This window comes from Mizuhopecten yessoensis, unplaced genomic scaffold (assembly GCF_002113885.1).
Source record: "Mizuhopecten yessoensis strain PY_sf001 unplaced genomic scaffold, ASM211388v2 scaffold3621, whole genome shotgun sequence".
Classification (NCBI taxonomy): domain Eukaryota; kingdom Metazoa; phylum Mollusca; class Bivalvia; order Pectinida; family Pectinidae; genus Mizuhopecten; species Mizuhopecten yessoensis.
The window spans coordinates 737676-809764 of NW_018405136.1; the positions used below are offsets into that span (position 1 = coordinate 737676).

General features: G+C 35.6%; 4 protein-coding genes across 4 annotated transcripts in view; all 4 read right to left on the reverse strand.

Annotated features, from left to right (window-relative positions):
• Nucleotides 1-7522: 7522 nt before the first annotated feature.
• On the reverse strand, nt 7523-30185 carry LOC110447802. Its single transcript, XM_021493733.1, has 12 exons — nt 30108-30185; nt 28591-28623; nt 26164-26252; nt 24570-24638; nt 20151-20274; nt 16732-16820; nt 13675-13746; nt 12164-12281; nt 9856-9944; nt 9347-9415; nt 8486-8618; nt 7523-7621 (listed from the first exon to the last, which is right to left on the reverse strand). Exons 1-12 carry the CDS (start codon nt 30115-30117, stop codon nt 7611-7613), a joined length of 906 nt encoding a protein of 301 aa, XP_021349408.1. The 5' UTR covers nt 30118-30185; the 3' UTR covers nt 7523-7610.
• A 2766-nt stretch (nt 30186-32951) lies between these two features.
• Nucleotides 32952-43905, reverse strand: LOC110447803. The gene is made up of 9 exons (XM_021493735.1): nt 43828-43905; nt 42290-42322; nt 41241-41329; nt 39668-39739; nt 38085-38202; nt 35625-35713; nt 35139-35207; nt 34269-34401; nt 32952-33052 (listed from the first exon to the last, which is right to left on the reverse strand). Exons 1-9 carry the CDS (start codon nt 43835-43837, stop codon nt 33021-33023), a joined length of 645 nt encoding a protein of 214 aa, XP_021349410.1. The 5' UTR covers nt 43838-43905; the 3' UTR covers nt 32952-33020.
• Nucleotides 43906-53892: 9987 nt separating this feature from the next.
• On the reverse strand, nt 53893-64691 carry LOC110447776 (tetraspanin-9-like). The gene is made up of 9 exons (XM_021493680.1): nt 64621-64691; nt 62718-62813; nt 61786-62016; nt 60474-60548; nt 58873-59001; nt 57537-57725; nt 56423-56506; nt 55500-55574; nt 53893-54238 (listed from the first exon to the last, which is right to left on the reverse strand). Exons 2-8 carry the CDS (start codon nt 62781-62783, stop codon nt 55509-55511), a joined length of 840 nt encoding a protein of 279 aa, XP_021349355.1. The 5' UTR covers nt 62784-62813; nt 64621-64691; the 3' UTR covers nt 53893-54238; nt 55500-55508.
• Nucleotides 64692-70153: 5462 nt separating this feature from the next.
• Nucleotides 70154-72089, reverse strand: part of LOC110447777 (CD63 antigen-like) — a 27751-nt gene continuing 25815 nt past the window's right edge. The window contains exons 7-8 of the mRNA XM_021493681.1: nt 71764-71847; nt 70154-70733 (exon numbers count right to left, since the gene is read on the reverse strand). Of these exons, the coding sequence (XP_021349356.1) occupies nt 70686-70733; nt 71764-71847 (132 nt within the window). The 3' untranslated portion in view covers nt 70154-70685. The remainder of the gene's footprint in view (nt 70734-71763; nt 71848-72089) is intronic.

Here is a 72089-nt window from a genome sequence, read left to right on the forward strand (position 1 = left end):
CTAACCGCCAGTATAGCCACTCAAAACAACGTACTATCCCCTAATTCTCAGCGTTTTCTTATACACGTATTCAGGTTATCAATGTACCGTTTTACATGTATCGGACTATGTACAAGTATGTTATACGTGTTTCCTAATCAGCAAAATGAAATGAATTTTGTAATTGTTCATGCTAGTTGCTAATTGACATGAATAAGATATAGTTTAAACTAACCGTTTTTTCAAGTTAGTCAACCACGTCCCCAGGAGTATGTCAAGTTACTAAGATGCGCCAGGATACATAGAAACAAAGGAGTGGCTTTAAACAAATGTATCCATTCAATATGAAATAATCTAAAAGAAAGAAAAGAAAGGGAAAAACATGAAGGTATATGAATCGAACGATCTATCCCCTTTCCGCTCCATATTATTTAAATAATTAAAATAAATAGGAACTCTGTCTTCCCCTGTCCACTCTATATCACTTAAAATATTTAACACGGTTGATTAACATAAACAAGTCATAGACATACTGCAAAACACCAGCATGTGCCATATATATATACTGTAAAACGCCAGTAAGGGCCATACACATACCGTTAAACGTCAACCCAGGTCATACAAAAACTGTAAGTCGATAGAACGTGCCATACACCTACTGTTTAACTCGAGTACGGGCCATACACGTACTGTAAAACACTAGTGCGGGCCAAACACATACTGTTAAACACCAGAACTGGTGATATGAAGTAATTGGTATGCAAAACTCATCTTACAAGACAATTTTTAATGGGCAATGTTGCTTCCTAAACGATGATCTTGATAACATTTGCTGGCCTCTTGTTCTCAAAAAGGTATTTGTTCATGTAGGTTTTAAGAGAAGATTCAGATGTAAAATTGTCTTCATATTTAGGTTGCCATGATCAAAGTACGACTCAGGTCATTTTAAGACAGCTAGTAGATATTCGCTTCGATAAGCCCTCGCAATGTATGGATGGTGTCACATTCAGATTGTCAAATTCAACTGTTTAGCCGAACGCACTATAACTCAAACGATTTAAGTTAGAGACACTTCTTTGTTCCTGGTTTCAATAACAGAAAGTATGAATTTGATGGACATTATGGTGTTGACCTGACCAAGTGTTACTAACAATACACCAATCAAGCAATTCTTTATTTACTCTGAACAGGGGGGTGTACATCAAATCAGAATCTGAGATTAAATCATAAATCCAATAATATTAACGTCGTCTTTAAGGTTTAATTACGTTACCTGAGTGAGGCCATGAAAACATATCCTACTCTGACCCAAAGCGTCATTCGGGAACAGCTTCTCTTGTGTTTTTGATGTTTGCATTGTGTAGGTTTATCGGGAGCCTACTGGAGTATATCAATTCAATACATATTGTAGTTGATAGGTCTACAGTTACGAAGGCAACAACGGAATGACTGAATAGTTGTTACAACTACGCTTCGAGCAGCACATATAAGCTTCCACGTGACTTCACCATGCCTATGCATGTAACCGGTATATGTTAACTTTCTCAGTCGTAGCTGTATCGGGGCTCTGCAGTTGATCAACCATGATCAACCGTGACTCAACAGTCAGCGTTCCCATCGAACTAGCATCTTCTTCCGGAACTTAGCCGCCGACATGTCCCGTCGCAGCTACCAAAGGCTTCCATAGGGAGAGCAATGCGTTGGGGTACGAATACGGTTCGGCCCCATACCAGTGTTCAAGGTAAATGGAAAATAGCGAAAACTGTCCATGCTTCGCAAAAATGAATAAAAGGGATAGCTGGTGCCGATGTATCAGTTATGCGACAAAAAAAAGCATTTGTGTATACAGCTTGAGCAATACATATTGCTGAATGAATCCATTTTGATTAACTAATTGGAAAAGAAGAGGTAAGGTGATAACATTTGCAATTTATTTTCTTATCCAAATACAAAATCTCATTTCTTTCCTTGCTTTGAGTGTGCTATGCAATTCTTACCACACATGTAAACAGAAACCCAATATTTAAACAATCGTGGAAAATCGCCATACCTTGTGGTCCCGAGGTGCCTAAATGTGTATAATCACACATTCATTATATTGTTCTTGGCCACATCCGTTGACACCGAACCACGTATCTTGTGGCGGAGAGATACATGTTCGTTCCTTACTCCTTACCACACCTGTTGACCATGTCCTCATGTCTTGTGGTGCAAAGCCTTTTTGTTCCTAAATCCGTACCATATCTGCTGGCAATAACTTAATGTCGTGTAATCCCTAAGCTGTCTATGTGTCCGTTACCGCATCCGTTGACGAAGGATCCATGTCTTGTAGTCCGAGAATGTCTTGTTGTCCCTAACCACACTTGTTGACAATGTCAATATGCCTTTTAGTCCAAGGCTGTCTAGGTGTCCCTAACGACAGCTGTTGGCAATGGTTATACAGCTTATAGACCGAGACTGTGTTGTTGTCCCTTACCGCACCTGTTGACAGAAGCTCCATGTCTTGTAGTCCAATGCTGTCTTGTAGTCCAATGCTGTCTTGTAGTCCAAGTCTGTCTTGTTGTCCCTTACCGCACCTGTCGACATTGACTCCAATATCTTGTAGTCCAAGGATCTTACAGCACCTGTCGACAGTGGCTCTTTACCTTGTAGTCCAAGGCTGTGTCTTGTTGTCCCCTACCGCACCTGTCGACAGTGACTCAATGTCTTGTAGTCTATGGCTGTCTTGTTGTTCCTTACCGCACCTGTCGACAGTGGCTCCTTGTCTTGTAGTCCAAGGCTGTATTGTTGTCCCCTACCGCACCTGTCGACATTGACTCCAATATCTTGTAGTCCAAGGCTGTCTTGTTGTCCCTTACCGCACCTGTCGACAGAATCTCCATGTCTTGTAGTCCAAGGCTGTCTTGTTGTCCCTTACCGAACCTGTCGACAGAGGCTCCATGTCTTGATGTCCAGGTCTGTCTTGTTGTCCATTACCGCACATGTTGATATAGCTGCGGGAACCGTAGCTTCTAGACCCGATCTTTTTATTTTTTATTGTTATCGGACCATACAGCTACGCTATTCATAGTGTAAAAAAATACGATGTTAGCCACTTCGACTGAGGTCGGGAAACAAGTCAACATTGATGTTCACTTATGATATATCGTTGTCTCCATTGTGTCATTATCTACAACTTTATGTGTATACATAACTCCATTCATAAACGTGGAACCGTCCAAGTCATTTAAATCCATACTATATCCATACTCCGCCCACAAATGTCAGCCATTTTTCTCTGCGATATCTCTGATATAGGTCACGTAACAAGGGACGGATAACTCTAATGTTAATACAACACTTTCCATTATATACTTTACGACAACATCGGGTTTATGTGAGTTTCTGTTACAAATGAACACATTTTTCCTTATCTGATCTGTGTTCTGTTTTTTGCTATCGATAATACTATGTATTGTGAACAAATTCACACCAACAACGCTGAGACTTCGTGTCAAGTATCGATCTCTGGACGGTAGAAAACAGTTGCACATCGGCAAGTCACTTGGTACGTATTTTAATTATTCTTTTAACTAATTATTCATCATATTGTCTACCTTCTTATGGATTATAATTTTAGTCTTTCTTTGTGAACCTCGTGGAGAATTATGTCGACATGATGAAGGACAGTTGTTTACACTGTGGACCAGATTTAATTTTAAAAATCGTGGTTTTAACGAAAGTTTATTGATTTCAAACTGAACACGTCTCCTTTGGTGAATTTGAGATCTGTGATTGATGGTACAAATGGTTATACTTTAATTCCTAGCAAGAAATGTGTATGTCAATCATGTGCGTCGATTTGTACAAAAATCCGTTCTTTAAAATCAAGTGTGAACTCTGCTATTAAGGAATTCGATAAACTTTCCATCACTAATTAAAAACGCTAATGTATTTCTTCTACGCCTGAACAAATCTCCTCTAAGGAAAAAACCTAGCTTAGTTATGAAACCACAGAAGACTCCTGTGTTATCCCCAATACCCCTGTTATCTTAACAACCTCCAAAAACCAAAGTATTTATTGGCAGTTTTTTAAAATATATTCAAGACTCCAAATAGTATACAGCGTTTAGGCTTCTATATAAGAAAAGTCGTGCTGCTTAGGAGACATTTGTGAAATTTAAGAAATATGTTGTGAGGGTAGAGTTGAAAAAAAATGAAAAAAACAGAAACTCTTCTTCGATGTCCATTAACCGTGGAAAACATTAACAAGTTCTCTTGGGGAAATGCCATCAGACAATTAGAAGATGCGCCATTGTTAAGTTCGTCAGTAACGGCAGCTATCACCACTCCACGTACAGAGAACAGATTGTAAGTGTACAGCTGTCGTTTACAATACGACCACAGGTCCAGGGGTTCGTTACAAATGTATGAAATACACATACGCTATACCGATATGGGTCACAACACACATAAATATACGTTTGTATATTTTACATGTATTTCATATGTATGTTTGTTTATTTCAGATATTTGTAACGAACGCCTGTGGTACGACATTACTGCTCCCAGGTATTCTGATACACAGTTAACACGGACAATGCATAACGGATTGAATCACAGGAACGTGTCACATGGAACAAAACTGAAAATATAACGCTCAGCCACAATTACTAGCTTCGTCTGTCAATACACCCATGATATTATAGTATTTTGATCCATGTGTCACGTCCCTGTTATTCAATCCGCTATGTTTTGTCCGTATTACCTGTGACCAACTATATGTATCTTCAGTTTTGTACCATGTGACATGTCCCTGTTGATTGAATGAACAACAGGGCCGCTCTCCAAATGGCGTTTATGGAATAGGGATCGACTTTAAGTGATTTAACGTTGTTGTGTGGCAAACCTCGGCAAATACTTTCAAGGCCTACATATATATGGACAAACCAGTTGGTTCACACAAACGAACAGGTCATGGTATGTTGCTTTACCTGTTTAAAGTACAGGTGACACCAGGCAATCCTGGCGTGTTGATACAATTTCAATATCATATGTTATACCAATATTATATCTGGTATGTCATGAACCAATATTTACTCCATCAAACGGCCATCATGATCAAGAAAATATATGAACTTTCCAAGCTTTCAGGTAAGACTGTTTACTCATGCCAAATTTTACAATATTTTAGGAACGAAGGCGTAGGCGTGACAGGTTATGGAGTGGCGCTTGGTAATATACTTTAAATACAGGCCCCTATGGCATTTCGACTCTTACAGGAGATTATGTCTGTGGAACTCTGCAGAGCAGGATGTGGACAGAAGGTACACTGAAAACAAACCTTATCGAAGGGTAAGTTAGCTTATGCCATGGCGCAGCGTCCGTCGTCCGTCCGTCGGTCCGTCAACGTTTCCTTTAAATGGTAGTCCTGAACGGCTTATTAGTGAATTTTAACTAAATTTGTTCTGGAGCATCTTGGCACTCGATTTTGTATCAATGGTGGACGTGGCCCTCCATGGGGCTGATGAGAGGGGCCCAATAGAGGTAATACCTTTAAAATCCTTTTTCTACCACAAGGTTTAAGGTATTTCATCCCAATTTTGTCTGGATCCGTATGATCCTTAGGCCAAGGGGACTCGATTTTGTATAAACGGAAGGTGTGGCTCCACTGGGGGCATAGGGGTGGTTCCGAATATGGGAAATATAGGTAAAACTGTAAAATCCAACTCCGGCATAGGGATTAAGGTTTTTCATCCCAATCTAGTACGGAGGATCCTTGAGCCAAGGGCACTCAATTTTGTTTAAATGATGGGTGTGGCTATCAGGACAAAGGAGCGGGCCCAATAGGGGAAAACCTTCGAAATCCTTTTACCATAGGGAATACATGACTTTATTGCAATTTTGTCCCCATCAAGTTGTCTAGTAGTGCCTGTTACTATTCATTAAAACATCTTTGATTTTAACATTTGAAGTTTGTTCTCGCTATATCTCCAGAAATACTGGATGGGTATTTCTGAAATTTTATGTGTATATTCTTACCTCATATCAAGTACAACATATCCAGGTGAGCCCTTCTGGGCCTCTTGTTTAGGTGAAACATTTACCGACTTCAGAATTATCTTCCCTCCCAAGATTATTTCAATGGTCTGAAGGAAGGGGTGGAAATTTGCACACAGTGGATAGTCTGTGCCAACTTCCGCTGCTTCGAGGACCTCCAACCACCTCAGCAGTCACGGCACCTCTATTCTAAGGAGTCAGCAAAGAAGTCTGAGTTTGTATCTATATATTATATTCTGTGTTTGGTACATACATATCATTACATTGTTTGAAAATAATAGATATTCATTCGTATTGCATAAGTAGAACATTATGTACCATGAATTCGTCACCATTTCATGATACTCTAAAATTGATTAAGAAAAAGTAATCAAAGTACCTGGTAACTTTCAACAATTTCAATACTACAATATTAAATTTCTATTTTTCACACGTATGTTATATATAAAGCATTTTTGTTCATTGACGTATTACGTACGATACTACGCACTCTTTATCTTAAAATACTGATACTCTAAGTATGTCCACTGTAATTGGGAACATCCGCTATTTTTCAACATGGTTAACTGAATCGATAAAGATAAAATGGCAGCTTTCATTCATCATCTTGATGTACAATATAGTTGCAGTTATAGGACTATAATATGTCCGCGAAGTACAGACTGCCCTCGTATACAAACCGCCAATTGGTTGCTGATTTTAATAAAGTTTTCTCTTACGCCATGTCGCACTCTGTGAAAATGCTGTGACCAATTTAGCCCAAAATTCAAGCTATAGACTTTGCAAAGTTTTAGGAAATATAATTAACTGATTGATGATAAATTGAATAAGTGAATAAGATATGATATTTACATTCTGGGCATCAGCGCATCCACTACCCTCCGCCTCTCGTTAACTTACACCATTACTTTTCCCGAATGAAAACTGTACCACTCTTACGATATACCACACATTTATGAGTCAACGCCCATTTGTACGTAAAACATAAGAACGGTCCACAAAGCAAGGTAAAGGATAAAAATACCTCGCTTCGTTTTGATACACCACTTCTTAACATAATTATACTCGCAGCGTAGCGCAAAACAATAAATGTACCCATGTATGTTCGTTTGTGTGTGTATGTGATTGTGTTTAAATTCATTATCATAATTATCAAAATGTAAAACCCTTCAGCTGGTCTTTTTATTTCATACAGAAGCCGGACGTTCTTGATATGAGGATAGAAGCTGATATATAAATATATATATCCCGATTTCCGTAGTGACCTACCATACTCTACACAACTTATATATCGCCTTTTCCATTGTGAAACATTTCGTTGTTATATTCACCACGCTACATTGCCGTCTGTTTTGATAACACCAGATATTGGATGACAAATGGAGGAAGAAAAGCGAGACTCCTTACACAAGATTCTTTTTCCATTCAAGATTATATCCATGACTTTGGAAATAACTGTCAGGCAGCACTTGACAATCAAATTAGAAAAACGAACACCTTGGTAGCAACTATACATTGGAAACTGTTTAATTGCAATTCATCTGCATGAACACATTGAAACAGAGTACAAATCATCCCGTTGCAAACATTGACTATATCATATCTGAAAAAAAACAGAGAAAAACGTATTGTGACATACACAAAATAGCTATTAATAACAACCTTTCAAACAACATCTAGGTTTCTCCCATTCTGTAATTGTTTTTTCCCATATTAAAAAAAAAATGAATAAAAGTGTATAAGCAAGCCAACATTGTTTTTTGCAGACTTTAATAACTAAGCATACTTAAAATTGCATCCTTGAAATGAATTGAAATTTGGTGAAGTGTTATTTATATTGTCTTACAAACAGTTTATGGAAATATATGAAATATAATTCTTGTGATCAATTCATCCGCTAGATTACCGTTTAAATGTGTTATTTAAAATTGTGTATCTTTCTGTTATCAATATTGTATTGTCAAATAGCAAGAGAATTGGCAAAAAAATGAAACAACCCCTTATGTTTTGAAAATAAAACTTTCATTATTAAATACCTTGATGTAAGGTATTTAATAATGAAAGTTTTATTTTCGAAACGACCAGATGCATTTACATATATTAAGTTTTTCGTTGGATGTAATAATGAAATTTAATTAAACGTCAATTGGTTTTAGAGTAATCCTTATCCCAAGGAATTCGATGTTTAAACTGGAAAACGAACCTCTGTGAGTATTGAAGTGTAAGTGCTATTGTAATGTGCGAGCTGGCATACATCCAGCTGCTGACCCGTTTAGACGTTGCCAACCTATTGATCTTGTTCCCGGGTTTGTACCGAATCACAGGTAAAACTACATATTTAGCTTCCTAATCAGGTGGTATTTCCCCTCATATACTGTGGCTATTTTACTGTTCTTAATAATACATTGTAGTTATGTCATGCACTTTATCAAAGTTGGTTCTTCCTGATGTAAAAACTGATACTCACTTTTCTTCAAGATATAGCAATCAATATTGTTACAATAATCGCTGGCACAGCAAGCATCGCATATAGATACGCCATTTACTATCTCTCGGCCTGGATGACCAGCAACATCATTGGCGGCTGAGTTCTGGCACAACTGAGATAATATATACATATGTATATTAAATATAAGAAACAATTGGCATAGAAGTAATAACGACAATGCAGACAAAGACATTTGTCAAATTTTATATATGTAGTAGTAATATTGAATCAAATTTTTTATCGCACCTAAGACAGATATACCATGTTAATCACCCATGCTGAATATTTTTTCTCGTATGATCTGTCTGGTACCTTTAGGTGACATTTCGCGGATTTTCACGCAGTGATTCATTCATCTGGTCGTTAACATCTTGAAATGGACAAGCTGCTTTATTAATATTATGTTTGTCGTTATTGTGTTTGATGTCCTTAGATATCTGATGTTGTAGATCAAATATAATCTACATGTTGCGTTGTCTTCTATTTTTTCCGCGGGAGCATTCGAATGTTGCTTAAGAAGTGAAGATGTCATATTTATTTAAAACCCCAAATAGGATACTTGTAGTCTTAAGCTAAAAGATATTATGAGCGAGAAACAAAGTCAATTACGTGTAACTGAACAAGATCGGGTTATCTCAGTATCGGGCTTAGATTTATAGAATATCTAACCCCCTTCGGGGTCTGATAGGGGAATCCCAACTTGAGGTGGGGAATTATTAAGTTCCCAAACACATGGCTTGACCTGTACGATTTCATATTATTTAATAGAAATACAGGTAATTATAAATCAAAGTGTATCACACTCAATGATATTTGATAATTTGTTAACTAGTCACTTACATGTTTTTCTTGACATCCAAACGAGTAACGAAGTGAAGAATATTCGATGTGTATACCAGCATAACAAACCTGTAACAATTCGAGGGAGATAATCCGAGCTCAATTTAAACATAGAAGTACAAGAAGAAGAAAAACCGAAATGATATTCACACAGTACAGAGAACGTTTAAAATCATTTGAAATAATTTCAAGTTAAATAAACAAGGAAAAAGAAGATAACACAAACATAAATCCCTCTAAATACAAAAATGAGACATGTTATTTGGAAATGCAATGTTTTCTGTCACCACAAATTGCGCTCGAATTTTTTTCATAACAATATGTATGAATGATATGAAATAACCTTTATACGATGTAGCAGATGTGTCACCACGAAGTAACAATAACATATTGAGAACCAAATAACAATGAACAACGACAAATAAGGTGTTATCATACTTCATCATAACAACCTCAATTGTAGGGATGATGCATGTCCTACTACAAAATATTAGCTTTATAGGTCTAACCTTTCTATCCTGGCACGTCTCGTAAACCAGACAATCAGCTGGGGAAGTTACGGAGCTACATGATAAACATCTAAGCTGACTTGGTCCACCTAGAAACACAGATAATCCATAATGGAAATGTTAGTTGTTGCAATTATAACATTATCATTATTAATATGCATGATCGTACTACAAGTTTTCATATAAACAGTAATAGCCAATTGATAATCTAATTGTAAATGCAGAGGACATGAAAGTGCCGCAAAGAATTGTTTTTCCTAAACGACACATTCGATCTATTGTCATGTCGGTAGATAAATTTCCCATTCATAGTTGAATTTTTTCCAGTTAGGATCGTTTAGAAGGATAAAACTGTTCTCTTGTACCTGCTTGGGTTCTTGCGATGAAATGCAAAAAGTATACATTTTTATTGTACTAAGCCACGTTTTCAGTGACTTCGATATTATATTATGTGATTTATTAAATGGTTAGTCTGCTATAAAATAAAGGGTATCACCAAGTTAGACAATATTGTTACATTATAACTGTAATGCAATATCTGTTTTTTTGCAACAAAAATATGTCCTAGAGATAACATGTTGCGATGTATTTTACCAACAAATACAACTTACGGCCATTTAAGAACGTAATTGTATAAAACCCATTTCATTAAATAGCAATTCGTTCCATATGGTCAAAAGAATACTAACTTCATAACATTGTTAGGGTACAAATAACAAGAAACACCATCCGGGATCGTTCAAACAGCTTAATTACCAAGAGAAATGTTTCTTATGTTTGTCTTGGATGAAATATTTTACACATCTATAGCTAAATTGCTAAATTTACTTGACAGCAGAACGAAATTGCTAAATTCGGCACGTGCAAGGATAAAACGTTCATGTGTTCAAAACAAAAGGTATTCATCCGCGAATGATGTTAAAGCATATGCATGTGTAATTTGTTTAAAGTGCCATGTTGGAAGAGTGACTTTAACTTTGCATGTATTTTCTACGCATAGTTTCTTTTTTTCGTTCTGCGCGAAACTCTTTTTTTTTGTTCTTAGTCCTAACGTGCTAATTAAAATCTGGTTAAAATGTCATATTTTGAGCAAACGACGGAAGGTACACGGGACAAGGGTTTAAAACTATCGAGTAGATACGATACTGTTCATCATTATCGCGGAGATGTACATGAGTCGCGTATAGCTGTAATTAACAACAACCTAGAACATATGTACCGCTTTATCACAACCTAATTCGTAGGTCGTCTCAAAGAGGTCCACACAGCCCGTACTGCTCATAGCTAGTATTCTACAATTCACGCATTGCCAAACCACGTACTCATTTACAGCTGAGTAGACTAGAACAAGCGTAGTAAAATATCTTGCTCAAAGATACAATGCAGTGCCGTGCCGTGACTCGAACGCGCAACTCTTTGGACATGAGTCTGCCGTCCTATACCTGTGGTATGTATCGTATTCGATGTATCTTAAGAAACGGCCTGTGGATAAACACGGTTTCGAATTTAATCTTGCATATTTCTACATCAAGAACATTTGTTATATTTAAGCCTGATTTCCAAGGTTGTCTATTATCTAACAGTAATAGACACATCGCGTACTAAATTTGTTTTTAAAAGACCTTAATCGTGTGTACTTTAGTTATACGGTCATATACATGTAAGTACTGTATGCATATATGAACTGTTAACAAAGTAACTTTACCTGTGACCATTTACCTTACAATTACCAGATAATGGGTAAATATTTCGTATTACTAGAAAACCGTGAAGAGAGCGTGAAACTTTCACACGAAATGTAACAGACAAAGTCAACACCTGTGAGTCCGGTTGTGCTTTGCTAACTGTCAATAGTAAAAAAAAATCTCATCGGCGATCTACTCCAGTCGATTCATTACGTGAATGTACAATGTGAAGTACTGTACCTGACAATACTGCCCCATTATTGATAGTGTTACAGTCAGTTCAATCATTTGTAACGTGCATAGACAAAATATCTGAAGAATAAAATATTCCGATCGGATATATTAAACACGTATACCATGTACCATATTCCCCCTAAAGTCTTCCGGATTGTTTTCATTCCTTAAGATCGATCAAAAGACATTTATCGCGCACATGTATGCACGTTTTCTCCCACAACGGGTTGATCGATCGTTAAGTCGCACAGTTGTGTACACTATGTGCGGAGGATGTGCAGACAGTGTGCACACGATGTATGCACGTTGTACGCACGGTAATTTTAGTGCGGTGCGCGATTCAACAACTGTATTAAATATATATGGAATATAGCGTTAGATATACATACCTGGATTAAGACCACAAAGAGTGTCCTGACAGTGAAGTCCTGTACAACATTTTCCACACAGTGATCTCGATCTTTTACCTGCCGTACCAGATGAGAGTGATTGCATGATCACACAAGCCTGCAAATACAGATTAAATTGAGTATTAACGAAAAGCAATCTGAAATGATGATGAGTAAATAAGAAACATTGTTTTGGGAGGATGATGTATAATAAAGCTGATGAGAGAAATAATAGAAATGAGTTATGCTTAATATAAAATAGTTGTGTATTTATAACATTACTAATTTATTGAAAAGAATGGCTTTGGACATACTTGAAAGAATAACATACATTGTATATGATTGAAATCTGCTTCAATTACATGCATTTCAACATTATTCCGTATGCGACTGTAACGTCCCGAAAGACGTAATTGAGTTCACTCGATTCCCCCTTTTCTGCAGACTAATTTTCCCGTATTGTCCTCATGACAATGCGCGAGAAAATATATGTGTTCATGTTATCCTAGGAAGATATGGGAAGAATACGCTGTGTTTGATACACATTTATATGAAAGAACACACCAATAAGCTGCATACATGATAACTTGATCTTTAGATTAATCCCGTATTCAAGCAGTCAACCCCAAGATTTGAATCTTGTTTAAAGAAAGTTTCTAAGGCATATAAAAGGTGTACAGTTGTAGCTCTGGTTAAATATTATAAAACAATAGGACATCACAATTCCTTGTAATAGTTACTTTAAACCATGCACACCTATTAAGGAAAATAAGGATCTTGCAATTTTAATCTGCAAACACATTTTACTATAAATTATTTAATTTGGCCTTCAAATTAATTAGATTAAATTTATGATTTTTCAACACTTTAACTAGCGAATACTAGTGGTCGCAAATTCTGTGCAGATCTAAACCAGTTACAATTGTACATCCATCAAGTTATAACCCATTCTACGATAGAAAATTAAATATACTGCGTACAAGTGTGTTCATTCAATTCCTTTTTATTTAAATAATATCAAGTTGGATAAATTTTCTTGATTATCCATAGGCTGTAATCTTTGTTTTAAAATGTATTTTTTTTCTCTGATTTTCCACGTATTATATAGGTTCCTTATGGGGTTTCTCTTTCTAAGCAGTAATGAAATTCTGCCCGTAGATACGAAAATAATGCTTTTTGACATTTGCACTTCCGAAGTAATCATTTCTTATACAACTTGTCTTTCATGAAAACAAAAGTTTGTAAGATGGCTTTTGTTATAAATTGTTCTTCTTGTCGGGGCCGCTAAAATAAGTTTATATGTATGTTAGGTATGTAAGTTAATAATTAGTGAAAATTAGGGGATATTTCATTGAAATTCATGTACACTTCTATGATGACATCGTCCGACTCAAACACACATGTATATTGAAAATTTAATTCTAAAAGCCCCCATCCCTCGAAAAAAAGAAATAAACAAACAAATTAAAAAAAACAAAAACAAAATAGTAGAAAAGAAACAAAAGACTTACCGTATTTGACCTACACCCAGCGTTGAACACGACCTCATCTGAATTGGTGACAACCTTTTCCACGAAACAGTGCTTGGGGAAAATAAATCATGACATGTACAACCATTTTTCCGATATCAAATATTCTGAAGACTTCTCAACCAGATTATCACAGACAAAGTAAACATTAGAAAAAAAACGGTATCCATGTTTTCATTAAAACTCAAGACTATCTTTAAGCATTGTCTCGCAAACATCATGAAACAAAATTGATGTTTAGCTCACCTGGCTCGAAGGGATTTTAATTAAACTTGTTCTAGAGTATCTTTGGGTAAAGGGATTTTATTTCTGTATAAACGGAGAATGTGGCCCCCTCTTGCGACAAAAAAGCGGGACCAAATAGGGTAAACAGGTAAATCTTTAACCTCAACCAATAAAAGGATTTTGACCAATTTTTTTAAAGGACATCTTTGGACAAAGGAGGCTGAATTTTGTTTAAACATAAGGTGTGGTTTACCTGGGGGCAGAGGCGGGAAATAGAGCAAAGCAATTCCCCTTTTGTAAAAAATAAGGGATTTAAAAGATGAGGTCTGAGGAATGCCTAGGTTAAAAATACTCAAGCTGTACAGATCGAGGCTGTAGCTTTCCCCTTAGGGGCAAAGGGGTGCACATGAGGCTCAATAAGGAAATAGGGGAAAATTAAAAATCTCCCTGCATTTTTTTTTAAAGGGACATCACGGTGAAGTAACTTTTTTTTGTGTCTTTTTTTCAAATTCTACATAAACATATCAAGTGAGACTCTTTATGGAAAATAACGATCGGATTTGGCTGAAATAGATTCATAAAAATGATTAAATCTAAGAAAATCATCGGTATTTCTACCTGTCTGACCAACGTTTTGTTCGGGGATTTCCCTCTACTAGCGCATGCGCATAGAACACCATTTCTTTGTAAACAAAATGACTGGCCCTATGAAGTAAGCGAAAGCAAAGTGTTGTACCGTGTCAGCTACGAAACGAAAAGGTGCCAAATGATCAAAAGATAGCGCAAGGAGTACATTACGGAATCATTATTGCAAGTGGGCAGTATTCAAAGGAGAAAATAACTGCCGTGGCAGTTAGTACGGTGCATGTATTCTTCCGGATAGCCGGTTAAGCTGAAATGGAATAGACAGAAATACTAGCGCTGTTTATGTTATGACTAAATATCTAAAACTATTAAGCTCGCTAGTATCTTTGTCTGAGTTTGAACACAGATGGACTTAGTTTAAGATGTTAATAGGCATGTATTGGAGAGAGTTTACTTTGTGTTTCTATAATTATACAGTGGTTTATGCGAAAGGAAGGAATAAGTGACTGGTTAGTTTGATTTTTGCATGAGGCCCTCCAAGGGATAACTGTTGTGATGGCCCACGGCGTATTTTCTAGGTCACCGAGATACGTGTTATCTAAGTCCGTGGATTTGCATAATTTATAATATTACCGGGTTCAATAAAATGGTATGATTTAATTATATTGCTGAATTAAACGATTATTTTTGTTTTTACATGCAAGATTTAAATTAGTACTAATCTGAATCCCCAGCCTCCTCTGCCCCGGCAATATATCAAAAAAAATCAGAAAGGTTTGTCCCTTGGTGTAGGGAAGGTGTTTAGCCCCGTACCATATGTACCGGCCACATTCCGGTTCTAAATTCAATATATATTTAAACATATCTACTTTATGTTTATGCCTATTATCATTGTTGACATTTAATTGTAAATGTATGACGGGAGAAGGCTGTGATCAATTGTAAAAACTTGTGCCCCATCCCTTGTTTAATTTTTTTGGCAACAAATTTATGTTTAAAGCTAAATGAATTTAAATTCTGAATATTTGCAAGTGTGCAATTAACTTCTAATGATGAATAATTACTGTTCAATAAGTTTGAATACGGACTTAGAAATCATATAACTTGGTTTCATAGTGCGGTAAGAAGTTGCAGTTGCCTGACGGCCCCTCTCTGGGGGCCCTTTTGGAAACCGTTTCATCTCGCTCGCACCACTTGTGTTTACTGCCAAGTCAGGTGACGTTATCGGCGCTTTTTTTAGCAGGGCTTTCCTGAACAATTCAAGTGGTCAAACTTGACATTTGGAACGGACTATGAATATGGGAATAGCGAGGTAGCATAAGTGGAAGTGCATACAATACATACATTCATTAAAAAAAGCCTTTTCACGTGATGTCCCTTTAATGAAGGGATTTTAACCATTTTAGTGCATCTTTAGGAAAAGAGGATTGTGTATTAAGTTTTGAACGGCGTACTCCTTTGATAAACCTGTGTAAAATATCTGTTGAGCTATAAAGGCCCATGGGCCTCTTGTATGAACTTTAATGTGATAAACGATTCAGTTTCATTCAAAAATATCTACAGTCTGTATGCTTGAACCGTTTGACGAAAAAGACATTCATTTTACATAACACAAGTGACCTCATCATTTCGTATTGATACACTACAATGACGTAGCATAGGGCGTGCTTGGTTCACAAGCATCTATGTAGATTTGATATTCTAAAATGAACTAATATTAAACATGATTGGATTTATTTTAAAGCTACACTTAAGTTTATAAAGTCCATAAAGTATATGATAATTATATATTTGACTTCTAAAAACTCTACAACTAAATTTTGAAAATGGAACTATATTTTGTTGGTTTTGTTGTTATGCTGTTGCTAGGACCAAAGCGAATGTTTTACATTTCCCAATGAACATACTCTGTTGTTCTCTCTACTCAAATATTTGTCATCGCTAATTATGCATAGACAAAAATTACCGGTTTCTATTTCGTATGCTGGCCTCGCAAAATTCAAAGCAATTAAAATGTAGATATTAGGATTGGAATCTTTTATGGAACATTCATGAGGTCATAACACGATTTATTACATATGTCATGAAAACATAGGTTGTTATGACCTCATGATTGGTCCTTAAATAAAACGCACTGAATATCGTTTCATACCGACATAAGGAAAATAATTAAAATGTCTTTGATGTTATCTACATGAACATTATCTGTGTTCAGTCTATGCCGTATACCTCGTTAGCAGGACAGGTCACTGTGTTGTTCCGACAAACTGCTAAATTCCCTTCATTACTGCATTGCCAACATCTTTGATTGCACGTCACTGCCAATCAATTAAAAAATTACCTTATAATCTAATATTATCTTTGACGGAATATAGGGTTCATGCATGAACACAATTACTATTTTGAATGGGAACAATGCATATTCATATGTTAATTAATAATAATAATAATTTGAAGTTCTTATATACCGATTTATCACAACCTAGTTCGTAGGTTGTCTCAAAGCGGTTCTCAAATTATTAACCGTGGTTACAGGGCCTTTGCAACCAGCCAATATCGTGTTCAGCTACCCAGGGAGCATACATTCGGAGCTGCCATTTCGGCGCTCACCGCTAGCATCTTTAATTTTAGCATTGTCAAACCACGTACTCATTTACAGCTGAGTAGACCGGAACAAACGGAGAAAAGTATCTTGCTCAAAGATGCAATACAGTGCTGTGCCGTGAGTCGAACTCGCAACCTTTCGGTCACGAGCCCGGCGTCCTACCACTAGACTACCGTACCTCCCCAATAGAAACAATAACAGTATGCCAACTTTTACCGGTTCATATAGTAAGTCGACAATACCATAGTATTTGCGTTTCAGATGTGTACTTTACTACCAGTATTTGGTCAGTTATTCCCAAACTAAAGTCATAGGCACACATACATAAATGCATTCCCGCATAACACACATGGAGGCGTGTCCGTAAATGACCTAAGCTGTTAATAGGACGTTTGACAAAAATAACCAACCAAACCATACAACACAACATTTGTTTTTGCTACCCTATGAAGCAAGCGACATATTTTGGTAGCGACGTGTTAACAAGATAAACAAAAATTACTTATGTTACCAAGACAATGTGATTGCTATCAACATAAGAACATGGCAATATCAATGTGACCGTCATATCGACAAAGCGATATAACCATTACTGCTAAGGCAACAAAAACTATTATTGTTATACCGTCATGGCAACGAGGCAATACTATTGTTACCGTTATGACAACAAGGCAATAGTACTGTTACCGTCATGGCAATGGTTTTGTTGACATCATTGCATTTGTTTAAATTGTTGTGTTAGTGTGACAAAGATATTGTTAAGACTGCATACTTATACAATAGTGAATAAGCGTATGCAAATAAGATAGCATTTATTAATACTTACCGAGTGTTACAACAGACAGCAAAATGACAACTTTTTGTCGGAATCAAAAAATGTATATCTCAGGAACTGATAAGAAAATGGTTCTGTATCGTTGGAAATTATTTGATTCCTATAACATAACGATTGAAACACTGTGCTTAAGTTGTATCTCGACCGCTGATATTTGATGCAATATAACCCGTATAAATCGGCCCCGGAATACTCAGAATCCCTGGCTGTATCGGCTTTGATATTAGGTTCCGATGTCTAGAAATGCGTGTCTTTTCATCCCTGTTTACTAGAAACCAAGAGTTGCGTACTTAACTTATCATGTAAATCATTCCTAATAAACACTTTTCATACCAGCTGTTCAATTTCTCTAGAACTGCCACAATAGTTGCGTAAACGTTAAAAAAGTAATCGTTATCTGCATAGGAGTCACACTATCAACTGGATCTAAATACATTACACGCTTGCATCTTGCACACAGGGGAGACCGTCATTAAATGACCATAGCTGTTTATAGGTCGTTTAACAATACTGAACCAAACCAAACCAAACTTAACAAGGCTTGGTTTTATACACAAAGTACTAACAAACGTTTCTTGTTACACAACCATTAAGTGTTTCAATGTGACGTTCCGATGACTAGTATGGTATGTACTCTGACACATTAATAAGACAAATGACCAGTGAAGTGTATGCACACAAAGGTGTAAAATTTGTACGAGTTGTCCAAAAAATCGATGTCGATTCAGATACGCTGAAAGAGTATGTAAAATAGTTGTTTTATATGTACCGAAATGACTCGAAATAGCTACGCTTTGTTTAATACTTCGTCATAGATGTGCGAGAGTCTATGAGCACCCTCATCTAGATTTAAAACTGGGCCAATGCGGCGTATCCAGATGGCTTCTTTTATCTGCCGCTTGAGCATATTGCTCTCTTTGTCCAATAATTTGGAGTTTTTCCATTCAATCATATGATTTTTCTGTGTGGCATGGTCTGTGATTGCTTATCTATTTATCTTGGACTCGTTCAACCAGCCAATATCTTTCTGAACTCCCTGGGGAGCACACAGCCCGTATTGCTCACAGCTAGTATTCTACAATTCAAGCATTGCCAAACCATGTACTCATTTACAACTGAGTAGACTAGAACAAGCGCAGTAAAGTATCTTACTCAAAGATAAAACACAGTTCCGTGCCGTGACTCTAACGCGCAGCTCTTCGGTCACGAGCCCGGCGTTCTACCATTAGACAACCGCGCCTCCTTAATGTAAACTTTTGGAAAAAATGAAAATGAAAATGAAAAATAATGTGCGATTAAAGCACGTGCACAACCACATTTGTGCGATAACTATAACACAATTTTGTGGTATGTATCTTATTTGATGTATCTTAAGAAACGGCCTGTGGATAAATACTGTTTCGTATTAAATCTTGTAATTCTGCATCTAGAAACTTTGCTATAATTAAGCCTGATTTTTATGGTTGTCTATTTTCTAACAGTAATAGACAAATTGCGTACTCAAATTGCTTTTAAACGACCTTAATCTTGTCTACTGTAGCTATACGGTCATATACATGTAAGTACTGTATGCATCACAAAACTGTTAACAAAGTAACTTTACCTGTGACCAGTTACCTATTAATTACCAGATAATGGGTAAATGTTTTGTATTACTAGAAAACCGTGAAGGGAGCATGAAACTTTCACACGAAATGTAACAGACAAAGTCAACACCTGTGAGTCTGGTTGTGCTTTGCTTACTGTCAATAGTCAAAAACTCTCATCGGCGATCTACTCCAGTCGATTCATTACGTGAATGTACAATGTGAAGACCTGTACCTGACAATACTGCCCCATTATTGATAGTGTTACAGTCAGTTCAATCATTTGTAACGTGCATAGACAAAATATCTGAAGAATAAAATATTCCGGTCGGATATATTAAACACGTATACCATGTACCATATTCCCCCTAAAGTCTTCCGGATTGTTTTCATTCCTTAAGATCGATCAACCGATCCTCCTTTATCGCGCACATGTATGCACGTTTTCTCCCACAACGGGTTGATCGATCGTTAAGTCGCACAGTTGTGTACACTATGTGCGGAGGATGTGCAGACAGTGTGCACACGATGTATGCACGTTGTACGCACGGTAATTTTAGTGCGGTGCGCGATTCAACAACTGTATTTAATAGATATTGAATATAGCGTTAGATATACATACATGTACTTGGCGTAAGACCACAAAGAGTGTCCTGGCAGTGAGGTCCTGTACAACATTGTCCACACAGTGCTGTCGATCTTTTACCAATCACAGCAGCTGAGAGCGAATACATGAGCAGGCAAGCCTGCAAATACAGATTAAATTGCGTATTAACGAAAAACAATCTGAAATGAATATATAGATGATAAGGAAACAAGAAAAAAAAATGGGAGGATGATGTATAATAAAGCTGATGAAAGAAATAACAGAAATGAGTTATGCTTAAAATAAAATAGTTGTGTATTTATAACATTCTTAATTTATTGAAAGGAATGGCTTGGTACATACTTGAAATAATGACATATATTGTATATGATTGAAATCTCCTCAATTACATGCATTTCAACATTATTCCATATGCGACTGTAATTTCCCGAAAGACGTAATTGAGTTCATTCGATTTCCCTTTTTCTGTAGACTAATTTACCCGTATCGTCCTAATGACAATGCGCGAGAAAATATATGTGTTCATGTTATCCTAGGAAGATATGGGAAGAGTACACTGTGTTTGATACAAGTTTATATGAAAGAACACACTAATAAGCTGCATACATGATAACTGGATCCTTACATTAATATCGTATTCTAGCAGCCAGCCCCAAAATTTGAATCTTGTTTAAAGAAAGTTTCTAAGGCATATAAAAGATAAACAGTTGTAGCTCTTGTTAAATATTATAAAACAATAGGACATCACAATTCCTTGTAATAGTTACTTTAAACCATGCACACCTATTACGGAAAATAAGGATCTTGAAATTTTAATCTGCAAACACATTTTACTCTAAATTATTTAATCTGGCCTCTGACGTTTAGACTTTCAAATTATTTAGAATACATTTGTGAATTTCAACACTTTAACTAGCGAATACTACTGGTCGCAAATTCTGTGCATATCTAAACCAGTTACAATTGTACATCAATCAAGTTATAACCCATTCTACGATAGAAAATTAAATATACTGCGTACAAGTGTGTTCATGCAATTTCTTTTTTTTTAAATATTATCCAGTTGGGTACATTTTCCTCGATTATACATAGGCGGTAATCTTTTTAAAAATGTACATTGTTCACAGAATTTCCATGTTTCATATAGGTTTCATTGTCGGTAATACATATTTAATATGAGACTTCTATATCTTGTTATAAAATGTTCTACGTGTCTGTAGCCGCTAAAAATATTTGTATATGTATGTTATATATGTATGTAACCCGGGTTTATATAATATGATATATATATATATATATAATCTGTCACCTTTGGAACGCCAGGCACTCAAATCCCTGAAAAAAAATTCGGACATTGTCATCAAGCCAGCGGACAAAGGCTGTGCAGTTGTTACAATGAACAGGGACGACTACATCCAAGAGGCTAATCGGCAACTCTCCAACGAGACATGTTATCGGAAGGTCGATAATGACCTGACGCACGTACACGCACAGCAGATTAATAATACCATCAATAGAATTTTAGAGAAGGGTGATATCGACAACGATACCGCGAAATTCCTGTGCCCCGAAAATCCTCAAGCAGGAAAGTTGTATCTTCTACCTAAAATTCACAAACCTGGGAACCCTGGTAGACCCATCATTAACTCGATCAACCACCCGACGGAGAAAAATTCCCAGTTTGTTGACTTCCACCTCCGACCATTCGTAGAACATTTACCATCTTTTTTAAAAGACACCACAGACTATCTGAACAAAACACCTGCTAAGAACTTACCAGAAGGTACCTAGTTATTTACGATGGACGTCGTTTCCCTCTACACTAACATACCGCGTGACGGCGGCATTGCAGCCTGTCGCGAGGCATGGGAACGGCGCAGTACCAAACACTCATCGACTGATAGCCTGGTGGATTTACTGAGACTTGTCCCCACACTTTACAACTTTATGCGTTCCACGCCACCATCAAATTCACAGCGGATATCTCAACGGAGAGCAACACATTTTTTGGACACCAGTTCCACTCTGCTTGACAGTTAGATTAGTACGGACTCCACTGTAAACCTACTGACACACACCAGTATCTCCTCCCATCCAGTTGTCACCCCTCGCACACCACGAGAAGCATACCCTACTCCCAAGCTCTGCGCATCAGGCGTATTATTTCGGATGACATCATCTTTGAAAGTAGATGTTAAGAGTTAAAGTCCCATCTTCTTGGCAGAGGATACAAATCTACTTTGATAGATCGGGAAATAGACAAAGTGAGGGTACTGGACAGGGCAAGTCTGCTTGTATACAAAGTCAGACCCCATACACAAAGGGTACCTTGTGTAGTCATGTTCCACCCAGACATGCCGCCACTTCCATCTATCTTGAAAAAGCACTGGCGCATCATCGAATCTTCAGCGAAACTTAGGCAGATCTTTCCAGAGTCTCCTATACTGGCATATCGTAGACCTAAACACATTAGAGATCTTGTGGTAAGCAGCAAGCTACCTACACCTAACCCTGCTGCGGCGAAAGGCTCTTTCAATACCTGTAACAAGAAGGTGTGTAAACTGTGTCCATACACGCGCTCCACAGATACATTTCAATGTACAATCAACGGCAAAGTGTATCACATACTACAAACGCTGACATGCACATCAGTCAATGTGGTGTACCTTATTACCTGCAATAAATGCAAGTTACAGTACGTGGGCGAGACCTGCACCCAGCTAAATGTCAGGATCAACAACCACCGCTGCTCCATCAAGCAGAACAAACCAGACTTCCCTGTGGCAAGGCATTTTAATATGCCTAGCCATAGTTGAAAAGACATGCAGGTTGTTGCGATTGATCATTGCCCTACATGGGATGAAACGAGACGACGTACGAGAGAACGGTTTTGAATCACCAATCTACAAACCCGCTACCCTCGAGGTATGAACGAACGATAGGCGGTTGCCATCCGCTCGTTTTCCTTCCAGGGGGCATTTGACCTAATGATTCATTACTGCACAGTTGGTCTGCTATCTCGCCTGCCTGCTGCTTCATGTCAGTGTGTGTGACCAACAGCCTTTGTCAGATTTATTTTGCAGATTTAAACAGTATCTTAGCCATTTTATCTACTTATTCCTCCTGCACTCACTTATTTGATAATTACATGCATTATTCCTGCAAACCAAAAGAGGCGACTAAGTAGGACCCCCTGCTGTGACTTAGATCCATTGCAGTATTGAGAGGCGACTAATGAGACATTCCGTAGCAGATTCGAGATTTTTCACATTTACCGGGCCAGATTTCCAAATGCACATGTTCCACGTTTTTGATATCTCTCCCGCGATGTTCTCAGCGTATTTGCTGCTTTCGGCTGTCTTTAGCCGAGGGGACTATTGGTTTTATATAATAGCTATATTTTCAGTTATAGTATATTAATTCTATCTTCTTGTAATATGATGTATATGTACATGTAACTGTTCTGTTTCACTGTGTCTTGAAAAAGGAGCGGATCGCTCCGAAAATTTGACAACCTAAACTTGTCCGCACTGTTGGAATTACTTCTTTGCCCCATATTTTTATATATATATATATATATATGGTGTGTGTATATATATATAACGAGTGCTGGCAACTATCTGCATGTACGTGTGTTGTCCCGTCTGCTACACAGTGTATGTGACGTCATCAGTTCGGAATGCATGTACCTGTGTTGTTATGTTCTGTTTCAACATTTTGAGTGAATTGTACTTACGACGTAGACCTTGGACCTGCCCCTTGAACGAATAAAGCACCCTATATTCCCGCCACTTTATTCTGGCTACTGGGTAAATACTTACTGCCCAGTGGTCATTCTTACAATCCGACTCGTGAGAGACGGATCTGTACTCCAGATTACTGATAGAACCATTGATATATTGACTATATAGAGGGCGTGAAGATGCATTGCCGCCATCAAGTATTAGCAGGCTTAATCGTACCATTTAGTTATTTGAATTAATATAGTTATAGCGGTTTGTATTCAGAGGGCCGGTACCTCGGTCGGCGCGGAAGTTGTGTAGTATTTAGTGTATGTATATGAGAGAGTGAATGTATTTATTGTATTGTCCTGTATTGTAGGTTTCTCGGAGATAGTATAGAAAGAGATATACATGAAACAACTTGTCCGAGTTGTGATATTAAACTGAGCAACCGGTGACATGTAAGTGAATAATGAGAGAAAATTAAGGAATATTTGCGACAGGTAAAATGCATTTACAATTTATTTAGGAAATTACATGTACATATATAATTCATTGAATTCATGTACACTTCTATGATGACATCCTCCGACCAAAACACACATCTATATTGAAAAATAATTCTTAAATCCCCCTAATAAGAAACAAACAAACACATTTTTTTTAAAAACGACAAAAACACAAAAAAGAAGAAAGGAAACAAAAGACTTACCGTATTTGACCTACACCCAGCGTTGAACACCTCATCTAAATTGGTGACAACCTTTTCCACGAAACAGTGCTTGGGGAAAATAAAGCAGGACATGTACAACCATTTTTCCGATATCAAATATTCTGAATATTACTCAACCAGATTATCACAGACAAAGGAGACATCAGAAGAAAAGCCGATATCCATGTTTTCATTAAGACTCAAGACTATCTTTTAAGCATTGTTTCACAAACATCATGAAACAAAACTGATTTTAAGCTCACCTGGCCCGAAGGGATTTTAACTAAACTTGTTCTAGAGTATCTTTTGGTAAAAGGATTTTATTTTTGTAATACCGGATAATGTGGCCCCCACTTGCGACAGAAATGCCCGACCAAATAGGGAGAAACAGGTAAATCTTAAAAACAAATCTTCTTCTCCTCAACCAATAAAAGGATTTTGACCAAATTTATTAAAGAGCATCTTTGGACAAAGGAGGCTGAATTTTGTTTAAACAAAAGGTGTGGTCTACCTTGGGGCAGATGAGGAGAAATAGAGCAAACCAATTCCCCTTGTGTAAAAATGAAGGGATTTAAACGATGAGGTCTGAAGAATGCGTAGGTTAATAAAACTCAATTTGTACAGATCGAGGCTGTAGCTTTCCCTTTTGAGGCAAAGGGGTGCACATAATGCCCAAAAAGGAAATAGGGGAAAATTAAAGATCTTCCTGCATATTTTATTAATGAAGGGATTTTAACCAAACTTGTTTGAGTGCATCTTTAGGAAAAGGGGATTTTGTATTAAGTTTTGAACCGCGTACTCCTTTGATAAACCTGTATGGTACCCAGCAGGTTTTTAATTTAATTAAAATACCGTTCGAGCTATTAAGGCCCATGGGCCTCTTGTATGAAATCTAATGTGATAAACGATTCAGTTTCCTTCAAACTATCTACAGTCTGTATGCTTGAACCCATTGACGAAAGAGACATTCATTTGATATAACACAAGTGACCCCATCACTTCGTATTAAACACTACAATGACGAAGCTTAGTGCATGCTTGGTTCACAACCATCTATGTAGATTTGCTTTTCTAAAATGAATTAATATTAAACATGATTGAACTGATTTTAAAGCTACACTTAAGTTTATAAAATGCATAAAGTATATGATAATTATATATTGGCTCCATAAAACTCTACAAACTAAATTTTGAAAAAGAACTATATTTTGTTGGTTTTGTTGTTATGCTGTTGCTAGGACCCCAGCGAAAGTTTTACATTCCCCAATGAATATACTCTGTTGATTCTCTACTGAAATATCTGCCATCGCTATTTATGAATAGACAAAAATTACCGGTTTCTGTTTACTTATGCTGGCATCACAAAATTCAAAGCAATTAAAAATGTAGATAATAGGATTGGAATCTTTTATTGAACATTCATGAGGTCATCACACGATTTATTACATATGTTATGAAAACAAATGTTGTTATGACCTCATGATTGGTCCTTAAATAAAACGCACTGAGTATCGTTTCATACCGACATAAGGAATACATATGTCTTTGATGTTATCTACATAAACATTATCTGTGTTCAGTCTATGCCGTATACCTCGCTAGCAGGACAGGTCACTGTGTTGTTCCGACAAACTGCTAAATTCCCTTCATTACTGCACTGCCAACATCTTTGATGGCACTTTACTGCCAATCAATTAAAAAATAACTTATAATCCAATATTATCATTCAAGGAATATAATATGCACGCATGAACACTAGTACCATTCTGTATGGGAACAATGCATATTCATTTAAGCATTGAACTGTTTTTGTATGGTATTTATGATCTATTTGAATGACACAGCTTTGCAAGCAAACAGCATAATGCCCGCTAGCGCATTATGAATCGTTTGCTTGCAAAGCTGTGTCATTCAAATATATCATAAATACCATACAAAAACAGTTCAATACTTATATTAATGTTTTCTCTGCCTCTGATGTTCTTTTTTAACTTATAATTTATATTAAAAATTACAAATCCCGCCTTAATAATAGTCCACACAATTTCGTTCAAAAGTTTGAACAGCGTATTGTCGCGTGCTGATTGGCAAACACTTCAATTTTTTTCCACAATTCAGTATCAATACAATTGCGTATGATATGTATATAGAGTGTTTTAAGTTTATCAATAGAACTCTGAGCTGAAAGTTAGATTTTAAATTGTTTCAATTCTCCCCCGGAACAAATTTCGCGCATGGACAAATACAGTGAACACCGTAAATCCGACCTCGCCCTCCACGAGGGAGTTACTTTTGGAAGTTTATTCGAACTTTTCTCTTAGCTCATTTTATGAAGAATCCAGGCGTGAATATATTTTTTGATTGTATGGTGACCTGACAACAGCCGGTATATTCTATAACAGCCTCGTTATTTGACCTGTCGAGCGTTCGCCCCTGTGAGGAAGGCTTAGGGTTCTGTCCCCTGGCCGAGACATACCAAAGTCTTTAAAAATGGTAGTTTATACTCCTGCTTAACGCTCAGCAAATTAGGAGTAGGACGACTGGTTCGCCCGTTGTCAGTATAATGTGACCGGGTGGGGCGTCCTGCTGGGTGTCTTCGGCAGTATGTTTCTGTGAGGTAGCACTATAAAGTCGGCATCAGCTTCGCGCTATCACAAGGAGACAAACACGAACATATCGCAGCCTCCCAAAATACACACACATACACTACACGCATGCAGCTTGCACACAGGGGAGGCCGTCCTTAAATGGCCTTAGCTGTTAATAGGACGTTAAACAAAATCAAACAAACAAAACAAACAAACAAAAATTTGACCTGTCGTCAGAATTAAACTGAGGAACCGTAGATGCGAGACGCGTGAAACTGATAGCGTTTGAAGCGGGTGATCTTGCGACGGAGCACAGGTTCGTTACGAATGTCTGAAATGTTTATGTGTGCTGTGACTCATATCAGTAATATCATATCATATCTATAACATTTGTGTCAGTAGGTCTATAGAATATGTGTATTTCAGACATTTGTAACGAACCCCTGTCGACCAGTGCAGTGTAACAGACGATATTTCGGATAAATTGCATGAGCGTTAAAATTGTTTCCATTGCCGGCATTGGTGATTTCAACCGATGTGCATTTTATACGATATTGAAGACCTTGGTCATGTTTTCGTTGTAATAAAAGTGTTTTTTTATTTCATTTTTTATTTTGCACATAAATTTACAATGACGTTGTCAAATCTCACAATGCCCAGCGATATTTCAGCAGCCGGCATGTTTATTTATATTGGATATTGTAGTTCCGGTCAAAGTTTTATTAATACGCTAAGAATTGTGTCTCGTGATGCATGGTAATTAAAGTCCCATCAACGACACAGCTTTCAAAGAGGCTATATAGTGACAATGCCATGCAAATGTAAATATATGACGATTAATATCATTAAAATAAAAGTCAATTATTAATAATAATAATTTGAGGTTCTTATATAACGATTTAACACAACCTAGTTCATAGGTTTTCTCGAAGCGGTTCTCAAATTATTCGGTCACGAGCCCGGCGTCCTACCACTAGACTACCGTACCTCCCCAATATAAACAATAACAGATATGCTAACTTTTACCGGTTCATAGGTCGACAATAACATACTTTTTGCGTTTAAGATGGGTACTTTACTACCAGTATTTGGTCAGTTATTATGGTAGCGACGTGCTAACAAGATAAACAAAACTTACTTATGTTACCAAGACATGGCAATATTACTGTTACCGTCATATCAATAAGGCAATATTACCGTTACTGCTATGGCAACAAACACTATTATTGTTATACCGTCATGGCAACGAGACAATATTATCGTTACCGTCATGACAGCGAGGCAATACTACTGTTACCGCCATGGCAATGGTTCTGTTGACATCATTGCATTTGTTTAAATTGTTGTGTTAATAATATGACAAAGATATTTTTAAGACTGCATAATTTTACAATAGTGAATAAGCAAGTAAGATAGCATTAATAAATACTTACCGAGTGTAACAACGGACAGCAAAATGACAACTTCTGTCGGAATCAAAAACAATTACATCTCAGGAACTGGTAATAAAATGGTTCTGTCTCGTTGGCAATTATTTAATTCTTATAACATAACGATTGATACACTGTGCTTTTGTTGAAGCTAGTCCACTGATATTTGATTCAATATAACCCGTATAAACTGGGCCCTGCATACCTGTCTTTCCATCCGTGTATACTAGAAACCAATCGTTGCGTACTTACCTTATCTTGTAAATCATTCCTAATAAACACCGATCATAGCAGCTGTTCAATTTCCCTCGAACTGCCACAATATTTGCGTAAACGTTCAATAAGTAATCGTTATCTGCATTGGAATCACACTATCAACTGGATCTACATGCATCTTGCACACAGGGGAGACCGTCCTTAAATGACCATAGATGTTAAAAGAATGTTTAACAATACTAAACCAAACCAAACCAAACTTAATAAGGTTTGGCTTTATGCATAAACAAAGTACTATCAAACGTGTCGCAACGTTTTAAGACCGACTGATCCTTTTTTCCTGTTTATGACTTAGTGAGCGTAGTGTTTATTTGTGTAACGAAAGGACCACATTGACATTTTTTTCTGATTGTCATTAAGCTAATATTTTCTCTGATCAGTTTGCAAAACTTGAAAATGTACTGCAATTGTAATACGATTCCATCATTAATCCTTGTAATATACCTCAACGTTTTTGTATGCGAATTTGAATTTTATTTCAACCTTTTTGCCCTTTCTCAAATTTAACCGTCAGCTTCGACGATGATACTTTTTTATTTAACTAGGTATTGGGTTTCCTGTACTTATAAAACGGATTACGACTCGGTTATATCAATAAATTATTGATATGAAATACTGTATGATTAGGTGATAAAATAACCACATCCTTTTTTCTAAGATTTAGCAAAGATATCTTAGTTAGGGAAATCAGTTCGGTGCAATATTCAAAGATGACTTCTCTAAATATTGAAACGAAATGAGTTATGTACAGATAAATTTTAAGTGTTTTTGTTTAAGTATACACGTAACAACAAAAATCCAATAAATCGACAGATAAAAAAAATCACGAAAAGACAAATATTGCCAAGAAAGTTCATTTCCTTATCAAATTGTAAAAATATTGTCATTTGATATAAACTTGACAGAATTGATTTTTTAAACTTTACAGAGTCTTATTAAAGAAAAATCACAGAAAGAAACTCTGAATTAATAAATTCGGTGTGTACTAAATGTTACGAATATTTGATTAAAATGCAATATGTTACAAATCCTCAATACAATAAAAAGCCTATTAATTTCACATTTTAGTACGAAAGTTCCATATGGTGGAAACGCTAACTTTGTCAGGCCTTCTGCACCAAACACCTTAATTTCGAACTTGCTCCGTTTTCTTGTTATTTTGAACCTCGATAATTGAATGCTCTGATAGTTCAAAATTTGAAACCTGAAGAAATGTTAATGAAAAATAAGAAGACTTGACTTACCCCGCAGCATCGTTCTTGAGTTTTGAATACGTGTCTGAAATCTACTTCGTGATTTAACAAACAAAGATAACAGGAAAGTTCAATGCAAGTATAACCTTTTTTGAAATATAGATAAGATATACGACCGCAGAGTATGTTATTGTACAGGTTCGGGCCCACATAATTATGTATGTTTTTGGGACTTATAGAGTCTATCATATGTAGCTATTGGTACTATTAGTCTAATATATGTAGGTATGGATACAAACAGTTCATTTTGTTTTTTTAAAATAAACAACTTTAAATGCAATAACAAATAAAAAATAAAATTTCGTATTCAAACGAGTAACCAAATTTTCATATTTGTATGCTTTAAGCGATATACAAATTATCATGTTGCTTATAAAGTTGCTGCTGAAATATTATACGGTTACTACCAATATTGCAGGACTTTCCAAGTTATATGCAGAACACCTAACCAAAACGCCTTTTCTTTGATTGTCCCTTTTTCGTCTACAGAGGTGTTCACTTACTTAGTTTCATCAAGCACTGAAATGTTATATTCATACACAATTGAATTTAACACCTAATTATTTCTAAGAGGTAATAAGAAAATAAGCAAAATGCTTCCCGTATTTGACCTACACCTAGCGTTGTACTGAACCTTATATATATTGATTATGATATGTTTCTTGTTGCACAACCAATAAGTGTTTCTATGTGACGTTTCGATGACTAGTACGGTGTGTACTCTGTCACATTCATTAGACAAATGACCAATGAAGTGTATGCACACAAAGGTGTAAAATGTGTACGAGTTGTCAAAAAAAATCGATGTCGATTCGGATACGCTGAAAGTGTATGTAAAAAGTTTGTTATATATGTACCGAAATGACTCGAAATAGCTACGCTGTGTTTAATACTTCGTCATAGATGTGCGAGAGTCTATGAGCCCCCTCATCTAGATTTAAAACTGACCCAATGCGGCGTATCCAGATGGCCACTTTTATCTGCCACTTGAGCAGACTGCTCTCTTTGTCCAATAATTTGGAGTTTTTCCATTCAATCATATGATTGTTCTATGTGGCATTGTCTGTGATTACCTATCTATTTATCTTGGGCTCGTCTGTTTCCTTTCTGACCTTGTGAATATTTCCGGTGTTTACCAAGGCGGACCCCAATTCGCCTTCCAATCTCTCCAATATAAGATTCGTCGCAGTTTTTGCATCCGACATTTTAGTTAGGTGTCACCGATAAATAAATCGGTAAACACATACCATGCCAACAGATAACAGAGATTAACAAAACAGATGTGTATGGTTAGTAAATAATATTTGATGATGTATTATTGCATTATCAGTATGAATCTAGAAATCTCAATACCAAGGTCATGACAACAACACAACATTTACAATTACTGACAATTTGATTAATATCGCCATAGCAACATGGCAATATCACTGTTACCGTCATAAAAACAAGGCAATAACGTAATGAACATTATGGCAACAATATTTTTGTATTATAACCATCATGTTTGCAAGACATTATCGTTGTTATCGTAATGGCAAAAACCAATAGTATTGTTACTGTTATGGTAACAAGCAATATTATTGTTACCGTCATGGCAACAAGCACTGTTATTCAATTGTTACTGTAAAGCAACAAGCAATATTGCTAATGACTGGTACTAATTCCCAGCCCTGATTGGAAAAGCAACGTCATGTGACGAGTCTGTAAATTTGTTACATACCTCGTTCTATGAATAGAAAAGTGTTACAGACCGCTACTAAAAATAAGCATAGGCTATTTCCCAGCCATCGATTAACAGCCAATCAAAACACGTCGCATGACGAAATGTTGACATGAGACCAGTCAGCAATATGGCAGACGGCGTACACTTCGCATCTTTTGCCCAGGAAGAAATCGACAGAATTCTTTTTGACAAAGACACAAGAAATACAAAGAAACCAACGTAAGTTGCGGTACGTCTGTTCCGTTCGTATTTAAAGCATAAGAACGATATTAAATCACTTGAAAGCTATGATAAACAGGAAATGTAGAGTTTTTTTAAGTAATAAAGCCTTACTTCTATTTGACACGGGTTTAATAGGTATTTATCGGCAACCTCCGGGCTTGATACGTGAATGACAAAGATTTTAAAGAGAGTATTGTTATGTTCAAAGCTATGTCCAAGAACCTTAAGCGAACTGGTGAAGGGTCTGTTAAACAATGTCTCCCTATTGAAAGTCCAGCAATGGACTATGCAAAGTTTTAGGAAATACAATTAACTGATTAAGTGAATAAGATATGATTTTTACATTCCGGGCATCAGCGCATCTACTCCCCTCCGCCTCTCGTTAACTTACACCATTACTTTTCCCGAATGTAAACTGTACCACTCTTACGATATACCACACATTTATGAGTCAACGCCCATTTGTACGTAAAACATAAGAATGGTCCACAAAATAAATGTACCAATGTATGTTCGTGTGTGTGTGTATGTGATTGTGTTTAAATTCATTATCATAATTATCAAAATGTATCACCCTTCAGCTGGCTTTTTATTTCATACAGTAGCCGGACGTTCTTGATAGCAGGGTATACGCTGATATATAAATATGTATATCCCGATTTTCGCAACTTATATATCGCCTTTTTCATTGTGAAACAGTTCGTTGTTATGTTCACCACGTTACATTGCCGTCTGTTTTGATAACACCAGATTTTGGTTGACAAATGGAGGAAGAAAAGCGAGACTCCTTATACAAGATTCTTCTTCCATTCAAGATTATTTCCATGACTTTGGAAATAATTGTCAGGCAGCATTTGATAACCAAATTAGAAAAACGAACACTTGGGTAGCAACTATACATTGACAACTTTTTAATTGCAATTCATCTGTATGAACACATTGAAACAGAGTACAAATCATCCCGTTGCAAACATTTGATTTGTCATATCTGAAAAAAAGAAAAACAAACGTATTGTGACATTCACAAAATAGCTATTAATAACAAACTTTCCAACATCCATCTTGGTTTCTCCCATTTGATATCAAATTTACTTATGAATATAAATGAATTTATGAAAATAGTATCTTGAATAAAAGTGTATATGCAAACCAACATTGTTTTTTTTTTGCAGACTTTAATAAAATAGCATACTTAAAATTGCATCCTTTTAATGAATTGAGATTTAGTGAAGTGTTATTTATATAGTCTTACAAACAGATTATAGAAATATATTAAATATAATTCTTGTGATCAATTCATCCACTAGATTACCGTTTAAATGTGTCGTTTAAAATTGTATATCTTTCTGTTATCAATATTTTACTGTCAAATAGCAAGAGAATTGGCAAAAAAGTGAAACATCCTTAAGTTTTGAAAATAAAAACGTTCATTATTATATACCTTACAGATTCGCAAATGGAATATATAAATATTCATATAAGATGTCTAATGTGGTTTGTGCAGTACAAATTCATATATTTCTAATGCTGATGAAAAACCTTCATGGACTTTTAAAGTCAAGAATGATCTTATAGCTGATTCTTCAAAATTTGTGATTAGCGTCTCTAATATACTGCCATTCGTATTGCCATTGAATTCCACCTGAATGCAGGTCAATGCATGTTTTTTTAACGGTTAGTTTGGCGAATTAATCATATTGAAAGGATAACAAAATTATCCAACAAATAGTACAGTGACATGTTAGTTTCACTGGTGTTCACTATGACGTCATTTTTATGGTGTTATTTATAGCCTCAAATCATCCATTTTTTGCGCTCGAAACGACCAGATGCATTTACCTATATTAAGTTTTTCGTTGGATGGCAAATATGAAATTTAATTAAACATCAATTGGTTTTAGAGTATTCCTTATCCCAAGGAATTCGATGTTAAAACTGGAAAACGAACGTCTGTGAGTATTGAAGTGTAAGTGCTTTGTAATGTGCGAGCTGGCATCAATCCAGCCGCTGACCCCATTAGGCGTTGTCTAACTATTGATCTTGTTTCCAGTTTTATACCGAATCACAGGTAAAACTACATATTTAGCTTCCTAGTAAGGTAGTATTTCCCCTCATATACTGTGGCTATTTCACTGTACTTAATAATAGTTATGTCATGCATTTTATCAAAGTTGGTTCTCCCTGATGTAAAAACTGATACTCACTTTTCTTCAAGATATAGCAATCAACCTTGTTACAATAATCGCTGTCACAGCAAGCATCGCATATAGATTGGCCATTTGCTACCTCTCGGCCTGGATGACCCACAACATCATTGGCGGCTGAGTTCTGGCACAACTGAGATAATATATACATATGTATATTATATATAAGAAACAATTGGCATATAAGCAATAACGACAATGCAGACAAAAACATTTGTCAAATTTTATGTATGTAATAGTAATATTAAATCAATATTTGTATCGCACCTAAGACAGATAAACCATTTTAATCACCCATGCTGGATCTTTTTTCTCGTCTGATCTGTCTGGTACCTTAAGGTGACATTTAGCGGATTTTCACACGGTGATTTATTCATCTGGTCGTTAACATCTTTAAATGGACAAGATGCTTTATAAATATTATGTTTGTCGTTATTGTTTTTGATGTCCTTAGATATCTGATGTTGTAGATCAAATATAATCTACATGGTGCGTTTTCTCCTTTTTTTTACGCGGGAGCCTTCGAATGTTGCTTAAGAAGTGAAGATGTCATATTTATTTGAAACCCCAAATAGGATACTTGTAGTATTAAGCTAAAAAATATTACGAACTTAGAGGTGCGAGAAACAAAGTCATTTACCTGTAACTGAGCAAGATCGGGTTATCTCAGTCTCGGGCTTAGATTTATAGAATATCTAACCCCTTCGGGGTCTGATAGGGGAATCCCAACTTGAGGTGGGGAATTATTAAGTTCCCAAACACATGGTTTGACCTGTACGATTTCATATTATTTAATAGAAATACCGGTAATTATAAATCAAAGTGTATCATACTCAATGATATTTGATAATTTGTTAACTAGTCACTTACATGTTTGTCTTGACATCCAAACGAGTAACGAAGTGAAGAATATTCGATGTGTATACCAGCATAACAAACCTGTAACAATTCGAGGGAGATAATCCGAGCTCAACTTAAACATAGAAGTACAAGAAAAAGAAAAAAATGATATTCACACAGTACAGAGAACGTTTAAAATCACTTGAAATAATTTCAAGTTAAATAAACAAGGAAAACGAAGATAACACAAACATAAATCCCTCTAAATTTGGAAATGCAATGTTTTCTGTCACCACAAATTGCGCTCGAATTTTTTTTCATAACAACAAGTATGAATGATATGAATTAACCTTTATACGATGTAGCAGATGTGTCACCACGAAGTAACAATAACATATTGAGAACCAAATAACAATGAACAACGACAAATAAGGTTTTGTCATACTTCATCATAACATCCTCAATTGTAGGGATGATGCCTGTCCTACTACAAAATATTAGCTTTATAGGTCTAACCTTTCTATCCTGGCACGTCTCGTAAACCAGACAATCAGCTGGGGAAGTTACGGAGCTACATGATAAACATCTAAGCTGACTTGGTCCACCTGGAAACACAGATAATTCATAATGGAAATGTTAGTTGTTGCAATTATAACATTATTATTATTAATATACATGATCGTAAAGATACCTGCTTATAAGCAAGTTAACACTAAAATCATCTACTACAAGTTTTCATATACACAGTAATTGTAGAGGACATAAAAGTGCTGCAAAGAATGTTTCTTCTTAAACGACACATTACATTCGATCTATTGTCATGCCGGTAGATAAATTTCCCATTCATAGTTGAATTTTTTCCAGTTAGGATCGTTTAGAAGGATAAAACTGTTCTCTTGTACCTGCTTGGGTTCTTGCGAGGAAATGCAAAAAGTATACATTTTATTGTACTAAGCCACGTTTTCAGTGACTTCAATATTATATTATGTGATTTATTAAATGGTTAGTCTGCTATACAATAATGGGTATCACCAAGTTAGACAATATCGTTACACTATAACTGTTATGAAATATCTATATTTTTGTTGCAAAAATATGTCCTAGAGATACATGTTTCGATGTTTTTTACCAATAAATACAAATTACGGCCACTAAAGAACGTAATTGTATAAACCCCATTTCATTAAATAGCAATTCGTTCCATATGGTCAAAAGAATGCCAACTTCATAACATTGTGGGTTCCAATAACAAGAAACACCATCGTAGATCGTTCAAAGAGCTTAATTACCAAGAAAAATGTTTCTTCAGATTGTCTTGGATGAAATATTTTACACATCTATAGCTAAATTGCTAAATTTACTTGACAGCAGAACGAAATTGCTAAATTCGGCACATGCGAGGATAAAACGTTCATGTGTTCAAAACAAAAGGTAATCATCCGCGAATGTTGTTTAAGCATATGCATATGTAATTCGTTAAAAGTGCCTTGTAGGAAGATTGACTATAGCTTTGCATGTATTTTCTACGCACAGTTTCTTTTTTTTCGTTCTGCGCTGAACTCTTTTTGTGTTCTTTGTCCTAACATGCTAATTGAAATCTGGTTAAAGTGTCATATTTCTAGCAATCGACGGAAGGTTCACGGGACAAGGGTTTCAAAATAACGATACTTTTAATCATTATGGCGGAGATGTACATGAGTCGCGTATAGCTGTAATTAGCAACAACCTAGAACAGATCATTGTTGGTGAAGATTCATCATTCTTACAGTTTGGGGTCGCACAACGTCAAACGATATACAATTTGAACACGATGTGCTCACAGAGAAAAACATTAATAACGATTCGAGGTTCATATGTACCGCTTTGTCACAACCTAATTCGAAGGTCGTCTCAAAGAGGTTCAAAATGATTATCCGTGGTTATAAGACCTTTGCAACCAGCCAATATCTTTCTCAACTCCCCGGGGAGCACACAACCCGTATTACTCACAGCTAGTATTCTACAATTCACGCATTGCCAAACCACGAATTCATATACAGCTGAGTAGACTAGAATAAGCGTAGTAAAGTATCTTGCTCAAAGATACAATACAGTGCCGTGCCGTGACTCGAACACGCAACTCCTCGGACACGAGCATGCCGTCCTATACCTGTGGTATGTATCGTATTTGATGTATCTTAGGAAACGGCCTGTGGATAAATACGGTTTCGTATTTAGTCTTGTATATTTCTTCATCAAGGAAATTTGTTATATTTAAGCCTAATTACCATGGTTGTCTATTTTCTAACAGTAATAGACCTATCGCATACTGAATTTTAAAAAACAACCTTAATCGTGTATACTGTAGTTATACGGTCATATACATGTAAGTACTGTATGCATATATGAACTGTTAACAAAGTATCTTTACCTGTGACCAGTTACCTTACAATTACCAGATAATGGGTAAATATTTTGATTACTAGAAAACCGTGAAGGGAGCGTGAAATTTTCACACAAAATGTAACAGACAAAGTCAACACCTGTGGGTCCGGGTGTGCTTTCATAACTATCAATCGCCAAAACAATCTCATCAGCTATTTACTCAATTCGATTCATTACGGATAACAATGTGGAGTACTGTACCTGACAATACTGCCCCATTATTGATAGTGTTACAGTCAGTTTAATCATATGTAACGTGCATAGAAAAAAAAATATGAATAATAAAATATTCCGATCGGATATATTAAACACGTATACCATGAACCATATTCCCCCTAAAATCTTCCGGATTGCTTTCATTCCTTAAAATCGATCAAAAGACATTTATCGCGCACTTGTGTGCACGTTTTCTCCCACAATGGGTTGATCGATCGTTAAGTCGCACAGTTGTGCACACTATGTGCGGAGAATGTGCGCACGGTAATTTTGGTGCGGTGCGCGATTCAACAACTGTATTAAATATATATGGAATATAGCGTTAGATATACATACCTGGATTAAGACCACAAAGAGTGTCCTGGCAGTGAGGTCCTGTACAACATTTTCCACACAGTGATATCGATCTTTTACCAACCGCACCAGCTGAGAGCGATTGCATGATCACGCAAGCCTGCAAATACAGATTAAATTGAGTATTAACGAAAAACAATCTGAAATGATTTATAGATGATGAGTAAACAAGAAACAATGTTTTGAGAGGATGATATATAATAAAGCTGATGAGAGAAATAATAGAAATGAGTTATGCTTAATATAAAATAGTTGTGTATTTATAACATTACTAATTTATTGAAAAGAATGGCTTTGGACATACTTGAAAGAATAACATACATTGTATATGATTGAAATCTGCTTCAATTACATGCATTTCAACATTATTCCATATGCGATTGTAATGTCCCGAATGACGTAATTGAGTTCACTCGTTCCCCCTTTTCTGCAGACTAATTTTCCCGTATTGTCCTCATGACAATGCGCGAGAAAATATATGTGTTCATGTTATCCTAGGAAGATATGGGAAGAGTACACTGTGTTTGATACACATTTATATGAAAGAACACACTAATAAGCTGCATACATGATAACTGGATCCTTAGATTAAACTCGTATTCAAGCAGCCAACCCCAAAATTTGAATCTTGTTTAAAGAAAGTTTCTAAGGCATATAAAAGATAAACAGTTGTAGCTCTTGTTAAATATTATAAAACAATAGGACATCACAATTCCTTGTAATAGTTACTTTAAACCATGCACACCTATTAAGGAAAATAAGGATCTTGAAATTTTAGTCTGCAAACACATTTTACTCTAAATTATTTAATCTGGCCTCTGACGTTTAGACTTTCAAATTATTTTGAATACATTTATGAATTTCAACACTTTAACTAGCGAATACTAGTGGTCGCAAATTCTGTGCATATCTAAACCAGTTACAATTGTACATCCCTCAAGTTATAACCCATTCTACGATAGAAAATTAAATATACTGCGTACAAGTGTGTTCATGCAATTCCTTTTTTTAATATTATCCAGTTGGGTAAATTATCCCCGATTAAACATAGGCGGTATTTTTTTATAAAATGTAGTTTTTTCTCTGATTTTCCACGTATTATATAGGTTCCTTATGGGGTTTCTCTTTCTAAGCAGTAACGAAAAGATGCTCGTAGATACGAAAATAATGCTTTTTGACATTTGCACATCTAAAGTAATCATATCTTATACAAATTTTCTTTCATTAAAACAAAAGTTTGTAAGATGGCTTTTGTTATAAACTGTTCTTCGTGTCTGTAGTCGTTAAAATAAGTTTATATGTATGTTATATATGTAAGTTAATAATTAGAGAAAATTAAGGAATATTTGCGACGGGTAAAATGGCTTTACACTTTATTTAGGAAACTCCATGTACATAGATATTTCATTGAATTCATGTACACTTCTATGATGACATCGTCCGACTCAAACACACATCTATATTGAACATTTAATTATAAAAGCCCCCATCCCTCGAAAAAAATGAAAAAAAAAATGAAAAAAACGACAAAAACACAAAAAGTAGAAAGGAAACAAAAGACTTACCGTATTTGACCTACACCCAGCGTTGAACACGACCTCATTCGAATCGGTGACAACCTTTTCCACGAAACATTGCTTGGGGAAAATAAATCATGACATGTACAACCATTTTTCCGATATCAAATATTCTGAAGACTACTCAACCAGATTATCACAGACAAAGTAAACATTAGAGAAAAAAAACGATATCCATGTTTTCATTAAGACTCAAGACTATCTTTAAGCATTGTCTCGCAAACATCATGAAACAAAACTGATTTTTAGCTCACCTGGCCCGAAGGGATTTGAACTAAAATTGTTTTAGAGTATATTTGGTTAAAGGGATTTTATTTCTGTATAACGGAGAATGTTGCCCCCTCTTGCGACAGAAATGCGGGACCAAATAGTGGGTAACAGGTAGATCTTTGAAAAAGTCTTCTTCTCCTCAACCAATGAAAGGATTTTGAACATTTTTTTTAAAGAGCATCTTTGGACAAAGAAGGCTGAATTTTGTTTAAACATAAGGTGTGGTGTACCTGGGGGCAGAGGAGTGAAATAGAGCAAAGCAATTCCCCTTCTGTGAAAAATAAGGGATTTAAAAGATGAAGTCTGAAGAATGCTTAGGTTAAACATACTCAATGTGTACAGATCGAGGCTCTAGCTTTCCGCTTTGGGGCAAAGGGGTGCACACGAAGCCCAATAAGGAAATAGGGGAAAATTAAAAATTATTCCTGCATTTTTTATTAATGAAGGGATTTTACTCAAACTTGTTTTAGTGCGTTTTTTGGAAAAAGAGATTTTGATTTAAGTTTTGAACGGCGTACTCCTTTGATAAACCTGTGTAAAATATCTGTTGAGCTGTTAAGGCACATGTGCCTCTTGTATGAACTTTAATGGGATAAACGATTCAGTTGCATTCAAAAGTATCTACAGTCTGTATGCTTGTACCGTTTGACGAAAAAGACATTCATTTGATATAACACAAGTGACCTTATCACTTCGTATTGATACACTACAATGACGTAGCATAGGGCGTGCTTGGTTCACAACCATCCATGAAGATTTGCTTTTCTAAAATGAACTAATATTAAACATGATTAGATTGATTTTAAAGCTACACATAAGTTTGAAAAATGCATAAAGTATATGATAATTATATATTTGACTTCTAAAAACTCTACAAACTAAATTTTGAAAATGGAACTATATTTCTTTGGTTTTGTTGTTATGCTGTTGCTAGAACCCAAGCGAATGTTGTACATTTCCCAATGAACATACTCTGTTGTTCTCTATACTGAAATAACTGCCATCGCTATTTATGAATAACCAAAAATTACCGGTTTCTGTTTACTTATGCTGGCATCACAAAATTCAAAGCAATTAAAAATGTAAATATTAGGGTTGGAATCTTTTATGGAACATTCATGAATTCATAACACGATTTATTGCATATGTCATGAAAACAAATGTTGTTATGACCTCATGATTGGTCCTTAAATAAAACGCACTGAATATCGTTTCATACCGACATAAGAAATTAAAATGTCTTCGATGTTATCTACATGAACATTATCTGTGTTCAGTCTATGCCGTATACCTCGCTAGCAGGACAGGCCACTGTGGTCTCCTGACAAACTGCTAAACTCCCTTCATTACTGCATTCCCAGCATCTTTGATCGCACTTCACTGTCAATCAATTAAAAAATAACGTTATAATCCAATATTATCATTGAAGGAATATAAAATGCCCGCATGAACACTAGTACTATTCTGTATGGTAACAATGCATATTCATATGACTATTAATATGATTAAAATAAAAGTTAATTAATATTAATAATAATGTGAGGTTCTTATATAACGATTTATCACAACCTAGTTCATAGGTTGTCTCAAAGCGGTTCTCAAATTATTAACCGTGGTTACAGGGCCTTTGCAACCAGCCAATATCGTTTTCAGCTCACCAGGGAGCATACAGTCGGAGCTGCCATTTCGGCTCTCACCGCTAGCATTTTTTTATTCTAGCACTGCCAAACCACGTACTAATTTACAGCTGAGTAGACCGGAACAAACGGAGTAAAGTATCTTGCTCAACGATACAATACAGTGCTGTGCCGTGAGTCGAACTCGCAACCTTTCGGTCACGAGCCCGGTGTCCTACCACTAGACTACCGTACCTCCCCAATATAAACAATAACAGATATGCTAACTTTTACCGGTTCATAGGTCGACAATAACATACTATTTGCGTTTCAGATGGGTACTTTACTACCAGTATTTGGTCAGTTATTATGGTAGCGACGTGCTAACAAGATAAACAAAAATTACTTATGTTACCAAGACAATTTGATTGCTATCAACATAAGAACATGGCAATATTGATGTTACCGTCATATCAACAAGGCAATATTACCGTTACTACTATGGCAAAAACCATTATTATTGTTATACCGTCATGGCAACGAGACAATATTATTGTTACCGTCATGACAGCGAGGCAATACTACTGTTACCGCCATGGCAATGGTTCTGTTGACATCATTGCATTTGTTTAAATTGTTGTGTTAATATGACAAAGATATTTTTAAGACTGCATAATTTTACAAAAGTGAATAAGCAAGGAAGATAGCATTAATAAATACTTACCGAGAGTAACAACAGACAGCCAAATGACAACTTCTGTCGGAATCAAAAACAATTACATTTCAGGAACTGGTAAGAAAATGGTTCTGTCTCGTTGGCAATTATTTAATCCTTATAACATAACGATTGATACACTGTGCTTGAGTTGTAGCTAGACCGCTGATATTTGATTCAATATAACCCGTATAAACCGGGCTTTGTGTACTCAGGATCCCTGGCTGTATCGGCTTTGGTATTAGGTTCAAATGTTTTTTTGTCTAGAATTGCGTGTCTTTTCATCCCTGTATACTAGAAACCAAGCGTTGCGTACTTAACTTATCATGTAAATCATTCCTAATAAACACTTTTCATAGCAGCTGTTCAATTTCTCTAGAACTGTTAAATAGTTGCGTAAACGTTAAAAAGTAATCGTTATCTGCATTGTAGTCACCTGGATCTAAATACATTACACGCATGCTCTTGCACACAGGGAAGACCGTCCTTAAATGACCATAGCTGTCAATAGGACGTTTAACAATACTAAACAAAACAAAACAAAACTTAACAAGGTTTGGCTTTATGCACAAACAAAGTACTATCAAACGTGTCGCAACGTTTTAAGACCGACTGATCCTTTTTTCTGTTTATGACTTAGTGAGCGTACTGTTTATGTGTGTAACGATAAGACCACATTGACATTTTTTTCTGATTGTCATTAAGCTAATTTTTTCTCTGATCAGTTTGCAAAACTTGAGAATGTACTACAATTGTAATACGATTCCATCATTAATCCTTGTAATATACCTCAACATTTTTTGCCCTTTCTCTAATTAAACCGTCAGCTTCGACGATGATACTTTTTTATTTAACTAGTTATGGGGTTTCCTGTACTTATAAAACGGATTACGACTCGGTTATATCAATAAATTATTGATATGAAATACTGTATGATTAGGTGATAAAATAACCACATCCTTTTTTCTAAGATTTAGCAAAGATATCTTAATTAGGGAAATCAGTTCGGTGCAAATATTGAAACGAAATGAGTTATGTACAGATAAATTTTAAATGTTTTTGTTAAAGTATACACGTAACAAAAAAAATCCAATAAATCGACAGATAAAAAAAAATCACGAAAAGACAAATATTGCGAAGAAAGTTCATTTCCTTATCGAATTGTAAAATTATTGTCATTTGATATAAACTTGAAAGAATATTTTTTTTAAACTTTACAGAGTCTTATTAAAAGAAAAATCACAGAAAGAAACTCTGAATTATGAAATTCGGTGTGTACTAAATGTTAGGAATATTTGATTACAATGCAAATATGTTACAAATCCTCAATATAATAAAAAGCCTGTTAATTTAAAATTTTAGTACGAAAGTTCCATATGGTGGAAACGCTAACTAAGTCAGGCCTTCTGCACCAAACAGCTTAAATTCAAACTTATTTTTTTTCTTCCTTTTTCTTGTTATTTTGAACCTCGATAATTGAATGCTCTGATAGTTCAAAATTTGAAACCTGCAGAAATGTTACTGAAAAATAAGAAGACTTGACTTACCCCGCAGCATTGTTCTTGAGTTTTGAATACGTGTCTGAAGTCTACTTCGTGATTTAAGAAACGTAGATAAGAAGAAAGTGCAATGCAAGTATAACCTTTTTTGAAATATAGATAAGATATACGACCGCAGAGTATGTTCTTGTGCAGGTTCGGGCCCACATAATTTAACATAATTATGTAAGTTTTGGGACTTATAGAGTCTATCATATGTAGGAATTGATACTAATAGTATATTATATGTAGGTATGGGTACAAAAAGTTTTCAAAATAAAAAAAACTTTAAATGCAATAAAAAATAAATTCAATTTTTAGGTCACCTGAGCTTTAGCTCAAGTGACCTATTGCTATCCGTTTTCGTCCGTCGTCGTCCGTCGTCCGTCGTCCGTCGTCCGTTAACATTTTACATTTCAAACTTAAAGTCAAGTTCTGCTGGGCCGATTGAACTGAAAGTTGGTAGGAATGATCGCCTCATGGTCCTGACAAAGTGTTGTTATTTTTCGGGTCGATCAGAAATCCAATATGGCCGCCACGGCCGCCATTTTGAAAACCTATTTCAAACTTAAAGTCAAGTTCTGCTGGACCGATTGAACTTAAAGTTTGTAGGAATGATCGACTCATGGTCCTGACAAAGTGTTGTTATTTTTCAGGTCAATCATAAATCCAATATGGCCGCCACGGCCACCATTTTGAAAACATATTTCAAACTTAAAGTCAAGTTCTGCTAGGCCGATTGAACTGAAACTTTGTAGGAATGATTGACTCATGGTCCTGACAAAGTGTTGTTATTTTTCAGGTCGATCAGAAATCCAATATGGCCACCACAGCTGCCATTTTGGTAAACTATTTCAAACTTAAAGTAAAGATCTACTTGGCCGATTGAACTGAAACTTTGTAGGAATGATCGAATCATGGTCCTGACAAAGTGTTGTTATTTTTCGGGTCAATCAGAAATACAATTTGGCTGCCATGGCCGCTATTTTGCTACTAAGTTCTAATAGGCCGATCTCACTTAAAATTGGTCTAGGAATGATCAGCTCATGGTCCTGACAAAGTTAAGTTAACATTATACTATTTTTTACTCAAATTGGTACATATTTCAACAACAAAAATAAATACTATAGACTCAGGTGACCGTTAAGGCCCATGGGCCTCTTGTTTCGTATTTAAACGAGTAACCAAATTTTCGTATTTGTATGCTTTAAGCGATATACAAATTATCGTGTTGCTTATGAAGTTACTGCTGAAATATTATACGGTTACTACCAATATTGCAGGACTTTCCAAGTTATATGGAGAACACCTGACCAAAACGCCTTTTTTTATTTCCCTTTTTCGTCTACAGAGGTGTTCACTTACTTCTTTTCATCAAGCACTGACATTTTATATTCATACACAATTGAATTTAACACCTAATCATTTATAAGAGGTAATACGAAAATAAGCAAAATACTTACCGTATTTGACCTACACCTAGCGTTGTACTGAAATTATTTATTTTGATTATGAAATGGTTGTTGTTGCACACCCAATAAGTGTTTCTATGTGACGTTTCGATGACTAGTACGGTATGTACTCTCTCACATTCATTAGACAAATGACCAGTGAAGTGTATGCACACAAAGGAGTAAAATGTGTACGAGTTGTCCCAAAAAATCGATGTCGATTCGGATACGCTGGAAACGTATGTGATAAAACTCGTACATATTTTACACCTTTGTGTGCATACGTTTCATTGGTCATTTGTCTGATGAAGGTGACAGTGTACATATCGTACTAGTAATCGAAACGTCACATAGAAAATTGTATTGGTTGTGTAAAAAGAACTTCTCATAAACTTAGTGTTTTATATATATATATAGGAACTGGCCCTTATTCATACAATTGAATATGTATAAGGACATCAAAGTGCCGCAAGGAATTGGTTTCTAAAACGACCCATTGGAACTTTTGTGGTGTCGAAAGATACGTTTCCCATTCAAAGTTGCATTTTTTTGTCAGTTACACGGACCGTTTAGAAAGATAAAACTGTTTTCTTGCACTCGTTTTATTCATTCATATATGTATGCCTCCAAACCTGAAGAGTTTTATGAAAAACTTAATTTAAATATATATTGGGTATAAGAAATTAATACAATTACAAAATAAAGTATAATGACTAAACAGAAAAGCTGGTTGAATGATACAAACTCATACATTTAACGATTGCACAGCTTTCATTCAGTAAAATATAAAAAAGGTTATTTACAGGGTCAGAAGTTTTCTCTACAAAAATGCAACAGTCTCGTACAAAAGACGAGAAAAGATCGCCGTCTTCTCCTAAAATTCCTCGAATCAGACCAAGAGGAGATCCAAGAAAGGTAGCTATTTGAATATCCCGACTCGCCTGGTCCAGTGCAACGTAAACATAAAAAGAGTAGTCGTTGACATTTTTGGAGAAGATGCTATCGCGTAAAGCTAACATGTCTTCGCCAGCGAAGTCCAAGTTATTATGTGCAACTGCATCGACTACAAACACATTGCATTGTACACATGCTAATTCACAATCTGGAGAAATAATCAGAGTTTTGCAACATCAGCGCATGTTCTACAAACGTAGGAAAAACGTTTAGATAAATACCAAATAGTGGACGTTTTCAAGATTGTTTAGGAGGAAAAACATTTTTTTTACGAAGGCCAACAATACTTCATGTTAGAGATATTGATGAAAGATTTTCCAAACATCTGAAAAAAAACCTTCTCCACATTGAAAAATTCCAAAACATTATCTTCAAAATAAATCGTGTACCTAGTCTACATAAACCAGCAAAACATCGAAGTTAGGCTAATTCAACCTCGAGGTGTATTGAGGTAATGCCTAATATGCTGAGAACGATATCTGCCTCTGAGACAACTTCATTGCCGAGAAACCAGCTCCGAGTCGTCTTTAAGAAAGCAGTTTTACTTTCATTAAAGACAATGACAACATACTTAGGTGCATTGTATTTGAATCTCCATTTAAGTATAGTAGTGGTATCCATGAGATTGTCCAGACCACGTTTACAAGAAATAACAACGTAATATCGTCAGCTTGAGTTGGACAAGTTACATTCTTTGCAGCTCACATATCATTTAACAAATCATTTATGAATACTGTATATAACCACGGGGAGATAATGCTTCATTGAAGCGTACCTTGGCAGACTTTGAACTAATCGGAAACGAAGCCTTGGTGAAAACAGCATCAAACATTTGTTTCATATAAAGAAGCAATACTATGGATATACTTTGATTTGAAGCCGATTCCGGCGAGTTTATAATAGGCCAGTATGCCATGCGGAGTCAAATACTTTGGCAGCATCTAGGAAGCAAGCAGGCAATTTACTGTTATTGTCAGAAGCATACGGAACAGACTTGTGGACTAAGTAAGAAGTCATCGTACTACTGACATTCTTTGAAAACCGTTTTGGTACATATTAGTCTTTAAGAATTGTTTTGAATCCAGTCGCACAAGTTATAATTTCTTAAATACTTTTAAAATAACAGATAGTAATGAAATGGCACGAAAACTATTTGGATCACCCTTATGTTTGTTGTGACTTTTATACAGTGTACAAATCAGACCTTTTGTAAACAGAGATGGAACATACTTTAACCTGCAGAAGCGTTAAAATAAACACATTAACAATTGTATAAGGCGTCGTTAGCATTTATCAAAAGTTCATTAACAATATGATCATATCCAGCTTCTTCGCCCACAGGGAGTTTTTGCAGATGAACTTTACCTCATTAAAAACATTTATCAAAGCAGTTGTTTTCCAAAACATGATTATCCTGAATACATGTAACAAATTCATCGATTATTGCTTTAAATTTTGCATCGAAATATCCTCTAGAGGATTCGGAAGTAATATCTGCAAAATACTTTCCCCAGTGGAAAGCTAGGCGAGCATGATCTCTGATAACTTCACCTTTAAATTTCATTTCAGCTCTAGCAAACCCCGAAGTGTAAGTACAACTTTTTCTAACAAGAGACTATCACTTCTTTTGGTAAACGTAAACACAGCTTTCAATTTCGGTGTTTAAGTCTATACAATATGATCATCTTATATCTGTCCTAAATAAGCCGTTTGCATCTTTGTAGCTTCGAAATGTGACTGGGTCCGTGTATTACGCAGCCAACCTTGAGACCCAAATATGTCGACCTCTTCACATGTTTTGATGAAGATCTTTGAGTTTGTTGTTTCACTAGGGTTTTAAAAAGACCTGCGGGGGTTATGTGTCAATTTTTGCCTCATTAAAACTAAAAAAAAAATGAATTTCTGGTATAAACATCATATTGGTTAATTGCGGTTACATGTATTGGTGAAGGTTTTTTTCTAATGCGCATGCGTAAATGCCATACCATAGCAACAAAATTGCGTTGCTATTCCGAAATAGCCAACATATGTGTTTTTGGACAATAAGTACGCCGAAACCAAAGCCTCCGCATATGACAAACAAAAAATCTTTTCTACGAATGAACACTTGTATGACAATGTTTAAGCTTGTCAAATAATTTTGTCTCTCTTCGTAATGCCTTATCTCCTAAACCAGTTGTCGAAAGAACCTGAAATTTTATATTCGCGTACGTCATTTATTCCAGATTACGAAAATAAGAACTAATTCTAAATTCCTGTTGAGGCCAGAAATAACCCTTAACTCCCCCTAGTCCTTTGCAAAATTAACATTTCGACAAGGTACATCCTGATGATTATTTATGAGTATTTATCAACTTCATCTTTAGTATCAAGATGCAGTAGGGTATTCAAAGAGGAATCGTCGATACGTGCAACAAGATCTACGCGGTAGTTGTCAACATTTTTGGAGGCTCCCCTGGATATCTACTTAAAAGAAATGCGTGTGTGTTTATCACAGTAATTTTCACCATGAACCGAATCAGGGGAAACCATTTCACATACCAACGGCCTTTTGTTTGACGCGTCAATATAATCGCCATCCAAGATGGAACATTCGCTCACTAGGTCTAAATGAGAATGTAACGGACTTTTACAGAGGCTACAGGTTGACAGCGCATACAACTGTAAATGGTCAAGGTATTTTTGAAGGAGCCTGCCGCGTTGATTTTGATAACCGGGAATACGCAAGCCATGTAAGCGGGCATTGAATTCCCCCATGACAATTATAGACCAATACAGGGAAAATGTTGTCCACAGCTCGTCAAGCTTTTGGATATACTCCTTTAATAAGTCTGAACCATATATTGATGTACATGTGAAGGAAGATAAACTTGAAGAACATGGAGTAATTTGGAATCCAGGACGAGCTTGATTATGGCAATCCTGCCATCAGTAGAATTCCCGATCGTAACGTGATCATTAAGTCTCTGTGTCACATCAAAGCGACACCTCCTTCTCGATATCGATGATCAGCTTGTGGAGCCAAGGACAAGTCTACAATTGCTAGGGAGTGATAGTTCTGATGAACACTCTTGAAAAGATGTAGATTATTTTCGAAAAACCAGTGTTCCGCTTCTCCACAAATGTTAACGCGTTCCCCGAATATTCGACATTACGAGGAGGACGATATGAAATAACAGGAGACGAACGGCAAATCTAGTTGATCCCACCATCGAGCTTTGAGGCATTATCGTAACCGTAGAACCGGTTGTTAGAGACCCATTTTCGGCATCGGATATCCTTTGGCCAGAAGTTTTCCTCTTTCTTTTTGTGGATACATGTATTAGACGAAATGACGTTAACTCGTGCAGAGACGCAAATCCTCACTGTGTGCGGAGGATGTGCGCACACCGTATGCGCGATGTGCGCACGGTAATGTTGATACTTGTACGACCCAACAACTGTATAAATTAGATGTGGAATATGACGTAAAGTAGACTCATATGTATACTTGGCGTAAAACCTAAAAGATTGTCCCGGCATTGAAGTCATGTACAACAATTTTCACACAGTGCTATCGATCGTTTCCCAGCCGCACCACCTGGCAAGCCTGCAAATAACAATTAAATTAAATATTAATGAAAAGCAATTTGGAATGACTTTTTATGATGTGTAAAACAAAAAACATTTTGGGAGAGGATGAATGTATAATACAGATGATGATGAAAATATTAGAATCGAGTTGTGCTAAATAAAATATAGATGTGTATTTATGACATTGCTAGTATATTGAAAGGAATGGCTCGGGAAACACTTGAAAGATTAACATATATGATTGAAATCTGCTTCCATTACACGCGTTTCAAAATCATTCCAATTGTAATATCCCAAAAGACGTTTTCGCTGATTTTCCATGTATAATGGAAGACTGTAAGGTGGATTTTGTTATAAATTGTTTTTCGTGTCTGTATTTTCTAAAATTAAGTGATATGTATGTTTGATGGGTAAGTTAGTAATAAGAGAAAATTAAGGAATATTTGCGACAGGTAAAGTTCATTTACAATTTGTTAAGAAACATACATAGATGTATGTACATAGATAATTCATTGAATTCATGTACAATTCTATAATGACATCATCCGACTCAAACCTACATCTGTATTGAAAAATTAATTATATAAAGCCCCCATCCCTCAAAAAAACAACCAAACAAAAATAAAAAATCGGCCAAAAACTTGAAACTAAAAAATACAAAGGAAAATACTTACCGTATTTTACCTACACCCAGCGTTGACCTCATTTAAATCGGCGACAACCTTTTCCACGAAACATTGCTTGGCTCTTTTTCATACTCTCATACTGTATTTCTTTCTTTTTTACCTCAATTTGTTACACTCTCGTTTTAAACACTTCTCACACGGAGGTAACAACAAAAATTAGCACGGAAATATTGTCCAGTTTCCGGATTCATTAGTTATGTGTTTTCATGTATTTCCGCTGTTTATTGTTCACTGACAGTGCGAAGGATTATAGAATGAATAAAAGTGGTAATTATTATATTTAAGTGAATGTGAAAGCTAATAATATATATTGAACCTAATCAGGGAAAACAGTTCGGTGCAATATTCAAATAAGTCAATATTGAATATTGAACCGAAATGAGTTATGTACAGATACATTTTGAACGTTTTGTTAGAGTATACACGTGACAAAATGAATTCCAAATTAATCGACAGATAGAAATAATCACGAAAAGACAAATATTGCGAAGAATCTTTATTTCCTTATAGAATCGTAAAATTATTTTCTCTTGATATAACCTTGACGAAATCAAATTTGTACAGAGTCAAATTATAAAAACATCACAGAAAAAACCCTCAAAATTAATAAATTAGGTGCGTACTAAATGTTAGGAACATTTTATTAAAATACAAATATGTTACAACTCCTTAATATAATAAAAAGCCTATTAATTTAAATTGTAAGTACGAAAGATTCATATGGAGGAAACGCTCACTTTGTCATGTCTTCTGCACCAAACAGCTTCAATTCAAAATTGCTTATTTTTTCCGTTTTCTTGTAATTTTGAACCTCGATAATTGAACGCTCTTATAGTTCAAAATTTGAAACTTGAAGAAATATTGATAAAAGGCTACACTTAACCCGCAGCACCGTTGTTGAGTTTTGAATAAATATCTGAAATCTACTTCGTGATTTAACCAACATAGATAATAGGAAAGTGCAATGCAATATAGATAAGATATACGACTGTTCTTGTGCAGGTTTTTTGGTCTTCATAGTTTAACATAATTATGAAGATATGAGGACGAAATAAGTTCATTGTATGTATTTTTGCGGGACTGATAGGGTCTATGTAGGTATGGGGACTAATAGTCTATTATATTTAGGAATGGGGCTTTAATACATATATGTACTTAAACAAATGTAAATATGTTGACGAAGCCCATTATAATGTATTATGTAGGTTAAGGAACGAATGGAGTTCATAATTTGGAGGTATGCGGCATAAATATATTTTAACATATGAAGATATAGGGACGATCATACCATCATATCAAGGTTTTAGGAATTAAATAGAGAATCTTTCATGAGTGTGCTTGTCATATAAAATGTATTGCACAGTGCAAAGTTGTTCTTTTTTTGAACAGTTTGTATTATAATGGAAATACTTAAACCAAAATAAACATTTCAAATTCATTCAATATCGAAAGCATTGATGGCCGTATGACACATTCATATAGATCATGTATGTGATAATACAGAATATTATATGAAGGTATGGACACTAAAACAGTTCATCATTCACTTGTGGGATCGCACAACATTACTCGATGTGCGGTATACGCACGATGTTAGCACGATGTGCGCACCATGTTCGAACGATAGAATACTAGACAAACACAATATTTTAACTTAATCTTTATGCTTATCTATAAATGTATTTAATTCAAAACGTGCTTTGTCATGTAAATTTATCAAGGAAATCAATTGACGCGTGTAATACAAACATTGACTTGGTCCCGTACAGACACACAGGTAAACTTTGTACACGAACCTGACGATAGTTGCTGTAGGGATGGGTTGGTGGATGTACACAAGTTAGGCCTTTTTTGTTTACATAATGAGCATACAGCCAATTAACGACCACCTCTCAGTGTCCGACACAGGTCAAGGAAACTCCAGGTCAGTAATCGACATGTTATTTACCTGATTTGTTATCCGAGAGCCAAGCCCTATTCTGTACAGTTTATATGAGTAATACTGTAGATGTGTGTTGATGATTTGTTGGGACCTCGTTTTGATAAATACAGCTAATGGCAGTCCTCAGTGTTGACCATGTTTGTTGTTGTCTGCAAGAACCCAAAATATCAACAATGTGAAGTATTTTTCAGTAATGATGTTTCAGAGATAAAGTAATATTGGAGAAAGGTTTCCAATAAATGGTTGGATTTTTTTGAAAAATATGACCAGGAAAAAGATAAATTAAAAAACCTGTTTTCATTTGATAATATCCTCCCGTCCACCTGACAAAAGATATATACTGTAATATTTCATAACCTGATTTACTTCGACAAGTTAAGGTGATTTAACAATCGACTTGTAGCTAATGAAAGGAAATAAACAATCAAAATTGGGGTATATTATCAATGTTTAATCGCGTCTGAAATTCTCACGTTTATAAAAGTCGGCATCAGTTCCGCGCTAATACAAGAAGACAAACACGAACATATCGCAGTCTCCCAAAATACACACACATACACTACACGCATGCATCTTGCACACAGGGGAGGCCGTCCTTAAATGACCTTAGCTGTTAATAGGACGTTAAACAAAATCAAACAAACAAACAAACAAATACTCACGTTTTCAGATAAATGCTTTCAATTGATGCTTCCACTGAAATTAGAGCAGTATACTCAAGTGAAAAGCAGTGTTTCCTCTCACATTAGGACCTCTCTCGTGCTACCATCCGAGCCAACAAAAGTGAATAATATTATTTGACAATTTCTTTTGATAATTATTGTCATATATATTAAGTGTATCAGCAATAACAACTACACTGATTAACCTGTGTTCGCTGCACAGTTCATTCACGCAGTATTTTGTGTAAACAGCATATTTTAGGATCCCTGCACCACTGCCAAAAACTCGTACTTTATACGATGACTTTTTGTTCCGACTTTAATAAATAATTTCCCGAAAACAAATCCTTATTGAACTTTATTAAAATTTATTTTGAAATAAGTCCTAATTATGATAAAATATAGCGTCTCAGTGTATTTACACGATTCAGTTTTCATTTACAAATTGATTTTGATAATTTACATGAATGTTGTGAGTTAAAACAAAAAATGACTGAGTAGGTTTTTCTTATGATATTATAGGATATATTCTGCGCTCTCTCCCCACCGAAGTAATACTTTATAAATCACTACGAAATAGTCCCGCTTTGGCAGTTTTCCTGGAGTTAATAAGTTGAAACGACTCAAATAATGAAAGGGTACTAACTCAACCCTAGTTGTAGCCGTGGAAAAGAAAATTTGGCCTAAAATGTATCTAATAATTTAACCCGTGGAATTGTAGGCTATTTATTTTACTTTTTTATTTGAAAAAAAACTTCTTTCGTGTGTAAAAAAGGATAAATCATAAAAAATGTAGCCTAAACGTGTTTCACATGTTAAAAAACATAGACAAACAGACAGCCTGGAAAGGGATACATATATGTAAAAATGTAAGATACATTTTTTTAATTTGAAATTATGACATTTGTAGCACAATACGTACATATAGATATACAGCACAAACACGTTTATCTGGCACAAGGATGGTGAGTCAATTTCTTAACTAATAAATAAACAGTTCAAAATATTCTTTTTTTAAATTGCAGGCTTTCATCTTGATTATATTTTGATAGATTCTGACGCGTTAAGATGGGATTAATAGATATCCATCTTCTTTAGCAGGCGGTGAGCAAACAGCAATTGGTCTGTAAACAGTTCACCGGGTAACTGGACCTGAAACATTCAGTGTAAACAATAGTGACATACTTATAATGTAACTACCGTGTTACGTCTCGTAAATCAAATACAGTAAACACAAACAATACCTTATGTTGTGATAATATACAACAGCTGATATAGCGCCCTACCTAACTAACATAACCCACTCTAAACCACTTTACAGTACATACATTTCAATTAATACAATAAGCATATACATTTATCAATACAATTTTGAGAAATTCACAGGAGCTTCGGATATTCATGTTTTTTATCAAATTATTTCGGCAAGGCTGAAGGAAATATGTCGATGTTTTAAAAGTGGGATATCAATCCAGTGAGTTCTTATTGTAACGGAAACCGTCTCATACTGCCTCTGTTGTCAGTCGGAAATGGTGTACAGGAAAGAATTTGTAATGGCCATAATACAAATAACTTGGGCATAAAAAAAAGAGAGGGACCGTTGGAATCACATTGGCGTACACCCATACATGTGTTAATCAATCAAGGGTCTCTTCGGCCATATTTTAATAACAATATACAGGTAAAACTAAAAAGTGTTACAGGCATCTACACATGCCCTCCAACGCTTATGTGAAGTTTCATAATTATCCGGCAGATCAGCTTCTGCGAGAACGCTCGGAAAGGGCTTGGCGTAAGAAAAATAAAGAAAAAGGAGAAGGACGAAAAATAATAAAACGAAACGCAGCTGAAGAGTTAGGTCCCCTGATTTGCTTGAGAGACTAAAATACATGTTAACATATAGTATTCCTTCTTTCTACACAGGCGAATGTAACAAGAATAGCAAATGAAACAGTAACATTAATGCGTATGTTCGCATAAGCTTTGTTTGGAACTAATATTTCACTCTATTGATTGACACGGCTTTTCCTACAAGCTCAAAGGTTAGATCGTAATATCGAGGGGCCGTTGTTTTTGATATTGGCTACGTGTAACAATTTAAGATACATCATGCCAATATTTTCTTGATGACGTCACTTTAATTTGTACGTCGTAATGTTCCTTGCCAAACACTTGACTTTTGTCCTTGCAATTTTCTGATGTTTTACCTTGATTCATGATAAAAAAAAACGTATTTCTACGTCTGATTTAACCATTTTGAACTTATCTTATATTTTTGTGAATATATAGTTGAATCGACCTGAAAAATAATAATGACATCGTTTTGGTCTTTGTAAATATCTCTATTTCAGGTCTATACGACCAAATATTCACCTCAATAAAAGTCTATAATTGATAAAAAAAACATACTTACATTGTTCCATTAGGCAAACTGGCTATGACTGGTCAACTGTCTGTATATCATACAAGCCGAGGCTATAGCAACTCCCTGTAAAATAAGAGTTTAATTGACCATGATAAATGGTGTCTGAAATTGACTAGATTGCATTAAAGTTGAAACGAGCTAGATAATGAAGATCCATGTACATGTATGGGAATCTAGTAGAACGATATGTTTGCAATACCACATATTGTACTATTTTGAATTCAACTGTAGAAATCGTGGAATAATACGAGGAGACCATTTTTTTCTAGCAAAACAAAATCCTAGATGAATATTTGTTTAAAAACAATACAATGCAAATAACAGTAATAAATTAACGACTAAGGGGGACAACTCTATGCCTTACATGCAGTGCACGTATAATTATTATAAAATGTACTATATGTGCATTGACTTGACAAGAAAATTAACACTGTAGCCATCACAATTAAACGACGGTTCCAAATAAATAAAGCCTGTTTTCGAAACCTCTATTAACCTACCTTGACCAACGATCTATTACCTTGCTATCCGTACAACCAGTAAAATAACTGTCATTTACGTACGTTTGTTTTTATTGTTATCATTGTCTAAAAAACGTCCGGGTTGGTTTTTTTCGAAATCCATATACATTCACATCGTGACTGACTTCTCTTCGGCATAGTGAAGCGTTCTGTTTGATTTTACAAAAACACAAATGCATAGTTTCCTGTCTCGTTGTTAGGCAAAAAGGTACAGAATTTCACTGAAGTTTTCTACGTACACTGTGTGCAGTGACTTCCCCTTAAATTCGTTTTTAATATATCTAACGCAACCAGGCTATGATACTTCCGTCGGCCATTGTTCACGTTATGGCACCGGTACGATGATCCTGAAGACTTTAAACCGTAACCTGTTGACCTGGTGACGCTTACCTGTACCAGAAGAGTGATGACTCCGACAGCGATGAAGGCGATGTTATAGCTGGCGATGAGGTTGTAGATGGTGTTAAAACAGCCCTAAAATGAACATACATTCAATAAAAACGAGTCGAATCTTTCATAATAAATAACTATTTAGCTCAGAGTTAGAACCCCTCCCAGAAATAGATTAAGCCTTCTGTAGTGCAAGAAAGACATTAAAAAACTCATAAATATCTTATATATCCACCAAAGAAAATATCTCATCACTTTGTTGAGTAAAATGTCAGACAAAAAAACAGGAAAAGGTCACAGGTTCGATCCCTACCGGTGACATGGAAACAATAAACGTCTATCTCATTAATGTCTTCAATTGATGTCAATATGTATAGTGATTCGGACAGAATAAAGCAGATAATAACTTTGTGCATTGACTGGAAAGATTTCCAAACAAAGTTCATATAAAATATGTAGTTATGCAAATAGCATTGTTTATGCTGAGAATGTGTACCGATATCACCTTATTCTGCCGCCGCTTCAACTATTACGCCTAGAATAGAGAGTATCGATCTGATTTAGACAATACCAAAAGTGATATCTTCCCATGTGAATATAAATAAACCGTTTCGTATAATTTTACTGCAATGATATAAAAAATTATCCAGCCCAAGGGAAATTGTTCTTTGTTTGTTTAACCCGAGGCTCTGCCGATGGTTGGTAAACCAAAAAACACGCCAAATGTTGGAATGTTTTTCTCTAACACCAAGTTGGTAAACGCTTAATTCTCTTTTATCATTGTTGCACCTACATCGACATTCTGGTATGTTAGTAAACAAAGGCGCACGTGTTGTATAAATATTGGCATTTACTACTTTGTATGACGCTACAAGTGCAGTTCACTTTGTTATGACGTCACAATTTTGCATCTCCCTCTTCGGAGCTGATCTTTCCCGGTTTAAATGGGAGACACACTTGTGAATGATGGGAAAAACAAATGTCCATGATCTGTACTATACAATACAATATAGCATTTACTACTGTAGTATTTAAATTTGACTTTAATTCTTTCTCTTACTCCTGAGATGTGTTTTCTCTATTGTTGTGACGTCATCTATTTGTGTGTACTGACATTTTCGTAATATCCGGTGACGAGAGAGTCTGTGCATTGGGGGTTGCTGAATACCAAATAGTTGGTCTCGGTAGCACCACAACAAGACTTAGGAATCTTGGCCGTAATCAAGGGGTTGTCTTTCCTCCACTGCGTATTATCAAAGTCGTTGCTGAGCAATGACACCGGGTGAACTCCACAACATTTAAGCTACAAAGATTCGAACACATGCCCATGAGTTAGTTAGCATAGGAACATAGATAAACATCAGTGTCAATGCTAATAGATATAAACATAAAAGCAGTGGACGGTCGAACACATTATTTATGGCATATTGCAATGTAAATCGAGGTAAGTACGTAGGTAATATTTGTATGCATAAACAATATACGCTTAAGTCTGAATTTAAATAATACATAATGGAAGTCAAAAAGAGGGCTTTTAACACAGATGGTCTCTTGATACATGTTCGATTAAGAATGAACTCGCTATAATGGAGAACATTAATAGTGATATTTGTATACAGGTAACGTATTAATATTGGTTCAATTAAAAAAATACAAAGATGGGAAACATTAAACGTGTGATTTTTTAAACACGACTGGTTTCTTAATAGAGATTGACGCATTAGTAGGTTTGGGTGTATTCATAGATATGACAGTTGAACAATATGAACACTTTATTTGGAAAATCACCGCGAAGAAGTAAAATTATCTCAAAATTAAATTTCAAACATATAAATGTTATGGATTTTTACACTTTTAATTTTGAAATTACTCTGTGAAATAGACCGAAAATGTATGCAGCAGTGCCTAAACAACGTACTTGTAAAGGCACAATAAACTAAAACATCAGCACATAAGGCTAATATACACTAAAGCATCCTCAAACAGTCGATTAAAATCCTAATTCAAAGTTGATTTGATTGGTTATAATTTGATTATACTAATAATAGTTGGAGGTTCTTAAATACCGCTTTATCACAACCTAGTTCGTAGGTCGTTTCAAAGCGGTTTATAAATTAATGTTCGTGGTTATAGGGCCTTTGCAACCAGCCAATATCTTTCCCAACTCCCTGAGGAGCATACATACCGTACTGCCATTTCGGCGCTCACAGCTAGCATTCACGTATCTTGCTCAAAGACACAACACAGTGCCATGCCGTAACTGGAACCCGCAACCCTTCGGTCACGAGCCCGGCATCCTACCGTGCCTCCAATATAGGTTTTAACGTCCTATCAATCTATTACTTTATTCTTAATTACAATGTAATGTTTTATATCACCACAAGAAAAGCTTTATAGGATATAAAAAATGTATATGTGGAATAAGGTTAGCTCCCCCTCGTTACACTCACCTGAATAAATAGGTAATTCCAGGCGGTCGATATCTTGGAGGAGGTTGTCGTGTTTATTGAAGTCAGCTCGTCGGCGATGTAATTATCGTGTAACTGCGCCAGCATCTGTTCCTGTACCTCGGTGTTGATCTTAAAACATAGGTTGTAAAGTATGTGTGCCACACCTCCCCGCCAAGACAGGGGTCATGCGCGGAAGTTTAAATATATATCATCATTACATTACTAAGCTAACCATCAATGTCATTACGATTTGAAGCCGATACTTTCTGATATGCAGTAAATTATACAGTAAAACTGCAATTATATATCGAATTTTTTATCGATAATCACTTTTTCTACAAAAACATATCTATAATTTTAAATCAACAGACATTTTCGACACATGTTCTATTAAATCAATTTAAGCAGAGAAATTATTAAACATTGATGTAATGCATAACAATTAGGTAAACAATGCATTATACTGTTAAAGAGAAAATTTTCGCGGTGTTGTAATTTTAGCGTTTTCACGTTGCACAATGTAGCGCGAAAATAACCACATGCCAATATTAATCTAAACATTATATAGATTCAATGTAAATAGAATATTTATATTTCAGAGCTATTTCCAACACGTTCATTTCCACGTCGCAATCAGTTTAAAGGAGCATGTCGCGTGTACGTTGTAATTCATAGTGATGAGGATGTAAAACAATTGAATCAAAGTTCACAGGAAAGAGTTATAATAACAAATATTGTTATTGTTTTGTGTTTTGGGGTTTCACGTCCTTGCAACAGACAGGGTCATATGAGGACGGGTGCCTAGGGAGACACAACAGACAGGGTCATATGAGGACGGGTACCTACGGTGACACAACAGACAGGGTCATATGAGGACGGGTACTTATGGAGACACAACAAACAGGGTCATATGAGCACGGGTACCTACGGAGACACAACAGACAGGGTCATATGTGGACGGGTGCCAACGGAGACACAACAGACAGGGTCATATGTGGACGGGTGCCAACGGAGACACAACAGACAGGGTCATATGAGGACGGGAACTTAGGGAGACACAACAAACCGGGCCATATGTGGACGGGTGCCTAGGAAGACACAACAAACAGGGGCATATGAGGACGGGTGCCTAGGGAGACACAACAAACAGGGTCATATGAGGACGGGTACCTACGGAGACACAACAGACAGGGTCATATGAGGACGGGTACTTAGGGAGACACAACAAACCGGGTCATATGTGGACGGGTGCCTAGGAAGACACAACAAACAGGGTCATATGAGGACGGGTGCTTAGGGAGACACAACAGACAGGGTCATATGAGGACGAGTGCCTAGGGAGACACAACAAACAGGATCATATGAGGACGGGTGTCTAAGGGGACACAACAAACAGGGTCATATGAGGACGGGTGCCTAGGGAGACACTATATGAAAAACGTGTTATGGATGACGTTCATTTGGTAATATAAAGTTGTGTAGAACTACCAATGTATGTCGTCTTTCTGGTACTATACAGTGATATGTGATATCATTGTACAAATATATAACGGATTAATATTGCACGTGCAAGAGACAAATAGAACACGGGTGGTACTTACTTTTTCCTTCATAGTGATGTAGAGACAGACAATCACCAATTGGGCAACCCACAGGACTAGAACCACCACAGCGTACTAAATAAACAACATCGCCATTGTTACATCACTACATACCTGTACCGTGTCGTTTTCCTAATTTCGGTAACTACATAATTATTTACTATGTATCACAAGAAATACATTGACTCGTTAGTAAGATTAATGTGTGTGTATACACAATAAGTTCTCCAGGTGGTCAAGGAAAATATTCTAATAAAGATTTCAATATCTTATTACTGAATATTGTTATTTTTTCAGAATTTCGGTCCTCGTAATATCTAATTATTTAATTATGTCCTTTTTCAGATTTTCATTCCAGTGTAATATCTAATAATTTAATATTGGGGGGTTTTCAGATTTTTAAGTCATCGAATAAATGAAATATTTAGTTATTGAATATTGTTCTTTTTTTCAAATTGAAGTCCTCGTAATAACTAATTATTGAATACTGTTCATTTTTTCTGAATATCGGTCCTAATTCCATTGCTATATCTTATTATCTAATATTGTTTTTTTTCAGATTGTTTAGTCATCGAAAAAATGTAATTTATAATTATTGAATACTGTTCTTTTTTTTCAGAATTTCGGTGCTTATTCCATTGTTATATCTTATTATCTAATATTGGTGGTTTTTTTCAGATTTTTAAGTCATCGAATAAATGTAATATATAATTATTGAATATTGTTCTTTTTTCAAATTTGAAGTCCTCGTAATATCTTAAGTCAAATGATAATTAGTGCCTGGAGTCAAATTGCAAAAAAGAGGAAAAATAAAAGATTGAATTTGAGAGTATAGGAATCAGACCGCATATCAGTTTCTTCAATGTCCTCAAAACATAAGAAACAAAAAAAAGACAAAAACTGATTTATACAGCACATTGGTCTCCTCTTTAGAAAGTTCCATCACCAAACTTGAAGGGGTTAACAATATTTAAATGTTGTGCTAATGACGTGTGACCTGTTAAGGTAGCACTGCTTCGAACAACTTTGTTTTCGTCGTCATTTTTTTTATATAAAACTTGTATAATAATGATAATCGTGAGATCTACTTTGACAACGTGAGTTTTATCCTTGAGTTCTCCAGTTTCAGCCAGCATAAAAACCCTGATCTGCGTGCTTCCATCTGAGCTACCAAGAGTAATTGACGTCAGTTGAAAAAAATGTTTCATAAGTTATTATTAATATTTCTTTTTTGTATCATGCTCTCCAATTTGGAGGAAATAAAGATGATATATCGTTCAGCAAAAATGTGTTTATTTATTGTTTTACTTACTATAATGAGTGCCATTCTCCATCCACAGCATGCTCCAAGAATTCCAATGAAAGCTATCAGAAACAGGAACGTGCCGACAATGATTAAGGCTATAGATAGACCTTGTGCTGCTCCGGCCAATGAGATCCCACCAAACGTCAATGTACTCATCAACGGGAGAACCTTCTCGCTGACAAAGTCCACATTCACATGGACCAGCACTCCGGGTATTATTAATGCAAGCCCAAGCAGCTACAATATACATATACACACCATCAATGATACATTCCTTTATGTTGTTCCTCATTCTCGAAATTCTACGGCGTACGCTCAGTAATTTTCGCTGCCCCCCTGAAATATTTTATGTCAAAATCGAAGGCATACGGTTAGCTTTTTGACTGTTTTAAAGTATCAAACCCTAACATATCACTATGAGCGATAGTCGACTTCAAAGACGGTCAATGTTACCGTTAAGCTGCAGCGTTATACTTTCAATGTACATGGCCAAACTAGTTATACATATTCAAGGGGGGGGGGGGGCAGTGAACGACAGAGGGCGTAACCCTTGGACTTCTGAAGATGGTAGTTTTCTCGACGTGATGAAGGTAAATCAGTTTCAGGTAAACAGTGTGGCTTGACTAATAAGAAACAAGGTCAGTGTGTAACGAAATGAGATGTAGCTTGTTAAATACAGAGTTGGCGTATCCTTCCAAAAAAAATATAATATTATATGTTTACAAAATTATTGAAATTCATAATAAAAATTACATGTTCAGAGATACTGAAATCGTCAATAGACAATAAATGCAAACATGATACAATTGTAAAAAATTACTCTGTGTTTATGAAAAATAGCAATTTGAAAAAACAGATACGTTGACCCTTTGTCTGTTAGGGTACTTAGGTTTCGGACATCACTTTACTATGTTAACATACTGCTAGGGTTAACTCACCATGAACACTATGTTTAGGACGATGAGGAAGATTTTCCCGAACTTCCCAGCACAGTTGAGTCTCATCCTCAGTGGCGTAAATGTGCACTTCCCCTACTGAGAAAAATCAGACAATAGTTACGTCTTCTGATCATATACTGAAAGGCGAATTCAAATTTCTTGAAAGTCACATCTTTACACAAAATGTCCAACGTTACATGAAAAAATTGTTACATTTTAAGGCGTAGAGTATATCAACTGTACATTTTAACTAAAGATGCTTTATAGAAAAATCAATTACAGGCGCTAAGTCTATTTCACAATGATATCTTAAACAGGTAAAAACGGGAGATGATTCTATGAACGATGGAGAAAAGGGCATTCCATAACTCCATTAGCCAGTGAATGTACAAAATTATATCAAACGGATAATTTTATATATGTACATTTGCACTGTGACAAAGAACTTTCTAAGAAAACCGCTTCCTGTCTCCTTGCTGATATTCCGTTTATAATATATAAACAATGTGTGTATACAGTCAAGTATGCTCGAGAAAATCGCCTCCATACAATGTACCAGTGTTTAAAAACATTAAATCTTTCAAATGTGTGAGGCTTCTACTGTAAACTACAAGATATTTATATAAGCATGTACGTATACAGTATTTACGTGTAAAATTACTCTAAAATAGTAAATATTGCAGGATCAATTTTTCTCGGCTTTTAGGTTAGGTAAGAAGCCTTATAAAATGTACAGTATAGTTAAGATAAATAAAATTCCTAGTTGTATTTTTGGCGGAAAATCGTAACCGCAAACGAAAATGTACATATTGGAACCCCACGAAAAAAACTAGCCTATTTTAGTATGTTAGAGCAAAATAAAATAAACTAATAAACCATAGCGTCAGTACAAAAGAGTAACGAAAAATAAAGTTTGGGCAGCAGGTAAATTTTGATTCGTTATCAATGTCTTCAGAACGAAAGCGGCGGAACTAAACATCCGATTTTGCGGTGGATCCCTCATTAGTCGCCTCTTACGATAACCGGCTGTGAAATATATACAGTAGGCAGTTTTCTTTTCCCAAACACAGAATTGGACAAAAATATTGATTGCCGAATGTACGGTGTCTAGACTTAACATAGTACAGAACAATCGGATTAATCAGCGTTGTGGTTAATAACACAAACTGATGACATCATAGGGCACTGGTGCTGTCGTAATACCAGTGGCAATTATTATTGTTATTTTGTAAACACAAATAGATATGTGAGTTTGGCATTTTCCTATTTCCGAATCATTACTGAACATGTCCTTAGCTTAAACAGTGTACAATGTTCGTGTTCTTTCAAATGATAATGAATTTAAGATAAACTACAAAAATCCGTCAAAAAATAAAACTGTATATATATGTGTTCCGCCGCGTATAATGTTTACTGCCAGAATGTGATCTCTTCTGAGACATTTACTGTAATAGCATGACTAGTATAACAATATAGTGTTTGAGCATGTGCATCCGTACGTGTACGAGCGTAACAGCGTCTGTCCGTCCATTCGTCCATTGGTGTGTGAGTGCAAGTGTGCGTGAACTTCAATACCAAAACGTAAAACACTCATTTTTAATCTTATGTGTCATACATTAAATGTTAAATGTTTCAATTTCAATTTCCACCACGTGTAAAAATGTTAAAAATTGTTAAACTTCATCTTATTCAAATATTGTAGTTAAGGTGTCAACAGTCTCGAAGAATGATTTGCCTGTAATATATACTTGGGAAGGGAATAAATATAAGCTCAAAGCTTGTATTCCAATCCCTGTGTAATTATGTGTATGTAATTAACATGTTCTAATATTGAATAAATACTGTTTAAACTACCAATGATTGAAGCCTTGGTATCTTGTAAAAAAATAAAAAATAAAATTACCTGTTATTGCAGTTTCCTCTTCTGAAATAATTCTTCCCGACAGTTACAAATAGATCTGAAGCATTTGAAAATCAACTGAATTATAACGCTATACGTTTTGTACATATTCGGAAGTCTGCTTTCTCTCAAAAACAGGAAATTGTACAGGAAGTTCCGGCAAGTAGCATCATGTCCGGATTCTCATTTTCATTTGAATGTGGGGATAAATGCTGTGTATATATGGATTAATTAACAAGACGGTGTTTATATGTCTGCTTTTGTATATAACACACATACATGATTATTAACACCACGCTTAGTTACGCTTGCCTTGTGATTAATATCTTTCTAAAATCCGGAAACTTGCTACCATGACAAATGTTTCCGTGTTGAAACTTTTATACGACGTGGTTAAAGATGCAATACTGTGTCGAAATACGAACTAAAAAATCATTGTATCCGGTTGGTCGCGATGCGGAGTAATAATAACTCAAACGTATCATAGTTGTGCTCGCTTTCGGAGGGTTCTTGTCTGCTGAAGACAAAACTCTAGAGAATCCCACGTGCTGTATATTTCTCTCATACATAGGGCGACCTCTCTTTAGCTTCGTTTGTGGAATTATCTGTCTCGCGACATGGCAAGCGTTCTACCGTTTACTATAGGTATAACTCAGTTAGTTATAGCGAAAGTGTAATGGTCAGAGGTTCAGGGTTCGAATCCGGGTCTGAACGCGTAGCATTTTGAGAATGCCGTCATAACATTGTTGTTGATTTTATTTCATTGCAAGTTTGTTACATTCATTTTGATGATGTTTCCATAAATGCTCCTCTAGGCATATATTTTTCATTGTTTTTATATAAATGATTCAATAATGTTATTGTCATCTCTGTGAAATAAGTTCCCGGTTCTTTGTTACAGTGTCATAGCGTTACTTGATTGCAAAAACGTCATAACTTATACAGTATTCCTGATGTATAGATAAGTAATGTCATTTCCTCCTCCTTATCCATAATCTCTGTGTATCTTTGTAGGTTTGTGAAAGGTGACAGATATGACTCATCAGCATCATAAGAGCATTTTATTTCTGACCGCTAATTAGAGAATCAATAGTGATGTACTAACTCCTTAGCAATATTTGACATTTGGACCTTTAACATTTTTGTTGATATGGTTATAATGTTGTTTCCCTTGACAACCGTTGTTTTACGAAGTATTGAAACCTTGAATTATCCAATGACAAAAGGGGCATCGGTGGCCAAGTGGTTAAGGCGTCTGACATTCTGTTACCACTAGCCCTCCACCACTGGGTCGTGGGTTCGAACTACGTGGGACAGTCGCCCGGTACTGGCTGCAGGTCGGTGCTAATTCTCCGGGAACTCCGGCTTTCCTCCACCACCAAAACCTGGCACGTCCTTAAATGACCATAGCTGTTAATAGGACGTAAAACACAAACAAACCAAACAAAAGTCCAATGGTAAGTACGTTGAAGAACCAGTGTAGCACTTCCAAAAACTGTAACTTTGTTTTGGAAACCGATTTTTTTCTGGCTTGATTTTATTATTGATAAATCGTTTCTGAGACAAAAACGTATCATGCGGGTCTTTATGAATACAAATCAGATGAAATAAACACAATAAGATCAAGAACAGTATTCTGGGTGCAAAAATAATGGCGGGCTAGACTGGGATTCGAACTCTGGGTTTCACATTATTATACTGTTATATTAACAAATTGAGCTACGGTATTTCTTTGGCCACAATGTACTATAGTAATATTGAAAACGAAATTACCGGGGAGTTCATGAATATGTTCGAAACACTACAGTGCAGCGGGCCAGGGATACATAGACATTATTCTGTGCAATTCAAACAAACTTTATTCGAGTAGCCTCCCCTCTCATAATAACTGACGCTGTGTAGTTTTATTTGAGAGAACTTACATCAATCTGATTAAAATCACATGTTACATGGCTTCGTTTGATTTTAATCAGATTGAACTTACATAAGCCTAGCCTTTTGATTTGCAAATACTACTATGGCTGGAAAAATATGCTATGCTGAGACATGAATACAGTATACAACATGTTTACATAAATGCATTTAATTAATCAAACCTCAATAAAAAAAACATCCGAAATGAACTATTCACACAATTTTAGAAAGGTATACTATTTTATTTCAGGGTTCACACATGGATTAAATTATATTATAAAAATCGTCTATCAAATCAGCCACTTATATTAATGTATTTATGATATATACCATAGTAAGTTACATGGGATTGTTGAAAACCCGTAAATGAGGCATGACCCATGAATATGGCTTTAAATGAAATAAGTATTGTTATGATAATGAAGTGTGATACGGTCAGACCCTGAAACAATAGAAAGGTTTGTGGAATTATATCTATCATTTCAAATTAACCGTATTTCGAATCTAGGTCAAAACGGCCGCAGTGTAAAAACGGCCCTAGATAAAACGGCCCTACTGTATAAACGGCCCTAGTTGAAACGGCCCTACTTTTTAAATCGTGATATACAACAGTAAGATTATGTCTTCTTATCTTTTATATAAAATCATCCTATCTTACCATGCACGGTCATGTATCAATTGGGTATTTCTGTGATTGACATTTATATATATTTCATATCACTTACCGGTACCACACGTTCTTTGCTGCCATCTACTACAGCCATCGCACTGCAGTGTATGCTGTGCAGGTCGGATAACACTGTCGCACTCTAAACGTTTCGTCAATGCTGGTCTCATGGTTGAAAGTCTTATTCAAATTCAAATGATATTTTAAGATTTTGCTATACATTCGTCCAATTTATTACACCCTCTGACCAATCCCGTTAATTGTTGTTTTAATTGAGCCACTCCGATGTACTCTGTTAAAACAACAAAGACCCTCCTCCCGTATCTAATTTATTATTAGTTAATATTGTAACTAATTGTTTTTCAAATGCTATTCAATAAATTTTTTTAATTTATTCTTTTCTCTAAATAATTAAATTAAATTAAACACTGAAGTAGAAAACACTATTGCAAAGGTATTTGAGACTGAGGAGGGTCAACTATCAATGAAAACACAAACACAATTATAATGTTTTTATCTGTACATGTACATATCTTTATTTCTTGAAAGTGCATGTAACTTTATTAACATAATATCAAGTTATGTACCTGTATTACGGACTTGTAGTACTTGCAGTACTATACAGTATATACTATATATAGAGTACATTTAGGTTTTAACGCCCTACGCGCTACCATTTTGGCCAACAAGAATGATTAATGTAAGTTGATGATATTTGTTAAAATTGTCGTAAAACAAATCAAGCGAAGTAATAACAGTTTTAATTTAATTATATTTCGATCGGGAGATGATAATAATGAAAATGAAAAACTTAATGAAAAACCCATAAAAGTTGAATAAATTATAAAGCTTAATGACACTCTAATAGTACCCCGAATCATAAAGTGCTTGACACGACATCCAATGTCGCTGAATACGTCATAACTGCAGAAAGCCTTTTCTGAGCATCTGTCAGTGACGGGAATTTTCCGATATCTTCATCGTCATTGTCAATTCCGTCTTTGCGTATTGCAGAGTTATCTTCTCTTGGGAACAGGTATTGATTGTTACGTCATTGGTCTGTGTGAGAAAATTACGTCGTTTTCTCAAAAATTGATGACGTTGCTCTCATAAACAAGTGACGTAACAATCACTACCTGCGCCCAAGAGAAGATAACTCTGCAATACGCAAAGACGGAATAACACTTTAAGTCTGCGTTTCAAATTATCTTTAATTATGCCATTACTTTCACTTTCTGTAAGCACATCCCGGCAACACAAATCGAAATTAACAGACAATTACTAGAAGTCGTCAAAGGGCGCGTCAATTTTTAACCCCTTTACCCCTAGGTATCTTTAGTAGAGTCGACCATACATTTATGGGGATGAGTCCATTATGGTCTAACGTGGTGAAAGGGTTAACAAAAAAAAATCATTCGCGTTACATCTGTAGTACGCTTGTAAATAGAAACACGACATTTGTTATAAAGAACCACGAAGCAGTCTTAGCCAGAAGTCCGAACGTGAAAAATAGAATAACTACCTATGTTCTTTGTGTATTTACATTTGTAATAATCACATTTTATGTCGAAATATAAAATTAGACAACATTCTTTAGAAGTCCCGGTGCTTTGGGCACATTTCTTTTAACATTTTAATGTGATCAAGGTTTCAACCAGCTGTCAGGGTATAGTTTTTCTTTTCTTTGTATTGTGAGTAAAACTTCTTTTTTTTTGAATTAATTGAATTAAAACAAAAGCAAGAACAATTTGGTGAAGACTATATCCAAACTGTTGAAATTTCTTAAAAATCTTCGTTATTGAAAATATTTCATTTTAAGGTATATGTTCAAATTTATGTCATATTGCAAATTATCGTTTCTTACTAAAACAACATTAAAACATCTGGGACTACAAAAACACTAGTGGAAGCATAATTGAGTGGAGGGGATACATGAGCCCCATTTTCCATTTGACTCCTTGCGCGGTAAAATTTATGAGATATCAAAAATAAGTTGTATGACCATCTAGTTCTTTTGTTAACTTGGCATGTATGTACCTATAGGTGGAAACTTCAAATGAAAGACTGAAAGTATGTTTAATATTGACTAATTTCGAAGAAGTTGCCACAAGTTGAACGCTGATATTGTTTCATTTGTTTCCTGTCCAACGATGCTTGCCAAACATCCCTTGTGTTTCTGATTTATCTTCACCTTCAGAAAATTTCCGACAGAATTCTTGTTTTCTTCCGTTTTGTTTCAGTTGCATTTGACTAAAGTTCTTGTCAAATTTTAAAACATCAATGTCCCTTGTCTCTACGCAACTTTTACAGATCATCTGGCAGGTCTAAGTACTCACGTATAAGAAGTCAACTATGATATCCAAGGGTTTCATTCAATTTCAATTTCAACAGATTTTATTGACTTTATATATGTTAAGTGGATTGGACATCAGGCTAGGCCTATTTTAATCCTTTTCGAGCTTATTTACAAACATTTCATATATTATGTCATAACAATAAAAAAAACAGTGTGGGGGAGATAACTCCAGCTTAGCTTGTGAAATAAAAACTTTTAAACAATTATTCAACCATTTTCTGTTGATGTTCAGGATATTAACAACTAAATATATCATGTATATTTGTTGACAACCCATCCTTCGTAAAATCTAAGGGATACAGGCCCAAAAGTCCCTGTGTATAAACACATTGGCCATCCACCCACAGGATATATAGGATCAGTTATCAAGAAATACACATTATAAAAAAAATCAGAATATGATATGGATTCATATGGGAAAATGTAGACTCTACATTCTTTGAATATGTCATGACAAAATAGACAGCACGCAATAAGCTATTCAATTGGACTCGTGTATATTCCGTCTTTTCGTATTGCAGAGTTATCTGCTCTTGTGAGCAGGTATTGATTGCTACGTCATTAGTTTGTGTGAGAAAATTACGTCGTTTCCTCAAAAAAATGACGTAACAATCAATAACCGGCTCACAAGAGCAGATAACTCTGCAATACGAAAAGACGGAATATGAAGACCAATCGCGGATACTTTTGTTTTAGAGATTACAGAGGTGTGTGGTAGGACTTCGACGTCGGTACATTTCACTGTTATGCAGCCGCGCAATTCTTTTGATAAACATCCGCAAGTTGGATCGTGTAGAACCTTCAGTTTATCATATCATACTCCAATGGTGCTGAGAAGAGATGTCGTCTGGGCGAAAGCCTTGGATTTGAAGATGAAAAAAAAGCGTTTGAAAAATAACATAAATTTGACATTTCTTATTTACTTGTGGTTCATACCATATCCTTGGAGACGTGTTAGAATACTCGCTATATTTCCAAGTAGTATGTCTTCTTAAATCCAAAAGTTACAGGTTACAAATACAAAACGCCGGGTTTCACTGGAATTTAAGCACATGCACTCTTGACTTCAGGTTAGTTGGGTGTTGTAATTTAGCCATTAACGATTCGCTTTTTCATTCCCAATTCCTCGCTCTATAGGATGGAACAACAAAGGTTGAACGCGAAAAACACCATCAAAAGCTGTTAAAAAAAAGAAAAATGTATATATATAATATGTTAATGATCAACGTATCACTGCCAAAACTGTTATAACGAATATGAAACGGTTTTTTTTTTGTTTTTTTTTGCTGTTTTTGTTGGTATGGCAATAGCTTTGATAAATTCTTTCTGAAAAGAAAACCATTCCTTTAGGGACTTTTTATGAAAAGAAATGAAGGCGAAATAAACACATATAATCAACAACACTATTATTATTTGGTCAACGGAAGTTTCCTGGCCACAAAGTGCTTCACGAGATAGCATGTACCTACCAGTACAGATTGGTTTCAGGTTAAAAACAAACAAGAAATAAATTATAAATGAACAATTTTAGGCTGATACATGCCCTTTGTAGATTACAGTGGAGCGACATATGAGTTTCAAATCATGTCAATTTTACCGTTTTGATTCCGCGTGATTCTTCTATGTTAATCAAAGCACACGTTTAGTCTACTTGTATCATCCAATTTGTTGTGCGTTTACAGCCTTTGATTATGTCATGGCATACTCGAGGGATGCAGAGATTGTGATAAAAGGAAAGATAAAATACTTCAGTTGAACCAGTTTGAACGCTCATGATGTGAGATAAATTACAGATGAAAAATACAGGAACTTTTGATATTGCCATATTGTTTGCATGGGAAAAGTATTATTTCTTCCTGTGATATTGATAGTCATTATTTATATAACGGCCACTAACTTTAAAGTGTAGCATAATGATTCGTTGTTGCTGCCCCGGTTCATGCTTAGATGTGCTGACATTACATGGATTTGACCTAGTTTACAATGCGTTTGATGAAGAAAAAGACGGTTACCATTATGAGGTTACCCGTTTTATTTTCATTTTATTCTTGCTAGGATCTCCAGATAATTGTTTTACCTTTTATCCTGTTTGTCTCTTAGTTTTGTTGGATATAAGCTCGGATTAATGTTTATTGTTTACATTTCTAGGTATAACATGTATCTTGAGATTTTATATGCTTTTAGCAAAAAGACATGTTGTGTTACTGACCTGCAGCAGAAGAGCAATGAGAAGGATGTATCCCATCGAATCCAAAAGGCTTCCAAAACTGGACATGATTGCGTCATAGCAGCCCTGAAATGAAATACAAAAATACATTGAAAAAAAATACTTCAATGAGTCATGTACGACCATTGAACATTGAACACTATTTATACAATTTTATAACCAATTACCATATAAGAAAGCATTATCAAAAGCAAAATTTGAAAGTTATGTTTTTATATTGATATTTTTAAAATCTGGCTGTACCAGCTACAAATAATTGTATTTTTCTGTCATTATGCAACACTTCTTTGGGTCCTTTATTTTTCCAG

What these genes read in the sequence shown, in the direction of transcription:
- LOC110447802 (XM_021493733.1), bottom strand. An exon ending in TGGTCTTACGCCAAGTACAT is followed by an intron (nt 16,821 to 20,150) that starts GTATGTATATCT and finishes ATTGATTGGCAG; the next exon opens with TGACGTGCAATCAAAGATGT. An exon ending in AGACGTGCCAGGATAGAAAG is followed by an intron (nt 9,416 to 9,855) that starts GTTAGACCTATA and finishes GAATTGTTACAG; the next exon opens with GTTTGTTATGCTGGTATACA.
- LOC110447803 (XM_021493735.1), bottom strand. An exon ending in GCTGTCTGTTGTTACTCTCG is followed by an intron (nt 41,330 to 42,289) that starts GTAAGTATTTAT and finishes ATTGATTGACAG; the next exon opens with TGAAGTGCGATCAAAGATGC. An exon ending in CTGGGTGTAGGTCAAATACG is followed by an intron (nt 38,203 to 39,667) that starts GTAAGTCTTTTG and finishes CTGTATTTGCAG; the next exon opens with GCTTGCGTGATCATGCAATC.
- LOC110447776 (XM_021493680.1), bottom strand. Translation starts at nt 62,783, where the DNA reads ATGAGACTCAACTGTGCTGGGAAGTTCGGGAAAATCTTCCTCATCGTC. An exon ending in ACATCACTATGAAGGAAAAA is followed by an intron (nt 59,002 to 60,473) that starts GTAAGTACCACC and finishes CTATGTTTTAAG; the next exon opens with ATCAACACCGAGGTACAGGA. An exon ending in GGAATTACCTATTTATTCAG is followed by an intron (nt 57,726 to 58,872) that starts GTGAGTGTAACG and finishes GAATCTTTGTAG; the next exon opens with CTTAAATGTTGTGGAGTTCA.